The 72,089-nt window shown below is 38.6% G+C and overlaps 3 protein-coding genes across 3 annotated transcripts; 2 read left to right on the top strand and 1 right to left on the bottom strand.

Annotated features, from left to right (window-relative positions):
- The first annotated feature begins 19,297 nt into the window (after positions 1-19,297).
- LOC149184797 (WAT1-related protein At5g47470-like) lies at positions 19,298-21,715 on the top strand. Its single transcript, XM_089418982.1, has 7 exons — positions 19,298-19,526; positions 19,647-19,712; positions 19,811-19,927; positions 20,283-20,562; positions 20,680-20,841; positions 20,954-21,105; positions 21,357-21,715. The coding sequence occupies exons 1-7, from the start codon at positions 19,312-19,314 to the stop codon at positions 21,541-21,543; spliced, it is 1,179 nt and encodes a 392-aa protein (XP_089275108.1). The 5' UTR covers positions 19,298-19,311; the 3' UTR covers positions 21,544-21,715.
- An 11,545-nt stretch (positions 21,716-33,260) lies between these two features.
- Positions 33,261-35,713, top strand: LOC149184796 (WAT1-related protein At5g47470-like). The gene is made up of 7 exons (XM_089418983.1): positions 33,261-33,613; positions 33,727-33,792; positions 33,891-34,007; positions 34,363-34,642; positions 34,759-34,920; positions 35,033-35,184; positions 35,418-35,713. The coding sequence occupies exons 1-7, from the start codon at positions 33,399-33,401 to the stop codon at positions 35,602-35,604; spliced, it is 1,179 nt and encodes a 392-aa protein (XP_089275109.1). The 5' UTR covers positions 33,261-33,398; the 3' UTR covers positions 35,605-35,713.
- A 1,881-nt stretch (positions 35,714-37,594) lies between these two features.
- LOC149184795 (uncharacterized) lies at positions 37,595-63,305 on the bottom strand. Its single transcript, XM_089415445.1, has 5 exons — positions 63,180-63,305; positions 62,887-63,048; positions 41,981-43,615; positions 40,248-41,812; positions 37,595-40,118 (listed from the first exon to the last, which is right to left on the bottom strand). Exons 1-5 carry the CDS (start codon positions 63,303-63,305, stop codon positions 37,595-37,597), a joined length of 6,012 nt encoding a protein of 2,003 aa, XP_089271571.1.
- Positions 63,306-72,089: the final 8,784 nt, after the last annotated feature.

Below are 72,089 nucleotides of genomic sequence, written 5' to 3'. Positions count from 1 at the left end.
CATCTCTAGGGTGCGGAAGCCTGGTTCTAGCACCCTCCCATACTAATTCGGGTGAGACCTCAATTCGCGCTCCGCAGGCTGTTGTCGAAAGGGCCAATAGTACCAAGATTTGTTTGGCTAAATCACCTCTAAACCTAGGTCAGGCCCCTAAAAGCCAACAAATAGTTCCATTGTCAGGACCGCGATCTGCATAAGGGATGTTTGATGTCGTGTCACTAGAATCTAACAAAGAAAGAAATTAAAAGGTGGTTGGACAAGAATATTCACGAGTTCGCGGCACAGGAAAACAGGAATCCGCGAGTATCTAAGGAACAGTCGTTGGAGCGCTAATTATATACGGAAATCCACAAAATTTTCTTTGCATCCTCTCCTTCTGAGCTGTGTGAGTGGATCGCAAAGCTAGCAGACAGTCAGGGAAGGTGCAAGCTCGATAAACCAATCGTATGGACTCCGGAATTTGTGTGTAGACTAGACGCATCAGAAGATAAGATCGCGCGGGCTGTGGATCATTGGCTCAATCGAATTATAGGAGGATCTATCACTCAGTTCGCGGTAGATATGACAGTTAGCTACAGTGAGGCGGAATGAAGCTTCCTCAAAGGACCGCGAGGTAAGTATATTAAACCTTTGAATCCTTGGATTAAGATGCTATTGTGTGAAAAACGGGTTATGCGAATAAATTAATGTTTGGGACTACGCGAAGTGGGAAGACCTATAGAAACGGAAGTAGTGAAGAGTTAGAAACTAGTACCTTAATTTCACCCTCCCGGGAAAGCGAGGAATTGCTCACGAAAGTTTCTCCGAGAAGCACGGTCAGTCTGGTAAGGCAGCGAATTTCGCACTTACCACCTCCACCTACACCACCACCCGTCTCACCAACTTCACCTCCATCTCCTCCCACCCCACCTCTACCACCACCACAGTTTAGTATGGTGAGTGTGATCAAACTGCCAATATTCAGAGGAGTAGGGCATGAAGATCTAGACCAATTCTGGTTCGTGGTAAGAGCAGTATGGGAAGCACAAGGAGTCGTGGACGACAATATAAAAAAGGCTACGTTGGTAAGTGCGTTTCAGGATCACGCATTAACATGGTACATTAAGCATTCTAATGACCATCCAAAAGCAGGAATCGCAGAAATCCAGGCCACGCTGAACAGGGAATTTAGCAGGCCAAAGTTGGAGACACAATCAATTATTGGGTTTAAGGAAATCATGATGCGCCCAGGCAAGATCCCCTGAGATTTGGACCAAAGACTGAAGAGTATGATTCACAAAGCAAACATGACTTTAACGGATGGACAACACCGTGCATGGTTTGTAGCGTCATTAACACCGCATTTAAGGATGACATTGTCACAACAAAAGCTTTCCACCTAGGCCGAAGCCTTGGAAATGGAAATGAGATTGCATGAGACCCTTATACAAGATCCTGGTCTGGGAGTCCAACAAATCCATGCACAACTGCAAAATTTGTGTTTGGAAATGCAGAGTTTGAAACAGGATAGGACACCTCGGCCAAAGGTGCACGAGGAGGTATGGTGCATAAAATGCAAAGGCCAGGGGCATGACAAGGACCACTGTCTAGTATTCGTGAATTACTTGGCTAGAGGAGGACCGATGTCGTTAAGACCTGAGGCACAAGTAGGATCAAGTGCGGCGCCTACATTATGGTGCACGATTTGTTAGATAGGAGGAAAACACACTACGGATAATTGTCATCTATTGCAGAAGTATATACAGACATCCCAACAATTGTTTTGTAATTTCTGCAGGTCGGTAGGCCATGATGAGCGCACTTGCAGAAGTTACGAACTAATGGTGGATCAGACTCCTACCTACAGGGTACAGACCAAAACATGAGCCTTCGACCCAAATGTAGAAATGGCATGCACTGGATTTCAGGGTTGCGGACGAGATCGAGGTGGATTGGGACCAGGAAGGGGTCGCGGACAACTAATTTACTACAATTGCGAAGGGCCCGGACACTATGCCCACGATTGTACGAATCCGACAAGAATGTCATGTTTGTATTGTACTCAGTTTGATCATGAGGCAGAATACTGCCCTACCTTAATAGCGAGGCTACGCGAAAAAGGGGTACTCCAGCCTCCCCCGACTCAGAATTTGCAAATGATGAGGTCTGAGCTGCATGAAGAAGACCCGAATGTAAACAAAGTGCTCAGAAGTGGTATCACAACCAGAGATGATAAAGGTAAGTGGCCAAAACAAAGTGCGTGCGTTCACAAGGCTCCTACAGAGGAACCTGAATTTGATTTGGAGTGCACAATGGAGACATTCATGGAAGCTAAAAAGAGCTTCACAAAGGCCTCCACTTCAGGCAGTAAGGATCAACTAGAACCAGGGATGGATCCTTCAATGCTGACTACCTTTATGGAGACATGCATGAAACTGTTACGTGACAACAAGGTAGTAAAAGGACTACAAGAACTTATCACTAGGTGCGCGGGGTTAGGAGAACCACACATGATCCGGAAACTTGGAAGGCATGCATTGCGCATAGGAAGGGAAATGAGATTGACTGCACAAATCGTCGAGTATGAAATGGATCAGGTAATCCTGGATCTCGGCTCGGACGTGAATGTACTACCGAAACAAACATGGGAACGCATGGGCAGACCCACACTACAATGGTCTCCTATTCAATTGTGAATGGCGAACCAATAGAAGATCCTACCCATGGGGAGATTGCAAGGGGTAATGGTGGATATTGAAGGAGCGAGCGCGTTGGCAGATTTCAAAGTGATAGAGATTTTCGATGACATCAATCCCTATCCTACGCTACTGGGCATAGACTGGGCCATTGATATGAACGGAGTCATAAATATGAAGAAGCGCAAAATGATCTTTGAGAAAAAGTCACTATGCATAGTAGTACCACTAGATCCGACCGAAGGAGCATGATACACTAAACCGGTGCGCGATGATGATAGTGATGATGATCTCGATTTCATCTACAAGATAACCACGCGTGAATAGGATTGGGTGAATCCAACTGTAGATGGTAGGATTTCGTGGGAGTGTGAAAGCTCCTGCACTTCGGATTCAGACAAAGAAATAGAACGATGGCAGAATCGGTTGCACAAAGTAACAACGCTTAATTGCAACATGATGATAAGATCACTATGTTGCGTAACCACGGAGATAAGGGATCTACCTAGGTATGATGGGTTGACAGCGGTGGATGAATTTTTGAACAAATTTGAGAGCGAAGTACCAAAACAGTAGCGTTTTGATGCTCTAAAGTGGGCACTGCGTGCTATGCCCGCAAGATGGTGGGGCACGCATCAAAGAAGTATTAAGGACTAGCGCGAATGTAGAAGGATGATGCACCTATGATTTGGAAAACCCTAGTTACAGATGAAAGCCGATTACGAGGGGTCAAACAACTTACGCACCCACCTTTCCCGATGGGTAAAGACATATGAGATGCAGCCCGCTTGAGCGCACACTACTCCCAGGATAGAGAAGCGGAACACAATGCAGCAGCAGGAAAGGCAAAGTGTGCCAAAGGTTATCCACGGAGAAGCATTCGATAGGGTGTGTGAAGTGCTTAACAGGGTTCACCAACTGAGACGCACTGACTAGGACCTGCACGTACCAGCGGTTCGATAGGCCTATAGGACCATGTGCAAAACCCTAACCGCAAAAACAATTCCAAGGTGGCGTAACAAAGTAAGGACTGTAACATCTGAGGAGCATGCCAAGATGAATCCACACATAATAGTACCCGCAGGTGTGATAGTGCGCGAAGCTTGGGATGAAGAACTCACACAGCTATGCGAAGTAGAACACATAAGGCTTCAGGAAGCCATTCAGCAAAGGAACCTTAGACTTCGCGATCTTGAAAAGGACCGGGTATGACTAAGGAAGAAAAGAATTTTGATGGATGCAGATTCAAGAGGCTGGAAAATGAGATAAAGAGAGCATGTCTCGTTGATAAACCAAGGATGGCAAGGCAAGGTGCGGATGATCATACTAATGAATTAGAATACTGTCACCGAGAATTAATTAGTCTACTGCCATGGCTGGGACCGCATATCACCAAACACAGTAACCAGGGGAGCGCACTACATACAGTAGAGCGCGTGGCGCCAACTGCCACAAGGACAAATGAGGATTTTCCGTAGACTATATTGGAGGGTGAGATGGAGCCTCGCACAGGTGGTGCGACCACCTGACTAGCCGTAGGAAGAATAGTCTTAGCACTCCAGGCAGCTGAAAGGGAGTGCAGGACTATAAATTATTCTGCCTGGAAGCTGCGCGCTCTGACAGGTACAAGCAAGAACATCCTGTCACAAGGTTCGTGCCCACGTAGGGGGGGATGCGCTGCCATGTAGGAAGGCTGGGAAGTGACCGTTGGTGTCACTATTCATGATGGGATGTCCGATTTGAGGCCAAATGGAGTGGGCGGCAGGCATTTAAGATAGCAGTTATGGGCAATATTTCGGAAAATCTGCCGCCAAGAAAGAATTAATGGCCCGGAATTGGGGGGAACGGTCGAATTTTAATTCAAAAGGCGCTATAAAACTCCAAGTCCTAGCCACAAGACAACACTTATTCGCTTGAGACTTGAGCAGTTGAATAGGGCACAAAGTGTTGAGCACCGAGCAATATTAGAGCCCCTTGGTTCGCGAAAAACTACATACAGTGCAGAAATGATGATGGCGACTAAGGATGGATTTGGCATTGAAGAAGGAACAGTCGGCGAGGCCGCGCAGATCCCCATGGTCCACGATGTTCCCAAAGGTGCTGGCGCTGTGACAGAAATCCCTAAATCCCCCCGGACGCCGAGACTGAAGAAAGATAAGCAGGTAATGGGACCAGTACGCATGTCCCTGAGGAATCCATGGCATAAGTTATCAATGGAAGAAAAAGGCAAGGCAGTTACCATTAAAACATATGAAAAAGAAGAGGACTTGCAGGCTCTGATTGCCGCAGTAGAGGAAGAAGAAGACGTGGAGGAAGACATCCAACCGTTGTGCTCTGCAGTGAAATTGCCCGAGTATGTCCCTCCACGAAAAGGGAAAACTAAGATACCAAAGTATCTAGATGCAACGAAGAGTGCACTCCAGACCCCGCTCCTCCCCGATTGAATTACCTTTGAGGGTTCACTCCTAGGACACATGCCAACTCTGAAATTTGAAGATTGGGACCTCGCGAACAGTGAGAAGTTCTTGCATTTAGAGACGGCAAGCCTAATGAAACAGAATACGGAGCGGCTGGTGATAACATTAGAGCCGTAAAAATGGCTACGCGGTGTGGAAAAGGACGGGTTTCTTCATCTACTATGGATACCACATTTTCACTGCGTACCCATCACCATTTTCGTCATCAAGTAGCTACTTTGCGTGGTGCATGGTGGGTAATTATGGTTGGAGGAGCATATTCCCATCATAGTAGATCTCATCCACATAATTTCTTGGATTCCCTGTAAGGGAAAGGACCCTACGACGATAGCAGGAAAAAGTAGCGATTTGGCTCTCGCGGAAGCCATGAAGACAAAATATACACTAGTATCAAGGATAAAAGGGTGCGCGTAGCCACCTAACTCCTGGCTGGTAAAGTAATGAGAAAATGTCGCACCGATGAAGTACCAACACCGGTGGTTGCATTGGCCGAACAATGTGCGGAGGGGTTCCAGTTCAACTGGGCCGAGTTCCTCTGTGAAGATTTTTTGCTCAACTATGAGGAGGCCCAGGAACAGGGTAAGACCTTCCACTACACGTGGTTGCTCTTATCCATCTTTCTAGTAGTAGGAGAAATACTAGAGGATAGCCAGTTCCTGAGCATCGACAAAGACCTACCAGAGGCCGCGAAGTACACTTCGCTCTGGGCCACCAAGGACGCGAAATGGATTCGCGATACCAAGATTTTTTGGGTGCTCATGGAGGCAAGCATTTGAATGTGGATTAATAGGAGGCTGCACCTGTCCCCCACAGTGCACAATAGTCTGTAGAGTTTTGTAGACTTCAAGGTGGACATGCACAATATCTACATCAGGGCGCGAAAGGATCCGGTGCAACAGTGGACAAAGCTCCCATTCATAGCCACTGACGACGTGATCTTTACAGTGTTAGAGACATGTCCTCCCAAGTGGTGCGCCTCGGATTTGGAGGAGTTGGAAAAAATGGCAGCACAAAAAAGAAAGGATGACGCCAAGCTGCATGTCACCCAACTGGCCGAGAAAAGGCGGAACAAAAAAGTGGCAACCGAGGTCAGGGCAGTCCGTGAAGTAGCACAAGTAACTGCGGAGTAGAAGAAGGTCACCGAAGCAGCAGCAGGGGTTGCAACAGTGCAGGCAGAGGAGGGCAAGAGGCATAGGACACAAACCTTGCAGAAGAGAGCGTGGACCCAGGAACCACCTCGACCCAACTCAAACGGCCGCACATCGCAGAAAGATTGGGTCCAAGAAAAAAGGTCAAGGCCTCGAAGCTGGCCATCGACCCGATCACTTTAACTGAAGGTGATCTCTATGACATCGGCGAGACGGTTCGTGATGTCACCAATGAAGCACTCCAAGAGTTTATGATGGAGCAGCAGACTATGTTGGGGGCCCTAAGGGCACAGCTGCAGGAACTACAGGTGCAACCCCTGTAGGAAGGTACCTTGTCCACCTACGTCGCAGCAGGCACATCAGTAGCAGAACAGATGCTACGCACAAGGATGGCCAATACCATAGAGGAGAACTGGTAGCAGCAAATGAGACCGACAGAGCTGCGCTTAACAGGATCAAAGGACTTGGCCTCAATTTGGCTGCCCTTCCGCGAGAAACATTGTACCAACTACAGGATGGGATAACAGCATAACTCTGCACCAGGGAGGGTCGCACACTCTAGGTTCTAAGTGAGCAGAAGATAAACATCAAACAGCTCAGCTTGCAGCGTGATGAACTGGTATCGCAGAATCAACGGTTGGAGCAGGTGGTAGATGATGCTTGCATATGCGTCCCGGAGCTGGCCATCCCAGCCGATCTACCAGTAGAGGAGCGGATCCACAGGTTGGCGACTGGAGTCCGTGAAGCCAAAGCAGAAACAACAAAGGTTCAGCTGGAGCTGAATCTTCAAATCGTCGAGCTGCAGTTGAAGGCGTAGCCTTCCACTCCCCCGGAAGTCAGAGAATAGCACGCTAGTGCTATCAAAATAGGGATGGAAGATATGGAAGGTGCAGTCCATGACTGTACCAACATGTTGGAGCAGATGTTGGAGGTCCTCACTACATTGCAGGAGGACCCCAACATTCAGCGGCTGGAGACTAAGGCACACAAACTCCAACAACAATATGATAGTATTAGAGGGACTACGTAGACAGTAGTCCTTACTCAGCGACTTGCAAGGATGCAACAGGCCAAGGCTTTAAAAGAACAGGTGGATGTGGCGCGCCACAAAGAAGGAGTTTTAAAAGCACGCATCCAGCCGTGGATTGACGAGGCCTTCACCATCATGGCAAATATCGAAGGCAAGCTCATACATATCTAGGGCATGTACACATTGAGGTAGGGATGCACTCCTGACACATAGGCTTCAGAAAAGCGAATGAAGTAGGTTCAGCAAACCGCAGAACAGTGCGTTGCAGACCTTTGAGCAGCACGGGACCAGCTGGAAGGACTTCGCACCAAGATCTTTGCGCTGACAGAGTGACTCGAGGGCGAGTCACGATGTTTGTGGTCTTCATGTGGGTAGGGTGTGTGGAAAAACAGAGATAAAGGGCCCTTACTTCTTAGGGGTCACTCACTATTCATATGGTGAGGGATTGATTGGCTGATCAAGTCAATACAACAGGAAAACGTGTGTACCTAAGTCCAATCACTAAGTTTGGGCGTAGCGGATATGCGGGAATATATAGGGAAGAAGGAGACTTCCCAGCAATATTACATATATAATCTTCCTTCGGGCTTCGCAATAGGCCCAGACAGAGGCGCTCGACGGGAAGAGGGAGGAAAGAGTCTAACTCATCCGAAAGGGAAACATACTAATCATCGGAAACATATCCCCGTAATGGTTGAGCCTTAAACCTTTTCAGTTTGTCTAGGCTTTTCTCATCTGCATGTGGGAGCTTCGGAGAGGAATATCTAATTGGAGAGTGGGGGCCTGTTGGGCACGGAATACCCTCACAACATGTTTTAAGGCTCAAAGCCCAAGTTTTGGTTAAATAATGTGGTAAGACTCTACGAATTGTGGGTGCGGAGCGCGAATTGTATGTTGAGTCAAAGGGTTGTCCACCGTAAGTTTTGTAATGTAGTGTTGGCCTACCCATGGTCCACAGACCATGGGATTGTATAAATAGAGAGAGGCTTTAAGTTGTAAAAAGGAGACAGATAGAAAAAAGGAATGGAGTCTAGAAGATAGTGAGCATGAAGTGAAAGTCTAAGTGCTTTGGGTCGTAGGAGTAGGAAGAGGCTCTGCAGCTGAGTGCGCAAAGGCCTAGAAGAGTCCGCAGCTAAGTGTGCAGACCCCTGCAACTGAGTGTGCAGGGCGGAGTCGAGTCTATAACCAAGGAAGAAGAATAATAAAGAGAAGTTTAATTCCAAATCTTGTGTATTTGTTCTTGTGCTATTTCATGTTTGATTATATTGTTCTCTTTATCGCACACACTTATATGAATGTTGAACATTGTTAAATATAACTAGACACATACAGATAAGCTAAGTGATCGACTAATAATAGGTTAATAATAAGGAATTGGGTAATAACACGGATCGCGCCTCGAGCAGGGCTATGCGAAGGGAGCATTGCACGCTATGAGGTACTGATAGATGTGCATAGCGACGTGCATAGGGTCAAACTGCGGACCACCGAAAATCATTAGACATCTTTAGGGTGCAGAAGCCTAGTTCTAGCACCCTCCCATACTACTTCGGGTGAGACCTTAGTCTGTGCTCCGTGGACAATTGCCGAAAGGGCCAATAGTACCGGGATTTGTTTAGCTAAATCACCTCTGAACCTGGGTCAGGCCCCTAAAAGCCAATAGGGTGTCTACTACTCTAAGCACCCAATCGATGGTATTTTAACGTCCCTGGGCAATGTCATACCCCGCAATTTTAATTGCTTTGGCTAATTTAGAGGGACGCCCTCTAGTGGGCTTATGGTCTACGGATCCGAGAGATATGCCTAAACCCAGTGCATCTGGGGTGGTTTGTCTATGGGGGCGGAGATTATAGGCATGAGGGCCCGGAGAGGTGTATTCAGATGGCAGAAGGATATCGACCAGTCCAGTAATCAGTGGGGGTAGTGACGAAAAATGGCTGAGGTGGAGCAATTGTGCATGAAATAAGAGCAGTATATAAACAAGTGGGGGGAGCAGATGAAACATCAAAGACAGTGAAATGATTAAATGCATGAAAATGGAGTAGGGAGCAGAGACAATACCCGAAGAAGGAGTGGCTTCCACTGCTAATCTGGATCTAGTCTTAGGAGGAGATGGAGGCGGCATCTGGGATGCACTAGAGGTTTGAAAATTATTCCCAGCATCTTCCTTTGTACCATCCAGATCTGGGGGTAGCATGCCCACCATCGGCTCTTCTGATAGCCTATGCACTGATCCCTTAGTTGCAATAGACAAATTCATGAGAAGGGGACAATCTTTGTATAGGTGTCCAACCTTGTGGCAGCGTCTGCACTGGAAGGGCACACCTTCATAGTCTAGATTTTGTCTGCAAGTGAAATGATGCCAGAGAAAGGTTATCTTCTCCTCCAGCCCGGCTCAAGTGTCCAAATGTACTAGTATACGGGCCATGGTCATGATCCCGGTCGATTCGAAGGATTGGTCGTGGTCTAGGTAGGTACCCAATGCGTCTCCAATACGCTTAAAGATAGTGGGTGTCTAGTATTGCAGAGGAAGACCCGGAAGCCGAACCCAAATAGGACCAGCCCCCAACTATTCATGCTCGGGATCGAACAAAGGATCCCATCGCTTCAACAATACTGGCGCCAATTCTATGTGCCAGAACCTCGAGAGGATCCAGTCCGTGTATTCCTCCCGGTGGAAACGGAGAGCAAACCAACCCCTCGCCAGAACATGAATAATGGGTAATTCTTTGAGAAGGGAGCCCCAGATTTCCTCAGTCCAGAGGCGCAGCCTCTCAACAGTGTAATTCCTCCCACGAACATGCCCTACAAGAACCTTCTTAGTGGTGTTATCCACTTCTCCCATCGAGAGGTCCTCACCCAGGGCTAGCTTAATGTCCCTGTCTCCCGCCCTAAGACACCGACCCTTTTTTTGTTTGTCGGAGTGCTTGGCCGTCGGGTAGTCTTTTAGCAGTCCGCGGATGCCTTGATTAACTGTCTGCGGGGTGGAGGGGGTGGATTTGGGGATAGGAATAGGGGAGCTGAGCAGTCGAAGTAGATGGGGGTGCTAGGGTTAGGGTTAGGCATGGAAGGGTTAGATGGACCAGCAGGGAGATGAGGGTTAGGAGGAAGAGAATCAGGTAATGAACCAGAGATGGGTGCAAATCCAGGCGGAGCAGAGACATGGGGAAGCTATGGTGGTGGTGCATCGAAAGTTGGTGATGCTTGCAGGCAAGAACCCAATAGGTTCAGGGTCTCTGGGGAGAGTGGGGGGCAGTCCAGCCCAGGAACATCGTCAAGGTGAACAAGGGAGGGATGGGGCACCGAGGAAGATGGTCTACTGTGTGCAGGGAAGGAGGATGATAGCGAATACCTAGGAGTAGTGGAATGACCCAGGATTGACACAGCACGATGTGAGCTTTTGTTGACCTCGTGGAACGGAGGGCCCATTGTTTTGTCCGCCCCTTCCATGTTCTCGTAACCACTAGTAAATGGAGGGAGCATTTGTCGGTAGAAACGGGTAGATCACTGTTACAGTGCCTGTAGTAACCGAGAGTAATGGGGTTAATGGTGTCGTTCTGATGCCATGAGGACAGCAGTAACCAACCCGTTAGCTGTCAGGCAGTAAGGTCAGAACTACCATGGGAGGAGCACCACCTTCGGTGCAGCTAGGGTTTCGCCATGGGAGCTCTCCATTTCTCATTTTCATCAATTCACTTCATTCAATTATTAAAAACCTCTAATAGACTATATAAACCTTAGTGGGCATTAATCATCATAGCCATCATCATTTTATACATCTAAATTATCATTTCACTCCTCTTAATATTATTATAATAATACCATAAATTTTTATTTTTATTTTTATATTTTTTTTCCCATGGAAAAATCACAATTTTATTCATAATTGAGTAAAATTACATGTTGTAGATGCTGAAATAGCATATGCTTTATCAAAACTTGTCCCGCTAGAGATAGGATCTAAAAAGAAACTATTGTCTATCTATGCTTTCCTACCTTTCTTTTTTTTCCACTTTCCACCAACCTTCATTGTTGGGTGTGGCTGTTACAATAATCATTTGTGCTTCGTTTGTGACAGCCAAGATTTCTTTTTCAGAATCTGAGCTTTCTATGGAGTGTGCTCGTTTGCTGCCTCCAATTTCTTGCCCTGGGGTGCGATTCTCACATTGCTGCTGTGGATTGGTTGTCTTTGGATCTATTGCATATTCAATTTGATTTTCTTCATTCTGTAGGTTGTGTGGAATGCTTTTTTTGTTGAGTTCTGGATTATTTCCTAGATATTCTGCCTCTTGAAATATATTGGTGGTTTTTGTGTTTTTTTCCTCTTCTCTGTCATCTGTCCATGTGGTTGAAAACTGCCAGCCTTTCGACTTTGGTTGTTGTCTTCTTTTCCTATATTTTTTGTTTTATGGGCACACACATTGTAGATGACCAGTTTGACGACATATGCGGCATCGGAAGGCAGTGTTTTCATAATCAAGTGGTTGGGCCCATTGTTTTTCGTTGTGGAGTAAGAGGATGTGATCTCGTAATCCTTGACTGAGATCAACCTCCACACAGATCTTGGCAAATGTATAGATATCCTTAGATAGGTGCTCATTGTCTGCTTTTAAGAATTTCCCCAAGGCATTGTCGATGCCTTCTAATACTTTGAAGTGCCAAAAGTGTAGAGGTAAATTATATAATTTTACCCACACTGACATTTTGGAAACCACCATGGTGTTTGGGTCAAATTCCGGGAACCAAGATGTCATAAAAAGGCCAGCATTACCCCAGAACCATGGTCCCTCGTTCAATGCATATTCCTTGTCCTTTATTGTGTCGAATTTGACAATAAAAAACCCTTTTGAACGGAGATGGAGATCACAGTTTTCCATCCATATGGAGTAAATCCATTGACGAAGGGCTTCCAGTTTGGGCCAAAAACCATTAAACCTACATATCACTGTTTTAGATAAATAATCAACATGTATTTCATTTACCTCGGGTATAGTGATTGTTAATGCAGGGTTCTGAGTTGTCTGCTCGACGATGTAGGCCCCAGGGGTTGTAGCTTGCTATTCTGTTTTCTCTTGAGATTCCATCTTCCCTTTTACTGCATATTTGAAGGAAACAGGTCCTTTTGAGCTTGTGCCAGGACAACCTCCACAGAGTCTTGTGCTAAGAGAGATGGTTGAGTCGTTGCCTATGTCGTATTATTTTAGCTTGCGCTCCTCCTGCAAAACTTTTCTTGTGTAGATCAGGAGTTATTTACATGGTGGGATTCCAATCCTTTCTTGTATCCTCTGTTTGATTGTTTTACCTCCTCCCATCTCCCTATCTTGATGCATAATGTGTTCCCTTCCATGGATCTAATAAAGAGGGTACTTTGTCTACCTTCGAGCATTTCAGGAACAGATTCTTTAGGCTCCAATGTTAGGGTATTTCCCTATTCCTACACAATCATCGCATCTCTTTGTTGCCGACTCTGATCTATGATCTGAGGCTGTGATCTAGGGTGGAAAGGAGACTTTTTGTGAGCAGGCCTCCAAATTTGGGCTTGGTGTAGACTATTTTGTTTGTTGAGCGCTAGATCTACTTGTTCTGTGGTCGATCTGAGTTTTATACACCCATTCTACTTTCCATTCTGGTCTTGTTCTGCGCATTGGGCCTGTAGCTCAAGCCGGAGGGATATCTTGGTAGCTGCATGCCCCCAGATCTGAGCTGCGTGCTGCGATCCAAGACAGAACATAGGATTTTGGTGAACATGCTTCCCGATCTGGGTTTGATACGGGTTGTTCGGTCTGTTGTGTGCCAGATCTGTTGGATCCTTGGCAGATCTGTGATTAATATGCCCTTCCGTGGTGAGAGAGATCAATCCAAGTCCTTGCAGAAGCCTTTCAGGGTCTGCGCTATCAGATTCTGATTTGTAGAGCAGGTACGTGTAGGACAAATTGTCCCAAGCCTCAGATCCAATATTGTATTTGCCTGCAGATCTAGCATTGTCGTTGTCTCCGTTCCTCCTCTCCCCGTATTTGTTGCTTAGAGAAATCAGTTCAGCTGCGAATCACTAGCGCTGTCGTGCTCTGGCCCACTCTGTGATGGGCTTAACCTCTTCGGCGTCATTGTTCCTGTGCGTTGCCTCTCGTCCTCCATGACCGGGGTACAGTGCATATGTGGGCACTCGAGATTCCATGGCAGGCGCTAGGGTTCCTGGGTTCAGCGGCAAAGCTCTCTGACTATTTTCCGCCTCCAATAGCCATTTTTATTTTTATATAGAATAATTCAAACTCTCTATAATTAATCTTTTCTTTTTTAAAATTTCATATTACTATTAATTTATCTATAGATTATTACTTTAATAATAGTTATCATTAATTTATAATAAATTTAACTCATTTTTAAATCCTAAATTTTCGAGAAATTAAAAACATATAATTTATGTATTCAAGCTTCTGTGATCCATAATGAATTAAACAAAGTCTTTCGGTAGAAATCACATGAGAGAATTTTTTGGCCGACGCATTTCGAACCAACAATTATATGAACCACACTTGTTGGTTCAAAACGTGTCAGCCAAAAAATTCTCTCATGTGATTTCTACCGAAAGACTTTGTTTAAAACATATAATTTAATTATGAACTAGAAATAATTACATAATATTTATAATTTATTTAAACAAATTTTCAATTTTTTTTATATAAGTCAATAGTTATAATGAAAATATTTAAAGTCCAAAATAACCTTTTTAAAATAAAATTTATTGAATTATACAGTTTTTAAAATATATTAACTTTTACTAGATAAACAATGGAGTAGCATTTCTAGTAAAGATAATTATAAATAATAATTAATTATATATTATTAAAAGATTATAATTAAATAATTTAAAATTGAAATTTTAAAATAGATATTCATTTCTCTATATTTAATAACAAATGATTATTTTAATTTATAACATAATAATATATTAATAAAAAAAAATATTCAAATCAATTATATATATATATAGATACACACACACACCCCAAGCAAAACTTAAACTATTATTATTATAGTCATGAATTTTACTACATCTTAATCACATAATGGAAGTCAATATTTCATACTCACCAACTTATAACTTCTTTAATCCTATATATATATAATTTACATGACTTTCCTTCGTACTGTTAAGATTATATATATATATATATATATATATATATATATATATATATATATATAGATATGGTATTTTTTTGTTATTTTTCCAAGTGGACAGTATCATATGCATTGAGATTCCCATTCCTTAGAAACTTAAACCATGTTTTTACATTGTAATAGGGTTTCCACTTTGTTAACACTCGCGAAATTACTAACTCCAACCTAACTTGCTCCATCTTGGATTTGTGTGTCTACACAAGACCCATGGATAGTCCAAATTCCATGTCTTGAACTCTACATTAAATGGAGTTATCTGTTGTAAAATTTTTTTGACAATAAATATTATCGTAATAACACCAATGTTCGTCTGTTCAAAGAGTGACATAAACGGTGGGCCCGAGCATAAATGTATGCAGGTTCAGAGAACCGAGATAAGGGTTGCCCTTTTATAAAAATACAACCAATTATAATAAAATTAGAATAGAATCAACTATTAAAAAATGACGAAGAAATATATGGTTCCATTTCGCTTTAACACACTCTAGTGGGACGGATTCTCACCTCTAGACAATTTTATGTATGTTAAAGGGAACACATAACAATTCATTTAAGTCAGTTGCATCTTTATGTTTTACAAATATATATTTGAATTCCTCAGTCTCCTGGAACCTGCAGTTGTCCTAATCTAGGATCACATCCCTAACTACCTCCATCATTTTTTTTGTGCATAAATCCCTCAGGACCCTTCCATTTTTTATCTTATGGGTCATCTGGAGAGCATGTAATGCACTAATCTTTGATTCCTCCTAGCCTTCTGTCTACAGAACCAACTCTTTGATCATGGCCTACTTTAAAGAATTTTCTCCTGAGCCCTTCCCTTCTCCTTGCCCCTCTCGCTCCTCCTTTGCTATTTGGTCTTCCTTTCCAGTTGGATTCTTTGACGAAGCTAGTTCCTTTGGGTCATGTGGCTGTAGAATGATCATTTATTTAGAGCCTGATCACCTCTTCATATTCCTTTGGTTTGGTGGAAAGGGTTCGAATGCTAGGGCCGAGTTTCTTGCCTTATGGGGCACTCTCTATTGTGCTTCATGGATTGGATTGACAAGCATTGCCATCATTGGGGACTCTAAAGTTATTATCGAATGGGCCAACAATCGATGAAAAACTCAGAATCCAAATATTCTCTCCTAGCAATAGCGGATCAAAACTCTATGTCAATCATTCCTTCAGATTTCCTTCTCTCACATCTATCGTGAGCACAACAAGGAAGCTAAAATTTTGTCCAAAAGTGGATGTTCTACCTCACTGGGCTCGATCCACTTCCGGGAATTCATCTCAGTCTCTCTTCTTCACTTAGGACAAATCACTTATTAACTCTTCTTCTGATCCATTTTTGAGTTGGGCCTCCTACTTTTTGGCCCTTAGCATTTTTTATTTTTGCAGCTTTCTCTTGATGTTGCTTTCTGCTACATGTTTACTGCAGGATTATTTCCTTTTTGTTCATACATTGGATGTGGATTTGGTTATTTCATTACATCAATAGCTCTGTTGTTATGGATAATCTTCATGTCTTTGTTTCTACTTTCTGCTATTGTTGTTACTTTTAGGAGGATGCATATATGTTGCTTAGGCTGCACCTGAGGAATTTCACAAAAGAGCATCTATTATCCAATGGGAAGGATGACTCTTGCAATTTGTTATTCATCTTTTAGATGCATAATTAGTTAGTTAAAATCTAGAGAAATGCACAAGCTTTTAAGAAAGGCCTAGCCTATTAGGTGATGCCCAACCCAATGGTCAAATCAAATTTAAGGTTCCTCAGATTTTATGTGGATAAACTTTTGAAAATATAGGAACCCATTCAAAATTTAGGGATAAAATCTTAGTAGAAGGCATATCCCTCATAATAAACACTTTTTAATTGAAAAAACTACAAGAGGACTATTTTTTCCTAGTGATTTAAAAAAATCTCATCAAATTTAAGTAATCTTCTTAAATTTGAAGAAGGTTTATTTAGTATACCTAAGGTACATTATAAGAAATATTATATATTGCACTAAATAAATATCATATAATAATTGTTCTATAACTAATCAATATTACATACTAATGATTATATTACATAATAATTGTCATGTGACTACTGTTACATAATACTTATTTATTAAATTATGATCATAAATCTAATAACATATCTTAAGTATATTACATTTTTTGAAATAATAAAAATTTAACTAATGGTTACTGACATTTGTTTTTTTTGGAAATCAAATGTTCAAATCTAAAAGGGTTTTTCCCATATTTACATTTATTTTGTAGAGCCAAATGATTGAAATAATTTCTTTATAATCTATTTATTATTTATTATTAATATTTTTTAAATACTACATATTAATTTTATATAAAGAATTGAAAGAATTGCACACCTCCCTTTTGTTATTTTTATTAGGAATTCTTGTTAAGAAATAATTGTTTTTTTTTTTTACTTTCTATATATATATATATATATATATATTCTTTCATATATATAATAGTATGGATATTTAAATAGTTTATCTAAATCTGGTATTGAAATATTTTTAACGAGTATAAAAATTATACATCTTCCACATTTAAAACTAGAAATATATTTAGTTTCTAGATTTTTAATTATTTTATTTTTAAAAATTGATATAAATTTTATTATTTCACATTAACATCTAAATATTTTATTTATAATTGAGTGTGAGACTGAAATATTTTTACATCTTCTAAGTTGTAATCAAACAGGTATATTCATTCACCGCACTGCATTATAATCAAATAAGGTCCATTGCACAAGCTGGCATCGTTGGGTGCTGTAGCCCTGTACTTCTGAATTTAATTCCATGCCTCCAGCTGTCCCCTAGACAGCGCTGAGACAACGACAGATGTCAGACATAACACAGCGTTTCGTTGCAAAAGTTTTCCCATAAACAATTGTGATAGTGAATATCAACTTCCATCTCGGAAAAGTGGGTCTAAACAGTCACGTAAGTACGTTAAGTGAATCTGTAATCTAGATAAAGGTTGTGCGTCAAAAATGGTTAGAATCCGGGCAAATTATTTTCAAAAAAACTTATAGTTATGGTGGAAATAGATTCAGGATCATTAAAACGCCTACAGCACTTAAAATTATGAATTTAAATGATTTTTATTTAGATTTATCCAAAAAGGAGTTGTCTTTTAAAGAGACTTTTTGGAAGCTTTTCCGGTGGGTTTTTCCGGTCAAAATCCGGCAGCAATTTATTGAAATCACAAGTTTGATAGCTAATTTCTGCACAATCAAAGCATCCCAGGGGTTTTTCAGGGTGCTGAATCCAAATATGCAGTTAAAAAACTATTTTAAATAATACAAATCAAGATTTAACCTCAATTTTTTCCGCCGGATTCCATCACTGGAATCTCCAAAAAGTCACACTAAATACAACTCCAAAACAGAAATCCCTACCGAAATTTTTCAAAATATAACTAAAATTTCCATAACTTTTAGAACATTAATAACTTTTCCTCTTCTGGGTCAAGTGGAGTTGACAAGTCAAATTTAGACGTTTTTCAGTCAAATTTCCCGATCCAATATAGCTGTTTTCTAGTCAAATATAACAGTTGGAAGATCTGCTCTCAATATTTAACCTGCTGCATTTACAAAACCGTTTCATACCAGACACAGGTTACTCCTTACACTCCTTACACTCCTTACAGGTTGGCTAATCTTCCTCCACCATACATTGATCAATAACCAAAGCTTGTGCTCCTACCTATAACGCTGGCGCAGGTCCTCAAACAGGTGACCCAACAAATTTACGCAGGTCTGGTGCTCCAACGTTCCACAGCTCCAGGGCTTAGGATGGCTCAATGGCCTTCTCAGTGTTCACACCAAATCGATTTTCAACACAGGGTAGAGAAATAATATATGAATTCCAAGAATCCAGTCTGTAACGTCAGCCTCAAACAGATTCATGCAGCTTGTCCACTTAACATACATGCTCGTGCAGTCAACATTCTCCATGCCTTCACACAGCCACTCTTATCAATTTCACGTTGGCTCTAATACCAAAATGGTGCAGCGCTCTCAAATTTGGATTAAATCATACTTAAAGCTTTAATTAAATCAAAACTCTTAAACTTTATTTTTTAAAAAGATTATCTGACTATTGAGAGGAGAGAAGTCTATCCACTCTCTTCCAGAGAATTTTTTTCTAAATATTAGAGGAAGTTGAGAGTTATTTTCTCAATTTTAGGATTCTATCTTAATTTCTCTATTTCTTAATTAATTTTAGAATGACTCACTAATTTTAGAAAATCTTAAATTCTTTGATTAAATAATTACATAAAATTAAATATGAGATGTTCCTGCATCACAAATTGATAGTCCAAGGTTTAGAGATATTTAGCCAGACTAAAAGCTTGGCCCCTCACCACCAATTATTACTGAATTGACATGATTTTCCTTAAATAACAGTAATAAATTTACTTATGAATAACAAAAATGCTCACTATCCCACTACAAATTTGACAACTAAATTATAACACTTAAAAAAATCATTTTTATTACAACTAAAACAGCCTGCCAAATTCAGTGAAGCTATTTGAAAAGCTTTTTGGTTTTGGTTTTTTCTCAAAATCATGCGTGATACCTTGAAAACGATGTGAACTGTTTTAGGAGTCCAAAATTATCAGTATTGCTATGCTGCAGCTAGTAGGAATATCAGCCCTTAAAATCCTTCATTCCAGGACCTTGACTTGCAGGGAGTTAGATTCTAACTTTTTTCTAAAAAGAAGCAGCTTTGCTTGTGATATGTAATGTGAAAATTTAGGAGGGGGGAATTGAATTGAAGAAGATGCAATCGAAGATGTACAGTGACAAACGCCCTTTCTTCAGTCTGGAAATGTTGGGTATCTATGCCTCCTTGCTGGGCCTGCAGAGTAGTTATGCAGTGAATAATGTTCTTGTAGGGAAGGAATTGTCAAAGGGGCTGAACCCTCTGGCTTTCATTGTTTATTCCAACGCGATGGGGGCACTAGTGCTTACACCATTTGCCCTCTTTCTTGAAAAGTATGTATGTGGGCATTGTTTCATTTCACTGGCCTTTCTTTACATATCTGCAGTGCTGCGTATTGTTTTGATTCCTAACATTTCAAATCCATGGTTTCATCTGAGGAATGCTCAATGCAGGAGAAAGCGGCCAGCAACTGTGAGTTTAACTCTGTTTGGACAGTTCTTTCTGCTGTCTCTTGGGAGGTAAGTTGAGTATTTGAAGTCAACATTCTGCATCCCAATTACTGTTATTGCTATATAAATAGAATTGGTATAAGATTCTCATAAAGATTTTGTTACAGAGTCTGTGGATTTCAAGCGTTCAAGCTTATGGGATTAAAGGATACGTCCCCTGCCTTCGCTTCCGCAATGTCCAACTTGGTTCCCGCCATTATTTTCGTTATGGCATGGGCTTTAGGGTTGGTATTCGCATTTCTAACTCATTTGTTCCCCTATCTCTCGCTATAAATTTTACCATAAGTGTACAGCTTACAGAAATTAAACATTCTCTACCTTCCCATGAGCTTACAGGTTTCAGAAATTAAACATTTTCTGACTTCCCATGGGCTTACAGGTTTTAGAAATTAAACATTCTCTACCTTCCCATGGATTACAGGTTTTAGAAATTAAAAATTCTCTACTATGTGCATGCTAATTTCCAAACTAACACGGTAACAGAACTAAACTGGAAACATACTCTAGCATTCACTAAAGAGGTAGAAATGATAACAATAGAAAACCCTTGTGGGTTAAATGTGATTGTGAACTGTGTAGCATGGAGAAAGTAGACATTAGGTGCGTTGGCAGCAGATGCAAAATTGCGGGAACTCTAGTTTGTGTGAGTGGAGCAATGGCAATGAGTTTCCTGCGAGGTCCTGCTTTAAGCCAACTTGGGCCTTCACATTCAGTTTCTGACCCTAATGCACTGCACTCAATGGAAAATATCCTTGTTGGATTTCTCCGTGAAGAAAATGGAGATTCGGGCAAACAGATTAAAGGGTGTATTTATCTCGTTTCAGCAGTGATTATTTTATCCACTGCCATGATTTTGCAGGTATTCTCACCTCCTGACATATTAAATTAATGTCCAATAACCCTTTCTGTTATTTGACCTGTCATAGATCCCCACCCAATTTGTACTAAGTCTTTGATTATATAATTTCATTTACAGGCTGAGACAGTGAAGAAGTATCCGGCCCCATTATCCCAATCATCGATTACTGCCATTCTAGGCTCCATTCAAACTGCTGTCCTAATAACGGTTCTGGACAGAGGAATGAAGCCAACATCATGGGTACTAGATAGGAGCGGGATCTTCGCTTTTGTCTTTGCAGTAAGTCTACATGTTGATCCTCTTTCCCAAGTTTTTACATCCCCCAATCACGTAATCTGAGAATGAGAATGCAGGACCTTGTTGCTGATTTATTAAGGATTTAATTTCACAGGGAATCATCCGCAATGGACTCGGACTTGCATTGCAATTGTGGTGTATGCAGAAACGAGGGCCTGTATTCGTTTCAATATTCAGCCCAGTGTCTACTGTGTTCTCGGCAATCTTATCATCTTTGTTTCTGGGAGACACACTGCATCTGGGAAGGTAAGTGGTTAGATTTTCAGATTTTCAATGGATATGCAATCTTATTGATTATATACATATCTGGGTTGCAGAGGCAGCTTTAACTGGCATATGATGCCCAAACTTTTGCTTCAATAAAAAAAAATTCTCTCACAGGTTGAAATAATAATATGATGTTCATGTACTTATTTATTTTGGTGACCAGGAAAGTACTGTGTTTACAAATTAAGAAAATAATTTCACTCAGTGTTTTAGTTGGCATATTGTAACAGTATGATGGGTGCACTTCTTATATTCGCTGGTCTCTACCTTGTTCTATGGGGCAAATCCAAGGACAGTGTTACCCACATCACAATATCTCCACAGAAGGAAGAGGATCTACAAACCGCAGATGAAGAACAATATGAGCATCCTTCTTCTTCCCAAGTATTGGGTGTGAAAGTACCTCTGCTACGCTGACCAATCTCGAAATGAGGGCTTTTGTTTATAATGTCACTAACTAAAAAATATAGTGTGGTGGATATGTAAGACCTCGTTTGTTTTTTTGGTTTTGTAGACAACACACATGTTTGACCTCTGGGTGAAGTATTCATACATATGCATGTAAGAGCTTGCTAGCTCTTCTGACAATTCCATTAAAAATTATCTTGATAAACAAATGCTAATATAGCTACATAGAAAGTGGTCACCAGTGACAGTGGTGGTTGAGAAATCTGTAGGTAGCTAATAAATTGTTATCAAAGAATTGAGATGTAAAATAACTACATTGAAACTTTGTAATTTATATTTTATAAATAAAAAAAATAAAAATTACTAGAGTTATATAAATTAAATGGCTGTTAAATGTGAATAAACATCAATTTAAAATAAACATCAAAACATTTATTTCACATTGCTAAAATTAAAAAAATCACAAAACTAATTAAATTATAATTTTATTTTAAATTATTATTATTATCAATTATAATTTTATATATATATATATATATAACAAAATTCTTAATCATGGAAATTTACTCTCATTTTATTATGGATATTTCTCATTTGTAAATAGGTTTTGTTACAATACCATGACTTATCAATCCCCCATGCCAAAAAAACCAAAACTCACTTAATATGACATTTATTGGTATGCCATTTTTTAATTAAAAGAGATAAAATGTCATAATTATTTTGGAGATGAATCACAATCTTTGATTTGTGTATACTACTAAGAATACTCTAAAATATTCATCCACTTAATAACTACTGATAATTAAATTCAAATTCTGGAATATCTATTCTAGAATAGACATACTTATCAACATAAATATAACATTAAAAATATAAGAGATATACAAATTGTTGAAATAGTGAATATATTTTAGATAAGATAAACTTGAAAGCTTACTAGCTAGAATGCAAATTGCAGTAGTAAATGTCTTTGACTTGTACTTTCGTCCCATTGTTGACCATGTGCATGGAACACTTTGTTGTAATCTTAGAAAGCCAAATAAAAAAGTTACTAAATAATAGTTAACAAACAAATCAATAGTAAGACATAAATGTAAAACAAAAATGCCACTAAATAATATTTTATAAACAAATCAATGGTAAAACACAAATGTAAACCCAAAAAACCACTAAATAATAGTTGATAGAGAAACTAATGGTAAGACATAAAAGTAAAACAAAACAGTGGTTGAAATTAATGATAAATGAAATAGCTAACATACAAATCAATAGTCATGGGTCATGCTGACTTTTAATGATAAAATCAAATAGGTAACATACAAATCAATAGTTAGGGGTCATGCCAACATTATGGTTGCTCGCTTGCCCACAAATCAAGCCATTATTTCATGCCATGTTTTGTCTTAGCTTTTCTTGTGTCACAAGTCTATTGTGTAGGGTTGAAATTTGGATTTCTCTTTACCCGTGTGACAGATTTTTTTACATTTTGGGTCTTAATGCTTTTCGTCAAGGAATGTTATGTTTAAAATTTTGTCCTTCAAGAATTATGTTTTAATAATAAATTAACCTTTTGCCAATAAAGGTTTGATTAAAATATTATCCTTCAATAACATAGTTATGTTAAAAAAATTCACATATTTTCATAGGGAAGCAAACAAAATGACCATAATACACAAATGAGAATCTTGGTTTGAAATTGCAGGGAACACTCACAATAAAACATCTGGAACCTTGAAATCAAATGTCCTTAACCTAGACATGACATAGCATTTGTATATATGATATATGCCTAAGGAGATCTTATGGGGCATATAAGATGATCAACATAGTAAAATTGTTGAATATTATTAATAGGAACTCAAAAGTAGATTAATTAATTTGGTATATGCTATGATTTACTTAATCTAATATATGCTATTGGATCTAAAGATAAAGTATATATTTACCAATATATATTTTAGTATTGTTTTGGATCATGAGATATACACTAATATTAACAAGATTGAATGCATAGTATCTAAACCTTTTAAAAATTAAAAGGCTAAACTTATAACAAACAGACATCGCAGATCCCTTAACATTGTCTTATAGGATTATGTTATGGTTTCCTCCTTCATTATTACATTCTGAGAGAGAAAACATAATATTTATGAAATTTAGTAGGAACTAGCAAAAGGACCTAGTGCAGTTTCCCTTACCCCATCTACTAAAGGATGAAGCGACACGATCACCCCTATTCAAATTTCATAGCGAAAAGTATTAATCGAAAATCTTGATATAGTAAGGATTGTGGATTAAAAATCCACTCTCCCACTCATGTATATATACCCCATTCCTCTACTCTGAAGGCTTCTCCCCTAGCTAACCATCATACTACTTTTCCTTTCAAAAGAGGGAAGATGAATTTGAGTTGATATGTAGAAGAAGAGGATATGAGCATGGGAATTTAAAACATCATCTTTTAAATAAAAATTAATAATAACACAATGAAAAACGATCACAAAAAATTGAGGAAACTAACAACTCCATTCCAAGATCAATAGGATGAATGAACTTAAGTCTCCAAAAACTGAAGGAACAAACCAACCTAGTAGTGGATGACTTACATGGAAAGAAGCTTCAACCAAAATTTACTAGGAGAAATTTTAGGAAATTAAATTTCACCAATGGACTAATTCCATCACATTTTCCAAAAAAATCACTAATGTAAAATTTTTCTAAGATGATAGGCCCAAATTCTATAGGATAAATGTGTTTTAGTTTGTAAAGGAACCTAATTTTCTCAAAGTTATATCAAATCATTACAAACTTCGATATTTTAACAAAATTATACCCAAAACTTTGATGGTTGACATTTTAAGAAACACCATGTTTCCAGTTTGTTTAAAATTTCCCATGTTTATCAATAAACTAAAGAAATTCTAATAAGAAATGAGGGTTTTGGACTCTTGAGAAAAATATGGTATAGAAAATATGAAGGATGAAATTTTTCTGAGTGTAAACACCTTGGCTAATCCCCTAATATGCAAATTGTAAAATGTTTGGTGAACTTTTTGTAATAATTTATATAGTCTCCTATAAAATTTTGCTTTTTCTTGAGGTAAAAATAATTCTATCCTATAAAATTGGGCAAAACTTTCTATGAAAAAAAATATATATATTTTGTTATGAGCAAAAGCATGAAAATTTAGCTCATTTACAAAATTTTCCCAAAATTTATAAAAAATAAATGAAAAGAAACACTCTAATAAAACAAAGTGATTTCAAACTTCTTCTAAATATTATATAACTCAAACATTTTTCAATTAAAAAACATCTCATATATTCTTTTTAGATAAATATACCAAAAAAATAATTTTAATTTATTTGTATTGTAAAATTATTATATTTATTACTTAGATTCTAAAATAATTATACATCTAATATTACCTTTTTATAATATGTAAAAATAAAATAATTCAAAATACATAATTCATTAAACTAATTAATAAAGTAACTTTTAACAACAAAGAGAATATTGATTTATAGGCTCTATATAAACGATCTCTACCTATAAAACAAAACGTATCATATAAACAATTTAAAAAAAAAAAAAAAAAACAAAAACAAAAACAAAAACAAACACTTTATTAAAACATACAATTTCCCTAGTTCAGAGGTTGCACGATTTTGTAAATTGTAAAGTTTTGTAAAATGTAATTGCAAAATTATTATTGAGTGGGCAGGCTTGATTCGGGAGTTTCCCTTCCCATTTTTGATATGTGTACATTATTTATTTATGATTTATTCTATTGCATAAAGAAGATAATTGATGGCACGATTTTGTAAATTGTGAAGTTTTGTAAAATGTAATTGCAAAATTATTATTGAGTGGGCAGGCTTGATTCGGGAGTTTCCCTTCCCATTTTTGATATGTGTAGATTATTTATTTATGATTTATTCTATTGCATAAAGAAGATAATTGATGGAAGATAATAAGAAGTAATTTCCATTGCATGATGATATTAGAAGAAAATTAGGTAAGTGTTGAGTAGGCATAGTTTGTAAGCTTAAGTAGTGGGAAGCGGTGGGGTGAGGCACTGTCAAATTCTTTTGTTTCCCACTACTTAAACCTACGAGCTATGCCTATTCTAAAGTACTGCAAATATGGCCAATGACATCCAATCGTAGACTCCAGGTTACTGCGAATATGGACAAAGACATCCATATCCCTATGACCATTAAGATCATCGATACAATTCGATGCATTTTAATTCGAGCACGCACAATAAACTAACGAATCACAACCCTGTGAAATTAAATAGATGGGCAAGGAGTATTCGTTTATTCAAATATATGCATAGCATGTCTATTATTTATTATTATTTATTTATAATTATTTTTCTTCATGAAAGTTATTTATTGTGAATGTTACTTATAATTACTCAAAAAAAAATTAAAAAAAGTCTTTCTAGAAGAATTTCTCTTTATATACATTTCAATATATTTTTTATCTAAGCTTCGATCTACTTTTGTTGTTATCTAAAATCAATGATTTTAAAGCTATAGAAACTTTAAAAATAAAAAATAAATTTTAAATTTTAAATTTTAAATATATAAATTTTCAATGAAGCTTTTTTATTCCAAATAATTTCATATTTACATATATCATTTCAACCAAACAAACTAAATGCACACAATTTATGGATGCAAATAAGCATTGACATGCCACCACGTGGCTCTAGTGTTTGATATAGAAATAATTAAATGAAATTTGATGGGCACATTGTTATTTAAAGGATAATTTATTCATTAAAATTTTGAAGATGGTAAATAATTTTTTTTTTTTGGATTATAATTAGGTTTGAAGTATGCTTTAAAATTGTTTTATTTTGGCAAGAGTTTATTTGAGTGATTAGAAGCTTCCACAAAGATTCATATTGTTATAGATTTCCGGAATAGCACTGTGTAATGTATGCGATAGTCCACCATTTCTATGGGACCAAAAAGAGACTTGAGAGTAAGTTGGATGGGACCAAAGAGAATCTTGAGAGTAAACGAGTGTTGGCACGCCCTTTTATAAGAAAGTTTTGAGATTTTTTTTTGGATCAAATGAAGCAGATTGGTGCAGCGCTCCCAAATTTGGACAGAAAATTATTAAATTAAACACTCCAAAGCTTTAATTAAATCAAAACTCTCAAACTTGATTTTCACAAAAGATTACATGACTATTTATTTAGAGGAGAGAAGTCTCTTGAATCTCTTCTAGAGAAACTTCCTCGTAGATATTTGGAGGAAGTTTAGAGTCTCAATTTTAGGATTCTATCCCAACTTCCTTATCTCCTAATTAATTCTAGAATGACTCACTAATTCTAGAAAATCTTAGATTCTTTGATTAAATAATTACATAAAATTAAATATGAGATGCTCCTGCATCATACTACCCAAGCAGAAAATTTCCATGGCCTCTTGACCATGAGTCTTGTTGTTTCGTCTTCCTGGATCCCATACATAATTCTGTTCATGTTCTTGTCCTTTTACATCTGCTTCTCAAACTTTACTATAACTCCACTCCCGCTTTTCTCACTACAAAACATTTGTCTTCACCATGCTAACCACAAAAACCATCAAAAGAAGAGTACATGAACAGACGAGTATACCTTCACTCTTATCCCATGTTTGTAAACTTGTTTCCTAAACTCTTTGCTCTGCTTGATTGAAATTTGTCTCAATGTTGCCAATGAATTCTTCAATCTTCATATTTACAAAAACTTTTAGAAGTTGTCCATCCTCACATTCTATCTTTGGTTCATCATCCCTGACGAGCATTCCATTCAAGTATTGTTCTTCATCTCTGATAAGAACAAAATTTGGATTTTGTTCTCTTTCTTCATCTTTCTCAATCTTCACGACAGTTTCAAAAGATTGTTCATCACCTGTATAAAAACCTTTGTGAGTTTCTTCTTCATACTCAACTGCTCTGAGTTCTTCCTTCAACCTGTATCTCACCTTCTGTCTTTGTTTCTTTAAAGTTTGTATGATGACATAGAATTCTTTATCATAAGAAGAGTATTTTTGCTTGGCTTGATTAAGTTTTTCACTGTAGTAGGAAAGTGGTTTTCCTTTTTGACTTAGAACAGCTCCTATTGCAGTTCCACTCGCATCAGTGTCAACCTCTGAAATGCTTTTTGGAGTTGGCCAATTGATTATGGTCTTCACTTTTTCCTGGTCCATCTTTAGTCCTTCCCTTGAAATCACAAAGCCTAAGTACAATTTTGTCTTCATGAAACTACACTTATTTATATTGATTAACAATTTCTCTTGTTGTAGCTTCATTAAAACCTTCTTAAGATGTCTTAGGCACTCTTCTTTTGATTGAATGTAGATTAAGATATCATCAAGGTAAACTATAACAAATTTTCCAATGAATTATTTTAAAACTTCATTCATTAGCCTCATAAAAGTGTTGGGAGCATTGGTAAGTCTGAAGGGCACTACCAACCATTCATATAAACCATTATTAGTTTTAAATGATGTTTTCCTTTTCTTCTCTGACTCTAATATGATGATATCCACTTTTTAAATATATTCTAGAAAAATATGCAGCGCCACTTACACAATCTATAAGATCATCAATAACGGGTAATGGAAACCTGTACCTGATTGTAATTTTTTTATTGTTCGAGAATCTGTGCACATTCTCCATCCACCATCCTTCTTTGGAGTTAATACTGTTGGAACAGCACATGGACTTAAGCTTTCTCGAATAAGACCTTTATCCAACAATTCTTGTACTTGATTTTTAATCTCTTCGTTCTCTTTTGGAGTCATTCTGTAAGCTGCTTTGTTTGGAAGACTAGCACCTGGAATGAGGTCAATATGATGGCTAATACTTCTAATGGGAGGCAATTCATTAAGTAAGTCATCCACTACAATATCAATAAATTCATTCAACATGTTTTTAATTTCTTCTGGAAGATCATTCAAATTTGTACTTGTAAGGACTACCTTTGGCTTACCGATCAAGGCAAAATTTATCTCCTCATGCTTGATTTCTTGAAGAAATTCTTTCCTACTAAGTAACATTACCTTGGATTGGTCTTCTTCTGGTGCTTTTTCATTCTTCAAAGGCAAAAGTACATGCTTTTCACCATCCTTTTCAAAAGTGTAGGTATTTCTCCTTCCATCGTGCATTGCTTTCTTGTCATATTGCCATGGCCTTCCAAGTAAGATATGACATACATCCATAGGCATAACATCACAAAGAACTTTATCCTTATAACTTCCTATTTGAAACTCCACTTCACATTGTTCATTAACTAATATCTAATGTCCTTTTTGCAACCACGAAACTCTATAGGGAGTAGGATGTTTAGTTTTCCTTAAATTCAACTTTTCTACCATTTTTGTGGATACTAGATTATCAATACTCCCACTATCAATAATGACCTTACAACATTTTCCTCCCGACTTACAAATAGTTCTGAACAATGTTTTTCTTTGTGTAGGTTTTTTGACTTCTTCAACATATTTTAATAAAGTTATTTTCATCATCAAGGATTCACCAATCTCAGGTGCATTTTCATGTGTAGAGGATTGTACACTTTCTGTATCAGTTTGTGTTATATGTGTTTTTCCTTTATCAAAAAATATTTCTTGACATTCATTAGCCTTGTGACCAACTTTGTTACATATATAACATCTTACCACAAAAGATCGACCTCTGCTTCCTTGATAGGGTCTTCGTCCTCTGTAATCTCCTCTTGATGATTCTGCCTGTTGTGAACTGTTGCCTTCTTCTCTTTCAAATATTCCACTAAAACTTCCTCTACTTGATTGTCCTCGACTTGATAATCCTCTGCTTCGTCTTCTTTCTCTTTGAATCTGCTTTCTTGCCAATTTTTCTTCAACCTTAAGAGCTATCTGGTAAGCTTCTTCAACTGTTTTTAGAGACAAAATATTCAATTCATCTTGTATTTCAAATTTCAACCCATTAATGTATCTAGCTAATTTTTCTTCATCAGTTTCCAGATGACCAGATCTTATACTCAATCTATAAAACTCCTCTATATATTCTTTTACAGACATAAATTTTTGCTTAAGATTTTGCATTTGGCGAAAGAGATTTAATTGATAATCTCGAGGAAGAAATTTACCTTTGAGTTTAGCCACCATCCGATCCCAACTAGTGATCTTTCCTTTGTTTCAATTTCTCCTTTCAGCTTGCACGCTGTCCCACCATAACGCAACATGTCCCTTTAATCTGGTCACTGCGAACTTAACCTTCTTCTCATCCGCTACACCTTCATAATCAAAATATTTGTCGATGGCACTGATCCAATCGATCAATTCTTCAGGATTTAAACTGCCTTCATACATAGGCACGTCCAATCTTGGCTTGGAACTTATTCCCGCGATCATCTTAACCATCTTCTCTTCTGGAGTTTCTTCTTCTGAGCTTTCTTCCGCTTCACTGATATCATCGATGTCAACATCTCTTTGACATGTTGTCTCCAATGCGTCCAATCTAGTTTTAATATGTCTTACTTTAATATGTCTTACTTCTTAATTCAAGAAGGAAAGGTGGCTGCGCAGTGATTCATTTGTGGTTCAATATAGTCGAGCGGAGAGAAGGAATAACTCAGGAGTTAATTGCAGTAAAGGGAGGAGGAGAGTTACGAAGGTGATACAGTCGCAAGCAAGCAATATGGCAGCAAGTCATGAGAAGGGTGAAGGTAGGTGGACGTGTAGTAAGGGGATTACTGATGATAAGAAAGGAAAAAGCCCGATTGACGATACTTTTCAGCGGATTTACGTGGACCTCCCGGATGAGTCTGAGGAGGATTTCGACATACGGGATTATATTTTAGAGGAGGAGCAATGCTGGTCACGAGGAGGTAAAGTGGGTAAAGGGGGTAAGGGGAAGCAGCAGAGCAGCGCAATGGATGATGAAAGGAATGAGGATTCGGAAGAGGATGCAGAGGAAATGGGCGGAAGACGAGGAAGAAGCAGGGGAGTGCGTGGTCGTGGGGTGCAGAGAGGTAGAGGGAGGCCTGCGGGTTGCCGGGATCGAGCACGGCGGAATCAAAGAACTGGAGTGGAGGAGGGGTCAGCCACTGAGATCAGAGGCAGCACAAGAGGGAAGAGGGATATGAGGAAGAAATTGAAGGAGGCAGAGGAAGCATACCTTCATGACACCAACCCGAAAATCAGAAGAATCATAGACCAATTGGAGGAAGAGGCCATGCAGGAAATCTCTGAGCCTGAAATGGATGATTGGGAGTGCTTTATCCCTGACCCGGGTCACACAAGAGGTAGGATGTCGTTATATAAGCAGTCACTACATGTATATTGGGGTATGAAGAGACTAATGGCCAAGGCTATGGAACAAGTGGCCCTGGAAATGGTGGAATTGACTCAAGGGATCCCCACCTTCAAAAGGGAGCTGAAGAACATCCAAATTACTCTTCTGATGCAAGACCGGAAGATGGACAAAATTCTACAGTTGTTTAAAGCAAGTGAGATGGAGGTCAAGGCAGAGAGCGAGCCCCAGCCAAAGACAGTGAACCAGTAGGATATGGAAACGTTGCAAGGTGTTTATCAACTTCTTTTTGGACTCTGTTATATTAGATGTTGTTGTTACAAAGGAAAATCAGTTTGTTAGTAGTAAGAATAGATGGGTTTTTTGCTTGGTTAGATAGACTGGTTATTTACTTTTTTTGGATGGCTGTTAAGAACCTTCGATGGTCACCCGGTTTCCCTTATGGGCGGGTTGAGACTTGTTGTTGTATGTAATTTCTCCTACTTTTATTAATAGATTACTGCCTTAGTTTACAAAAAAAAAAAAAAAAACTTAATTTGTAACTCGTCTTCCTCAACCAATTCCAGCGCCTGTGGCTTCTCTAACTCTATGAACCATCTTTTAATAAAAACAATAATTCCTTACTAATTCTTATATAAATCCCTCTAACTCTCAACTTTATTTTTATAATATATATTTACTATATTTACCCTTATACCTCCAGTAAAACTTACATAATCCACGTATATAAAATATAAAATTATAATTTTAAATATGAAATACCACCGTATGTAAAAACAATGTACTACACATCCACTTATTCTCTCATACATTTTTATTTAAGTCCTCAAAAAACATAATTCACTTCGCTCTAATAAAGTTCTTTCCCCACACATAGGACCAACGTAATAAAGTCAAAGTCAAAATTGACATGCACCAACTTACCAAGTGAAAATTAATTCACTTTTACTAGTCAAAATTCACATGCACCCACTTATCAAGTGAAAATAAATTCACTTCTACTTGAATGCTATCTACGCTGTTCAAAGATCTCAAATTGTAGATTCAACCAGATTTTTTTTCAGTAGTTTAATAATTATGTTTTTTTGCTTTGAAAGTTATAGAAATTCTGGTGATATTTTGAAAAAATTTGGTAGAGATTTTTGTAAATCCAAATAAAAGTTGTTAAATTTTATAATTTTAGGTGCTTTAGAGGTTTTCAACAGTACTGAATTCATTTTCACCATCAAAAACGTAATTCAAACATTGCATCTATAAGATTTTTTGAAAAAAATTATGTGATTCAAACACTGCATCTACAAGATTTCTTAAAAAAATTTACCCAAATTCCGACCACTTTTAACCGTCCAAACAATTTCTCCACCTCCATAAACAACTTTTTTTTTAATTATAATATTAGACAATCTCCTTACAGTCAACATCTTTCCGTAGAATTCCAACGTTTGCTGCATTTACACAACTCTTTCATGCCCGACGCAGGTTACTCCTCACAAGTTGGCTAATCTTCCTCCACCATACATTGATCAATACGCAAAGCTTGTGCTCCTACCCATAATGCTGGCGCAGGTCCTCAAACAGGTCACCGAACAAAGTTAAGCAGGTCTGGTGCTCCAACGTTCCACAGCTCCAGGGCTCAGGATGGCTCAATGGCCTTCTCAGTCTTCACATCAAATCGATTTTCAACACAGGGTAGAGAAATAATATATGAATTCCAAGAATCCAATCTGTAACGTCAGCCTCAAACAGATTCATGCAGCTTGTCCACTTAACATACATGCTCGTCCAGTAACATTCTCCATGCCTTCACACATCCACTCTTATCAATTTCACGTTGGCTCTAATACCAAAATGGTGCAGCGCTCTCAAATTTGGACCCAAAAAAAATTATTAAATTAAACCACACTAGAAAGTTTTAATTAAATTAAAATTCTCAAATTTGATTTTCCCAAAAAATTATATAATTATTTATTTAGAGGAGATTAGTCTTTCCAATCTTTTCTACAGAAATTTCTTCCTAAATATTTGGAGAAAGTTGAGAGATATTCTCCCAATTTTAAGATTCTAATCTTAAATTCCCTATCTTTTAATTAATTCTAGAATGATTCACTGATTCTAGAAAAACTTAAATTCTTTGATTAAATAATTACATAAAATATATATAAGATGTTCTTGCATCACAGATGGTCTAAGGTTTAGAGATACTTAGCCAGACTAAAAGCTTACCCCTCACCACCAATTATCACTGAATTGACATTATTATAACTAAAAACAGCCTGCCAAATTCAGTGAAGCTATCTGAAAAGCTTTTTGGTTTTGGATTTTTCTCAAAATCGTGCGTGATACCTTGAAAACGTTGTGTAGGAGTTCACTGTTTTAGGAGTCCAAAATTATCAGTATTGCTATGCTGCAGCTAGTAGGAATATCAGCCCTTAAAGTCCTTCATTCCGGGACCTTGACTTGCAGGGAGTTAGATTCTAACTTTTTTCTAAAAAGAAGCAGCTTTGCTTGTGATCTGTAATGTGAAAATTTAGGAGGGGGGAATTGAATTGAATTGAAGAAGATGCAATCGAAGATGTACAGTGACAAACGCCCTTTCTTCAGTCTGGAAGTTTTGGGTATCTATGCCTCCTTGCTGGGCCTGCAGAGTAGTTATGCAGTGAATAATGTTCTTGTAGGGAAGGAATTGTCAAAGGGGCTGAACCCTCTGGCTTTCATTGTTTATTCCAACGCGATGGGGGCACTAGTGCTTACACCATTTGCCCTCTTTCTTGAAAAGTATGTATTTGGGCATTGTTTCATTTCATTGGCCTTTCTTTACATATCTGCAGTGCTGAGTATTGTTTTGATTCCTAACATTTCAAATCCATGGTTTCATCTGAGGAATGCAGGAGAAAGCGGCCAGCAACTGTGAGTTTAACTCTGTTTGGACAGTTCTTTCTGTTGTCTCTTGGGAGGTAAGTTGAGTATTTGAAGTCAACATTCTGCATCCCAATTACTGTTATTGCCATACAAATAGAATTGGTATAAGATTCTCATAAAGATTTTGTTACAGAGTCTGTGGATTTCAAGCGTTCATGCTTATGGGATTAAAGGATACGTCCCCTGCCTTCGCTTCCGCAATGCCCAACTTGGCTCCCGCCATTATTTTCGTTATGGCATGGGCTTTGGGGTTGGTATTCGCATTTCTAACTCATTTGTTCCCCTATCACTCGCTATAAATTTTACCATAAGTTTACAGCTTACAGAAATTAAACATTCTCTACCTTCCCATGAGCTTACAGGTTTCAGAAATTAAACATTTTCTGACTTCCCATGGGCTTACAGGTTTTAGAAATTAAACATTCTCTACCTTCCCATGGATTACAGATTCTAGAAATTAAACATTCTCTACTATGTGCATGCTAATTTCCAAATTAACACGGTAACAGAACTAAACTGGAAACATACTCTAGCATTCACTAAAGAGGTAGAAATGATAACAATAGAAAACCCTTGTGGGTTAAATGTTATTGTGAACTGTGTAGCATGGAGAAAGTAGACATTAAGTGCGTTGGCAGCAGATCCAAAATTGTGGGAACTCTGGTTTGTGTGAGTGGAGCAATGGCAATGAGTTTCCTGCGAGGTCCTGCTTTAAGCCAACTTGGGCCTTCACATTCAGTTTCTGACCCTAACGCACTGCACTCAATGGAAAATATTCTTGTTGGGTTTGTCCGTGAAGAAAATGGAGATTCGGGCAAACAGATTAAAGGGTGTATTTATCTCGTTTCAGCAGTGACTATTTTATCCACTGCCATGATTCTGCAGGTATTCTCACCTGCTGACATATTAACTTAATGTCCAATAACCTTTCTGTTATTTGAACTTTCATAGATCCCCACCCAATTTGTACTAAGTCTTTGATTATATAATTTCATTTACAGGCTGAAACGGTGAAGAAGTATCCGGCCCCATTATCCCAATCATCGATTACTGCCATTCTAGGCTCCATTCAAACTGCTGTCCTAATAACGGTTCTGGACAGAGGAATGAAGCCAACATCATGGGTACTAGATAGGAGCGGGATCTTCGCTTTTGTCTTTGCAGTAAGTCTAAATGTTGATCCTCTTTCCCAAGTTTTAAGATCCCCCAATCACGTAATCTGAGAATGAGAATGCAGGACCTTGTTGCTGCTTTATTAAGGATTTAATTTCACAGGGAATCACCTGCAATGGACTCGGACTTGCATTGCAATTGTGGTGTATGCAGAAACGAGGGCCTGTATTCGTTTCAATATTCAGCCCAGTGTCTACTGTGTTCTCGGCGATCTTATCATCTTTGTTTCTGGGAGACACACTGCATCTGGGAAGGTAAGTGGTTAGATTTTCAGATTTTCAATGGATATACATATCTGGGTTGCAGAGGCAGCTTTAAGTGGCATATGATGCCCAAACTTTTGCTTCAATAAAAAAAAATTCTGTCTCACAGGTTGAGATAATAATATGATGTTCATGTACTTATTTATTTTGGTGACCAGGAAAGTACTGTGTTTACAAATTAAGAAAATAATTTCACTCAGTGTTTAGTTGGCATATTGTAACAGTATGATGGGTGTACTTCTTATATTCGCTGGTCTCTACCTTGTTCTATGGGGCAAATCCAAGGACAGCGTTACCCACATCACAATATCTCCACAGAAGGAAGAGGATCTACAAACCGCAGATGAAGAACAATATGAGCATCCTTCTTCTTCCCAAGTATTGGATGTGAAAGTACCTCTGCTACGCTGACCAATCTCGAAATGAGGGCTTTTGTTTATAATGTCACTAACTAAAAAATATAGTGTGGTGGATATGTAAGACCTCGTTTGTTTTTTTGGTTTTGTATACAACACACATGTTTAACCCCTCTGGGTGAAGTATTCATACATATGCTTGGAAGAGCTTGCTAGCTCTTTGAAAAGTTTGGTTATTTTGACAATTCCAGAGCTTGCTAGCTCTTGAAAAGTTTGGTTATTTTGACAATTCTATTAAAAAATATCTTGATAAACAAATGTTAATATAGCTACATAGAAAGTGGTCAACAACAAATCACTAGACCAATGTTAGTGGTGGTTGAGAAATCTGTCAGTAGCTAATAAGTTGTTATCAAAGAATTTAGATGTAAAATAACTACATTGAAACTTTGTAATTTATATTATATATATATATATATATATATATATATTATAGTTATAAATGTAAATAAACATTAATTTAGAATAAACATCAAAACATTTACTTCACATTGCTAAAATTAAAAAAAAATCACAAAACTAATTAAATTATAACTTTATTTTAAATTATTGTTATTATCAATTATAAAAAAAATTATATATATAACAAAATTCTTAACCATGGAAATTTACCCCCATTTTATTATGGAGATTTCTAATTTCTAAATAGGTTTTGTTACAATACCATGGCTTATCAATCCCCCATGCCAAAAAACCATAACTCACTTAATATGATATTTTTTTTTCTCGTTAAAGCTAATCTATTATTTACAGTAGCAAGAAAAACATGTACATTTACAATATCATTTTACCAGAGGCCACTTGTGGCACTTTGGAATAGGAGTGACCAAAAAGAACCGCCCTCGCAGGGGCACCACAGCTGAGAGAAACAGCCCTCGCAGGGGCGCCATACCAAAAAAGAACAGCCCTCGCAGGGGCGCCGGACCAAAACAATTCATCCCTCGCAGGGGCACCAGCAGAATTTCAGCATTATCCCTCTCGGGTGGAATAGACATAACATGAGCAAATTCTGAGCCAACATAACATAAACAGAAAAACCAAAACAAGACCTGAGCAGCGATGGAGGTCATGATTCCGAACAGATGGGCGACTATTCGTCCGGCTCCTCCTCGACCACCCTACACCATCCATACTTCTCAATTTCCTCTGCAGTGGGAAAGGAGTCCATGTTGACATTGTCCCCTTTGCTAGTCGATACCTCCTGAGCCTGGGGAAGATTCGATGCATTCTTTGGAGCGTCCGCTGGCTTCTCCATGACGTCCTCTGAGCTGCCACCAGGTTGCTTCCCCTTACTGAATTGAACATCGCCACCATCCGGAGAGTCTTCGAGGAAGAGAACCGAAACATGGGCACTGATTCGGGGTTTATTCAGTGAGCTGCTAAAGTTGAAAATGGCAGAACCGAAGGCAGGCGTGGGAGCCGGGTCAGAGTCAGGGGCGCTTGAGTCCAGAAATTGGCTAGTTTGAAGGGGGTTGGCCTCAGAGATTCGATGACAATGGCAATGACAGCAGTGGGGTTGGGATGCTTCTACTAGAGGACGCGAAGACCCACCCCGAGCAGAACCTCGACGGCTGAGCAATCGCTGTCGAGGCCTTACCATGTTTGCAGAAACACCAGGGGTATGTAGCAACGCGAAATAGAGAAACCGTTCAGCCTTAAGACTGCCCCCAACAGTCGGGGAAACGGCTTTGACAGCAAGAGCAATTGCTTGAAGAGACATAAACCAGGCAAGAGCCTGAACACCGAGAACCATGAACTGAGCGTGAACCAGCGCATGGAGAGCCGACCCACCACCTCTTTTAACCTCCTCATCGCCACCTCGAATCCCGTCCGCCATTACTGCTTGCTCCATTCGAACCAGTGAGCCGGACAGAGCATTGAATTGCTTCTTCAGAACTCTCATTCTTTTATTCCTTGGCGTCCATCGATATATCAGCCCGCATGCCTGATCCTTGAGGCAGCACATGGCCTGCATGTGTCCCTCCTTAAACACGCGTCCCGTCCGTCTTGTCACCCGCATCCGGGGAAGCAGCATCACTTTGGACCAGTCTAGCGCATTCCTGTGCCTGGACATTATCTGGAATAATATTCATGTTTCCTGTGAGAAGGGTATTCTCGTTTTCCACCCCTATGTTGGCCAGGAGGTCAGCGACCTTGTTGCCTTCCCTTTTTATATGATTGAAGGTAATGGCTCTGTTACTGCGGAGCGCTTGTTCGATGGCTTCCAGCCTTGCTTCGAGCCTCCAACTGGTAGCAATTTTCCTTGCTTGAGATCCATTCAGGAGGTGCTTGGCCATATTTATAAGGATCTGGGAGTCTCCTTCCACTACCAGGGGTTGAAAGTTAAGTTTCCAGGCTAGAAGGAGCCCTTGCCAAAGTCCTTCTAGCTCGGCTGAATTATTAGTATCCCATCCAATGTTCCCAAAGTATAGCTGCAGGGGGGTGCCTTCATGATTCCTTAGAATTCCACCAAAACCGGCCATTCCAGGATTGCCTTTGGAGGCACCATCGAAATTGAGCTTATAGGAATGCTTAGGGGGAGCAGTCCAGGTGTCCTTGATTATGATGCTGCTTTTAGAAGGGCCGTTATTGTGTAGTCCCTGAGGTGGATGCAGTTGCCAATTATCTAGAATGGCTTTCTCATTGTTTAGAGTTGGAAAATCCTCCTGTGTCCAAGCTCGGAGCAACAACGTTTCTTTGAGATTCCCACAGAGTCTATTCCAAATATTTTCTATCGGAGATCGTTGGTTTTTGAATATGCGTTTGTTCCTTTCCTTCCAGATGCTCCAGAGGATGAGCCCTGGGATTATGTTCCACAAGTAGTTGAGAAGCTCACTTTTGTAAGGATTCTGCGGCCAGTGTCTTAAAGAGTTGGTGATGTCGTTCTCCATTCTGCACCTTCTTTGACATCTAAAGCTCACCTTTTCCCATAGCTGATTGGCTAGGGGGCATGTGTCCAGGAGGTGTTGGAGAGTTTCTTCATGATGATTGCAATTATAACAAATGGAGGGACCGTGAAAGTTTCTGCTCCTAAGTTTGTCCCATGTGAGGATTCTTTGATGTCCAACCAGCCATAGGAAGTATGAGACTTTGGGCCAGGATCCGAGACCCCATATTTTGCTCCAGATTGGGTCAGGGGGGGTAGGGTTGTTGCATATGATTTTATAGGCCTCAGATGTGGTAAAGGCACCTTTTGGTTGATACCCCCATCGAAGAATGTCTCTGCCTTCGTCATGTCTAATGCTTCTTTTCCTTAACTCCTTCTCCAACTCCTCAGCAGTCCGGTGATTTGTATTGTTGATTAACTGATTACCCTGTTTCCATTTCCTGAATCCATTCTCCGTCTCCTGCGTCCAATACTGTCGGATCTTTTCTTGCTGCTGCTCCTCCCCATTGAATTCCAGAGGTGGATGAAGAATGCTGCTGAGCTTTGGCATTTGATTCCATGCATCTGTCCAGAATCTAGCAGTTCTGCCGTCTCTCACTTCCCAAAAACTATGCTGTTGAATTAACTGGAAGTGTTGTTTGGCTGCATTCCAGATTAGCGAGCCTTTGTCATTGGGAGTGAATCTGATGAGTTCTTCCTGAGGTCTGTTATTGGCATATTTGGCCGTCCAGATTTTGACCCAAGGTTTTTCTGGGTTAGTGAGCCATTGCCACCAAATTTTAGCGCTCATGATGGAGTTGCTATGCATTGGGTCTCTCAACCCAATGCCCCCTTTATCTTTGGGCATGCAGACGGTGGTCCATTTTACAAGAGCCCATTTGCGATTAGTTGCCATGCTGCCCCATAGAAATCCACGCTGAAGATTCCTGATTCTTTTTAGAACCCATTTCGGCGCTGCTAGGATTGAGAACAGGTAAAGCGGCATTGCCTGAAGGACTGACTTTATGAGCACTACACGACTGGCCAAATTCAGAGTTCTATGCGTCCAAAGGTTAAGACGGGATTCGAGCTTCTCAATGAGAGTTCGCCATGAGGAATGCTTTATGGCTGAAGCAGTAAGGGGGGCTCCAAGGTATTTAGAGGGGAGAGTGGCAGTGGGGAATCCCAGGATACGAGCAACAGCTGTCTTAACAACTGGAGGAGTGTGAAAGAAGAAGATCTGCGATTTGGAGCTATTGACGCTGGTTCCAGAGGCTTCAGAGAAATCATTGAGAAGGGCTTTGAAGCAGGAGGCTTCCTGGACAGAAGGGTAGCCAAATAGCATGGTGTCATCAACAAACTGCTGATGAGAAGTTGCAGGGGTGTTGTGAACGGAAAGACCCTTGAGCTGTTGAGAGTGGAGGGCGTGTTTAATATGACGACCCAGACCTTCTGCCATTAGAACAAAGAGGAAGGGAGATAGGGGATCACCTTGCCTGATTCCACGGGATGGCTTGAAAGGGCGGGAGGGGATTCCATTCACAAGGATGGAGAAGTGTGTGGATGTAATAAGACTCATTATCCAGCGGATCCACATAGAACAGAATCCAAAGGTGGTTAGCATTTGCTGAATGTAAGTCCAACTGAGTTTATCAAAAGCCTTAGAAAGATCCAGCTTAAGAATCATACCTGCCTGCTTGGATTGCTTGAGGGAGTGTATGATCTCGTGCGTGAGAAGAATACCATCCATGATCTGTCTCCCTTCCACGTACCCAGACTGTTCCGGAGAGATGAGCAGTGGCAAGAGGGGCTTTAACCTGTTGGCGATAACTTTGGATATGACTTTGTAAATAACGTTGCAAAGAGCAATCAGCCTATATTTGTCAGGGGTAATTGAATCCTCCTCTTTTGGTATAAGGGCAATGAAGGTTGAATTGAGAGAGGGAAGTAGCCAATGGAGAGCTCTTGATTCTTCTACTATTTGCCATACCTCTAGTTTTATCAGCTCCCAGGAGGTGTGAAAGAAAGTAGTGGTAAATCCGTCCGGGCCAGGGGCTTTTCCTTCCTTAAGCTGGGACATGGCCGCATCCACCTCTTGTGTCAGAATAGGGCGAAGGAGAAGCTCATTATGTTCCTCCGTGATGAGCTTTGGCACATTATTAGTGATTCTTTCAATTGTAGGTCGCCTGTCTCCCTCGGGCTCTTGATGAACATGTTTGAAGTGATTAAGGAACTCCTCCTCAATTTCCTCATGCTTCTCTACTTTTTCCCCCCCTTGTTTTTGGATGAAAGGGATGTTGTTATGCATTCTTCGTTGAACAGTGGTTCTGTGGAAGAATATGGTATTTCGCTCACCTTCCTTCAGCCATCTGATCCTGGATTTTTGCTTCCAATATATTTCCTCCTGCTTCCTTCGTTCCTCCAATTGGTTGTGGATGCACTGCTCCTGCTCCAGAGTTCCCTCAGAGTGACCCTCTGTGATTATTTTTTGCTGGAGTTTCGTCAGTTCCTTATTTAGGTCCTGTTGCGCCTTAAAGATGTTTCCAAAGGTCTCCCTATTCCAACGCTTTAGATGATTTTTCAAATACCTGAGCTTCTGTTGGAACTGGTACATCTTGGAGCCTTCTGACGGAATGAAGGATGTCCAAGTTGATTTGACAAAGTCTTTGAACGATGGATGTGAGAGCCAGAACGCTTCGAAGCGGAAGGGTCTTCTGGTTAGGTCGCCTGGTCTTTGCCATTGGAGGGCAATAGGCCAGTGATCCGAACCTGTATGTGGAAGAATAGCAGCTGAAATATCTCCTCCGAGGTGAACCGCATTATCTGATATGAGGAAACGATCCAGTTTGGAGGCAATTTGATGTTTGCCTGCTCTGCGGTTGCTCCAGGTAAAAGTGCCGTTACAAAAAGGCATGTCTATGAGAGAGGTGTTCTGAATGAAATCCTTGAAATGGGTGTTTTCTTGTTCCATTCTATTTCTCCCCCCAATCTTTTCCTCCAGCTTGGTGATCATGTTAAAATCCCCTCCAATAATCCAGAGCGGATGCCTCCTGTTGTTATTCAAAGCTTCTATGGTGTTGAGAAGAGCGATTTTGCTTCCTGTATCCTGTGGGAAATATACATTTGATAGGTTTCCATGAATATTCGTGCCTAGAATATGGAAGGCAGCTTGGATGAGGTGATGAGAAGCGTGAAAATCAGAGAGAGTTAACGCTTGTGTGTTCCATGCAATGGCGAGCCCCCCCGAGGCTCCAGATGCATCCACCGCCACCGATTGACAGCCTGGCCATGCTTTGGAGAGGATGCTGCCTAATGTAGCGCTGTTACACTTTGTTTCCTGGAGAAAGCATAATTGCGGCTTTTCCATTTTAATCATGTTTTTTAACATTCTGAGTTTTCCTGGGCTATTGAGCCCCCTTAGGTTCCATGATACAAGCTTCATGGTTCAACTATTAATAGAGGGTTTATAGTACTTCGTCAATTTAGCATACCTGCCTGAGTCTACCAGGATTTTCCCAATCTCGATTGTCCGCTGAAGATCCATTCTTCTGCCTCTCTTTTTGGTATCTTTTGGGGGAAGGCTTCCGTCCCAATGGCTTCCTGGCTGGATACCTAACTGTTGCTGTTGATAGGCCCTTGAAATGACCACTTCCAGTTTGTTGAGCTGAATCTCTGGGATACTGTCGTATGCCTTTTTTTTGCATGCTAGTTCTAGTTCCAGAATGTCTAGACCGTTCAGATCTATGCTTTCTGGTTCTTCGTCCATCTGTTGCACTTGGCTGCTTCCTTCCATATTCATCTCTGAGCTTTGAAGGGGATCTAGATTTCCATCAACTTCCATATCATTGTTTTTTCCTGCCGACTCTTTTCGTCCTTCTTTGGGGTTTGCTAGAATGACATTGGGGATTTGAAGTTTAGAGGGGGAGGCTGTTGGGGGGGGTTGGGAAGAGGAAGAAGGAGGAGCAGGGCTAGGCTTGGAGATCGGGGGTTGCTCTTCCGAGGTCTGAGCAAGAATTTCAAAATTGTTCTTTGTAGCCGGGCCATGGGCATTGTCTTGCTGGGGCTTATTCCCATTTGATGGTTTTTTGTGCGCTCGCTTTCGGCTAGGGGCTTTGGTGAAGCCATCCTGGGTTAGGGTTTCTGAGGGATCAGGAGCATTGGCTTTGGCATTCAGGGGACAGTCCCTGAATAGATGCCCGAGAGCATGACATTTTCGGCAACGAAAAGGGACGTGCTCATAATCCAGAGGTTGAATCCATTCTTCGTCACGGTGAGAGAGACTTACCGATTCTGGCAAAGCTTCGTCCAGGCGCATGAAGACGCAGATGCGGGCGTAGGAAGTATATCTGCGCATTTTTGTTTCTTCTGCCGCTCTGATGTATTCCCCCAATCCATTTCCTATATCTTTGAGAATGTCTTCGTCCCAATATTCATCTGGAAGTGAGTACATTCTGATCCAGACTGGCGCCCAGGTGAGATCTTCCTTATCCGGGTTAAATCTTGGTATCCATTCCCTCAAATACAGACCCGCTGAGTTAAAAAAGTAGGGCCCTGCTCCCAGAATTCTGTATTTGTCCTCCAGACAGAAGAAAATCGCAGTAAAGAAGCCTTTCGGCCCTAGCTGCAAAGTAACATCTCCTTTGGGTTTCCACTTCGCCGCAATCCAGCCATATAAGGCTTTTTCTGTCGGCCAGAACCCTATAAATTTCCCAATAAGGGCATGATCCCTCATGTACTCGATTCGTTTGTCAATCTTGTGCCCCGGCAGCTCTATTCTGGGCCGTTCTGTGGCTATAGGCTTGCATGTAGTCGAAGAGACTTTCGGAACTTCTTCTGGTTTTTCCTTTCTACCTTGTGTGACGCTGGCCTTGTCCTTCTGACCGCCTACCTCCTTGTGCCCTTGTTGTTGCCTGTTCTTTTTGTTTATTACTTCCTCATCAACAGACCCAAAAACGATTGTCTGCTCAGGTCCGTGCTGCGAGGTGTTTGCTCTGGGGGAGGGCTCTGACGCCCCCCCTGGGGAGATTCCATTGTACTGCACTAGAACCCTGCAACGCTGTTTCGAAACAGGGTTTTGGGTCAGGCCTGTAAGTGGATCCTGAACTGTGCAGGCTGTGCCGTCGATGCTGCGATCAGAACCCTAGCAGTCGCGCTCTCCGTCTTCCTTCTTACACTTAATATGATATTTATTAGTATGCCATTTTTTAATTAAAAGAGATAAAATGTCATAACTATTTTGGAGATAAATCTCAACCTTTGATTTGTGTATACTACTAAGAATACTCTAAAATATTCATCCACTTAATAATTATTGATAATTAAATTCAAATTCTAGAATATCTATTCCAAAATAGGCATACTTATCAACATAAATATAACATTAAAAATATAAGAGATATACAAATTGTTGAAATAGTGAATATATTTTAGATAAGATAAACTTGAAAGCTTACTAGCTAAAATGCAAATTGCAGTAGTAAATGTCTTGACTTATACTTTCATCGCATTGTTGACCATGTACATGGAACACTTTGTTGTAATCTTAGAAAGCCAAATAAAAAAATTACTAAATAATAGTTAACAAACAAATCAATAGTAAGACATAAATGTAAAACAAAAATGTCATTGAATAATATTCTATAAACAAATCAATGGTAAAACACAAATGTAAACCCAAAAAACCACTAAATAATAGTTGATAGACAAACTAATAGTAAGACACACAGGGAAAACAAAACAGTGGTTGAAATTAATGATAAATCAAATAGCTAACATACAAATCAATAGTCATTGGTCATGCCGACTTTTAATGATAAAATCAAATAACTAACATATAAATCAATAGTCATGGGTCATGCCAACATTATGGTTGCTCCCTTGCCCACAAATCAAGTCAATATGTCATGCCATGTTCCGTCTTAGAGTCTTCTAGATTTGGATTCCTCCTCAAGAAATATGCTACTGATCTCCCTCTTGCTCCTGCTTCCTTCTGGGTCGAATTTTTTTGGTTGAATTTTGCTCTCTAGAAAATCGATCTGCCATGGAAATTCGCTCTCAAGTATGTTTTTCTCCAACCCCATCGACCTCCTCTTATAATCTCATGTTGGCTCACCAACAACCATGATTAAATTATCATTAATGGCTAAGATCATATCTAAGTCAATCCATTTGAGTTTCTACAGAAATATCACCTTTCTCAATTAATTCTTGTTAATTAATCTTTTTTCCTAAGTTAGACTTAGGAAATATTTGATTACTGATTAATTAACTTAATTGAGCCATCTCTAGGTGTTTTCTCCTAAAACGTTTTTTTGGTTCTAGAGATCTAGTGTTCCTTAGCCTCTCTAATCAAAGTCGAGACTATAACCCCTGTCTAATGCTACCCAACCATAAAAAACTAACAAAAATTTCCTTTGAATATTGTATGCTTTTTAAAACCCTTATAATACTGTACAATAATTGACCCTGCATAATCTTTGTTTATGCAAAGATAATTTTCGACTTTTCTGGCGAATTCACACTGCAAGGTATACTCATATTGTTTAACATGTGTGATTATTATTTCTACTACCCATTTTCCTTTCTCGGCACTGTATTAACTCATTGGTTTGTTTTTCGACTTGGCGAGTAACAACAATGAATTGTTTGACTAGATTATCTAGATATAGCTAAATGTAACTCTCTTCATTTTTCTCACACAAGTGTGGACTTGCGCATGAGCTGAGTCTATATTTTCTTTTATCCATATTTGGAAATTGGTGGCTTATAACCACCAACCAAATCTGTGGCATAACTCTTGTACGTATGTATTGAAACCTCTTGGTGCCTTTTAAATGATTGAATATGGTGATTCAATATTTGTTGAATTATATATAAATATATATACCCAATCCTTTTGGACATATTACGTTATTTAATAAATTATACTACCCGTTTTATTTATTTGTAGTTAATGGATGAAGTATTTTCCTTAACAAGTATTTATTTTAACAATTTTATCTATGTATATTTATAGAACCTGTTGTACCTCTGAGATAGTAGTAGGTCAGCTACCAATGCCAGAGCATCTAAAATAATTGTTTTGGGGTTTTTGGTTTTAGTTTTGGAAGACCAATGAATGAAGACAGATGTAGAATTGAAATACTTAATCCTTTGGATAATATTAATATCTCAGCAAAGGGCTGCTATAAAGCTTTACACAGTGATATAGATCAAATAGTGGTGAGAAGAAGACAAAAAATAATATGATTATCACAATTTCCAGACTGTAAAATAGAACAATCATAAGTATGAAAACCTTCTAAACTACGTTCCAAAGATTCAAGGCAATATACTTAAGCTTACAAAAGATGCTGATGATTTATTGATTAGAGGGGATTAGCTAAATAGACAGTTCATTAATCCATTCTCTTAATAGATGATCACTTCAAGAGCTTATAGGAATAAATTGAGACACAATTATTCCTACCTAGATATCTCTATAAGTCATAAGCATATGAAGAAAAACATAATGATTGATAACTGGAAAAACTTACACGATAACACAAACTGTGTAAAACCAAATCCAAAATCCTTTGCTTTGTATTAAGGTTCCAGAAAATCTGAGTACATCAAGTGTCTAGAAAAGCTTCCTTCAAAGGTGTAACTAGGTTCAAAGTAGAATGAACAGTTACAACTTAACAAGCAATGAACAATGAATCCTAAACTTCGAACCCTTAACAACTTGAAAAGAGAGTTATTTATACAATAATGAAACTAAGAAAATATCCTAAAACTGATTAAGATTTATTTTAGGAAAGGAAAGATCTTCATGCAAGAAGATAGGGGCAGCTATTGAACTGCTTCTTGTTGTCCCTTTTATTCAGGTTGTGTTGGCTTTGTTGTCTAATATTTTTCCCTTTAAGCTACTTGACTGTTTGTATCCTTTATGCTGGTTGATTCCTTTATTTGATCTTTCATTTGATATTTTTTAACCTCTGTGAATATCCTTTGAGCCTGCTGAGTAACCTTTACTGTGTTCTTTTTACCTTTACTGTGCATTTCAGGTTTTTACTGTGTTTTTCAATAGTAAATCCTTTTAGATTTTACGTCACATGGTAAAGTAATTTGATATGATATTCATATTTGTCTTTTAACTATATGCAGGCTTTTTCTTTGTAAGCCTGGAACAGGGGTTTTTACCTGCAAAACACAGAAATTGTTAAGAAAAACATAGGTGACAGAGAAGGTCTTCAATGGCTTTATTGAGCTTGAAAGGATATTGGAAGGAGTCCAGGACGTATCAGAAGGTAAAACAATAATTTTATTGGGCACGGAGGCTTATGGTGGGTTCACCGTGAAAAAAGACGAAACAAGGCAAAATGGTGATTTTTTGCGTTTAAACGAAAAAATAGTTTACTTTTTGAATTATGGCGTAAAGTAAACAGTGGCCATTTTTTTGTTATGCGGGAGGTGGTTTTAGTTTTCATCGCACTCCTTATGAGGCGAGGGCAGTTTTGGGAGGGGTCGCCCGATATAATCTGAGCCTGACACATAGCAAGGGGAGGTCAGTGGAATACCGCTTTTCGGATGGGTAATACTTGAATAGAGAGCCAACCCAAAATTGCTGAGGGTCAATAGATTTGAATGGATTTGATCGAATGGTGGTGGAGCAAAAGAGCAGCACGGTGGGTCCCAACGATTAATTATGGTGGTATGGGCTTTATTATGGTTTAAAACTGAGATTAGCGGTTAAATGGACATTTAGGTTAATTCTTCGCTTAAAACATAAAAACCTTTTAACAAAGAAATTCTTCGCAAAACACGGTATGACGGACTTGAAAAATTATGAATTCAGGTGGATAAATGATATCGGGTCTGGGTTCATCGCATATCACAATCACAGTTTAGCGAAGGAAAGGCCCATCGCAAAGGAATGTGATAGGGGCCGAACTCGACGTGGAAAATATATCATGGTTAATACTGCGTCAGGTCCAAGTTCCCATCGCATATCAGAGATCGCAATTGCGGAGGGTAATGCTTTAGCCGGGACTTGCGATGGAGGCAGATGCGAAATGGCATTGAATTATGATATATATTGTGTTGGGTCCGGGTTCATCGCAATCGCATATCGCAATGTGGGGAGAGTGCATTCATGTTGAAAGGCTTGTGATCGGCCGATACGATGTTTTATTAAATACATAGTTTTTATAATAAAACTAATGGTTTTGGGGTATTTTAATAAAGGGAGTTAATATATACGGGAAATGGAACTTTTGGAAGTTTAATACTATAAGTTAGAGTTAATATGAAATATGAGCGGAAAGGGGAAATAGACTAAGTATAAAGCTTTTTCATGGGTTATTTGTTTTTTATATATACACCAATACTTAGACTAAACATCTTTTTGTGGGTTTTTGGGTAAAAGGGGATTTAACATGGGGTTTTCATTTTTCTTAGGCAAAAAGGAATTTAATTTTTAAAAAATGGGTTTTTTTATGGAAAATGAATAAATATGAATTGTATGAAGGTAGGAAGGGGAAATTAGTAAATATAGGGATGAATGGGGATGATGGAAGTTAATTAATTGATCTTGTAGACCTTCATTTACTTTGTGTAATTGCATCATGGACATAGAAACATATCGTAAACATTATAAATGTACATTTTGTCCAATGAATTATCATACTTCTGCAACCTTTCTTCTACTTACCCTTTGCTTATCCTATCATTTTTTCTTTACTTAATGGGTGCATTTAAGCTAGCAAACCCTTTTCCTTTCTTTTTATTTTACAAAGCAAACTATCTAATTCTAACCTTAAAACATCCAAGGGCTCAGATTAAACTAATAAGCACCTTATTATTCTCTGTCTAACTACTGATCTGCCAATATTAAACAGTTTGGCCAGATCTTTATTCTCTAACTATAGCATCAAATTTAAAGCATGAAGCAATCAAGATTAAACAGTTTGACTGTCATGGGTTGTGGCATTTATGACAAGCTGCACACAACCATTATTTTGCAGAAACAATAGTAGTGGCATTTAGACTTGCTCACTTTCAGAGTTTATTTGTTTTCTTTTCTTTCTAACCTAACATTTTCTTTTTGTCTTTATTTTTTAGGACATCTAACCTAACATTTTCTTTGATATGGACATCATCATCAAGATATTTTCAAAAACATTTTTTCAATATTGTTATGTCCATATCCTAACTTATCATTTTTTTCAAAATATTTTTATTTTTATTTTTTTGACTATTTTATTCTATCTTATCAAAACCAAAAAATCCCTCAACATTGGCTCCATCTGGGGACTGCTTTCTCCTGTAGAATGCAGAGAACCTGCAGATCCATGTACCTTCTCCTCGGGCTATGGAGTCCTTGCTGTAAGAAAAATCACTTTGACATCTTGAAAGGTAACTAGAGTATTTACAATGAAAACTATTTCAACTTCTTAGTACTGAATGTAATGTTTGAGAAACCTTCCATTTACAGGATAAGTGGAATATAGCCCCTAAATATTTTGTAGCACAAAAGCGTTGTTACCCTTGACTTCAGCAATTGCTAAAGGTCCAAACCATAGATTGTCAAATTTGCCATGCTTTCATTTTTCTTCTCTCCTGGTATCCCATCTTAGAACTAAATCACCTTCCTTAAAGTCCCTTTCCCTGGCTCTTCTGTCAAACAGGGCCTTCATCTTATTCTGATATTTATTCAATTTTTATTGAACTTCATCTCCGTTTTCATTAAGTTCAATAATCTGATTTATTCTTCTTGAAAAATCATCAGGTTCATTTGTTGAATCCTGCAGAAATTTTAAAACAGGGAAGGCCAAATTAGTTGGGAAGATTGCATCTTTCCCATAGACTAATTGAAATGGCGATTTGCTAGTGGATCTCTTTGGAGTAATTTTGTTTGCCCATACTGCATAAATCAAATGTGAATCCCAACTCTTCTTATGATCAACTAGAATCTTTTTTATTACCTTTACCAGACTTTTGTTTTATGACTCTGCAAGGCCATTACCTTGAGGTTAGTATGGAGTTGAATGATGTAATAGAATCTGATATTTCTCGCAAAAGTCAATCATTTTAACACTAAAAAAATCTGTTGTATTATGAGTGACAATTTGAGTTGGGCAACCAAATCTAGATAAGATATTCTCCTCAATAAACTAAATTACTACTAAATCAATAGCATTTCTAACTGGAATTGCTTCCACCCATTTAGTAAAGTATTATGTTGCAGTGAGGATCCATCTATGTCGATTACTTGAAGTGGGGTGAATCTCTCCAACAAAATCTAATCCCCATTAAGAAAAGGTGCTGAAACTATTGATGGAACGAGTGGAAGAACATATAATTTTTGTTTACCAGCAAACATTTGATAAGGAACACAACCTCTGACCTTTGCCCCTACTTGTAAGAATAGTGTGGGCCAATAAAATCCTCCCCTCAGAATCTTGTATGCTGTTGCTCTCCAAGCATAATGTCCCCCACAAAATCTTGTATGAAACTGATCAATGATTCCTCCAGTTTCTAATTCTATTAAATATAATAACAAAACATTCAGTGGATCTTTCCAGTATAAATTTTCATTTATAATGCAGTACTTGACTGATTTTAACTTAAGAGTTTTACACCGGGTTTTGGAGAATGATGCTGGACACTCAAAATGGATCAAGAAATTTACAATAGCTTGATACCAATTTGACAACAATAATTTTTCATCAATGTGTATAGGACTGATCTACTCTGAAGGTAGAGGTTCTTGTGGATTCTCCCCTTTAGGATGAAGGGAAGGTTCTTGTGGATTCTCCCCTTCTACAAGGACATAAGGTTCTTGTGTATTCTTCCCTTGTATTTCCAAAACAGAATTGATTCCAAGAACTTTGCAGTTGGATTCAGCTAGAAGCTTGGCTAATCCTTAACCTTTTACTAGTTTGGTAGTCTTGATAGTTAGATCAAACTCCAGAATTTGAGTGATCCATCTACCTCTTTTCCTATCAGTGTCTGGTTGGGTTAGGACAATTTTCAGCACTATTAGGGACATAAGCAGTAATAGGTGAATGTAAGACATACATTCTAAATGATTTCAGGGCTTGAATGAGGGCATAGGCTTGCTTCTCAATGATGTCATACTTAAGCTCAACATCTCTCATAACCTTGCTGAAAAAGGCTATGGGTTGGTCATGGGAATCTTCATTTTTCTGTAATAGAATGGCAGTAAGGGTTGTTTCAGAGGCAAAAGAGAAAATACTGAATGGCTTAGTATAATCAGGGCTGGCTAAGGTGGGAGCTTCAGAGATAACCCTTTTTATTTGTTCAAATGCATGCCTAGAAGAGGCAGTCCATTTAACTTCATGGTCCTTTCATAGCATGTCAGTTATATCTTTTACAATCTCTGCATAATTTGGAATAAACCTCCTTAGAAAATTAATCTTGCCTAGAAAAGTTTGAATCTCCTACTTGTTTCTAGGTAAGGTCAATGTTTCAATGACATATACTCGTTTGGGATTAATTACTACTCCCTCCTTTGAAATTATATGGCCCAACAGTTTTCCTTCTTTGACAGCGAACAAGGACTTCTTAGGGTTCAATGATATTCCAAATTGTCTACACCTGTCAAAAACCTTCATCAAGTGCTTTAGATGTTTCTAATTAGATTTAGAAAAAACAGTTATGTCATCAAGATAAATAACCACAAATTTATTTACCTGACCCATAAAATCTATGTCCATAGCTCTCTGAAACGTTGCTTCAACATTGGTTAAGCCAAATGGCATCCTAACATACATTAATGTACCCCAAGGTGTAGTAAGGGTTGTCTTCTCTCTGTCTGCTGTATCAACATTCACCTTATTGTAACCTAAAAAACCATCAAGCATAGAAAGTCTTTGTGCTCCTCAAACAATTTGAAGCAACTGATCCATTTTGGGCAAAGGATAATTATCTTTTAATGATGCCTTGTTCAAATTTCTAAAATCCACATAGAGTCTTATTTCTCCATTTTTCTTTCTAACATGAACTAGATTTGTGACCCAATTAGAATATCTAAGAGGGAGGATGATTTGAGCATCTAGCATTTTCTTAATCTCCCTTTCTACAGTTGGTAGAAGGGCTAGATTTATCCTTCTAAGTTTATGTTGATAAGGTTTTGCTTCTGGCTTCAAAGGAATCTTATGTTGTATTAATGAAGTATCATAGGTCTTTAGATCAACATAAGTCCAAGCAAAAATATCCTTATAATTTTGCAGTAACTTAAGATATTGAGCTTTGATCTCAAGGTTTAGAGATGCACATATTTTGATGTTTTTGATATCTTCATAAGTTCCAATGTTAATCTCTTCTATGTCATCTTCTGAAGAAATGGACTGAGGGTTTCGGAGTACATCATTTTGATTAAACAATTTTTCTAAAGGAATGAGTCATTTTGGATTAAAATTATTAGATAAATGAATAATGTCATGATTGGCAATTTGGGTTTTAAAATCTAAAGTATCATTTCCATCTTTATTTTCATTTATTTCAATGTTATCTTCATCAATTTGTAGAAATGAAAAATCATCTATTACCTACATAAATGATTTCAAATGTTCATCATCTTCGAATATTTGCCAATGTTTCAGATTATCTAGGATAGATGGCCTATATTTGACTTGTATCTGATAGAGTATATCAGTATGATAAGGAATTTTAAAAGAGCTAGCAGAGATAGCTAAGGCATCTGCATGAATACTCTGATCTCTGGGAATATGAGTCAAACTAAAAGCATCAAAGAAGTTTTCAACTGAATCCCATACTTCATTTCGGTAGGACCTAAGTCTAGAGTGCTTGGTCTAGCAAACATTTCTTACTTGCTTAACAATAATTTCTAAATCAATAAAAACACTTAAGTTTTGAACTTTTAGGCTTTTGGCTAATTGCAATCCTAAAAGGAAAGCTTCATATTCAGCCACATTATTTGTAACTTCGAAGTCTAATTATATGATTGGGTTATATTTTCTTTTTCAAGTGAAATTAAAACTACTCCAGCTCTTGTCCCATCTTTCGTGCAAGAGCCTTCAAAGAACAGTTTCCAAATATCAGTTTGGTTTGGTTTAGGACTTTCAACTACCTCTTCAATTTTGACTTGAGTTTTATGTTGGTTTGAAGTGAGTTGAAAACAACCAAAGTCTTGATCTATTGCACAAATTGGCTGGTTCCTTGGCTGGTCAGTCTTACAAACAGTATGTAAAAATCTTACCTCTCTATACAATCTTAATTGCTCTCCTCCATAAACAGGAATAGTAGCATATGCCATATCCATCTGTAGAGTTCCCCCTAATTTGGCACAAAAAGACCTAGAAAGGAGCATTCCAAACTTGGGAGGGATATTTGTGACAACAATATCAAGTACTACACTTTTCATTGGAATTTGGGCAAGGGTAACCACTAGATCCTTGATCAATCCCAAACAGGGCACCCTTTTAGAATCAAAGGTGTACAGGTCATGGTAGGATTTAGTTATGTCGAGTTTCAAATGGTCCATGATAGATTTTGGCATAAGGTTGTGTGATTCTCCTGAATCAAACATACAATTGTATAACATGGAATCATTTGTTTTAAGAGTTTCATAGAAAGGAGGCACTATCTCATCTATCATGTCTAAACTAAGGCCAAAAAATACTGCTGGTTTTTCATCTTGCAGACTTATGACATCACCTTCAGCATCAATTGAGGTATTTTGTATCCATTTTGTGACTTGGCTTTTGTAACCAGGGTTTTTAGAAAGTTCTGACAATGGAATTGGGATTTTAACCCTCTCTAATTCTTTTTCAACATTAAATGTAGTCAAAATGTTTTTACCAGTTTGGGTAGTATCAATTGACTGATCTAAGGGCTGAATAAGAGTTGTTTGAGCTTCAGCAATTTTGGTATGTGGTTCAATTATTGGAATTTCCTTTGGAGGTCTCCCAAGACCAGGTCTAGGCCTAAGATCATACCTCTTATTTAACTATGCAATTAAAAATTCAGAGAAAGCGTGATATTTAGAGACCTATGAAGCTTCCTAATCTTCTTGAACCTGGTTTTGTTGTGAGAGAGGAACGATGGTTGTTTGATTGGAAGAAGAATCCACACTATTAATATCTTCAGTAATTGTCATAGTATTATCATCGGGTTGTTGGTCATCTATCAATAGAGGAGTAGGAACCTGTTGATCATTGCTAGGTCTCTGAAGAATTTGTAGTGGTGGATTTCTTTTATATTGAGCTTGATTTTGGTTTTGAGATCTAGTAACTATTTGTTGTATTGTCCTAGGTTTAGTCTCAATATTTGAAATTCTATTTGATAGGTTTCTAAGAAGAGATGTTATTTCATCTATTTTTGAGTCTTCTGATTTAGTCTTAGAGGAACTAGAGGCTTCTTGAACAGATTTGAGTTTTCTTTGGGCCTTTTCTTCCTTAAGTTTTAAAGAAGTTGAGGCTGCCCTATTTGCTTCTACTTCTATAGCGTTTGTTTGCATATCTTCAAGAGTTCTTGAAATTCTCTCTCGTAGCATAACAGCAAAGTCATCATCAAAAGCTTTAGAAAATCTAGACTTAGTTGCTGCTACAGGGGGCTTACAATCAGCGGGAATTTTGTGATAGAGTTTATTGAATCTTTTGATAAAATCTGATACTAGTTCACCAAAGTTCCTTTTAAGCTCTTCAAATTCTGTGAGGAAGTAAAGAGGATCCTTTTTCACACCCCATTGATTTTTAAATATGGTTGTAAGCTCTTCCCAATTTCTAATGGAAGTTGTTGGTAACTGCCTAAACCAAATCCTCACATTTCCTTCAAGTGACTATACAAATAATCTCATATAAATGTTTTCTTGTTCAATATTCATGTTGTCTGCAAATTTTAGGAAAGCTTGAAGATGGTCCTCAGCTGAGGGACCAGTTTCTCCATTGTACTTGGAAAGGTATTTTAAGTATCCAGCTGGGAATGCATCAAGGTTATTAGGTAAGACTAAAGCAGCATATCTAGCCTGTACAATAGGTCGGAAAGCCATGACAGCAGGTGGTGTATGAGGTGCTTGAGGTGTATGAGGTTGTCCAGGTGGAGTATGAGGTGTTTGTGTGGATGTAGAAGATGAATAAGAAGTAGAGGAAGAAGATGGTGATTCAGAGGTTGATGAACTAGTTGGAGGTGAAGGAGGAGGAAATCTCCTGAAAGACTTCAAAGGAGTCTTAAGAACTAACTTTGGAACCTGTAAAGGAATACCTTCTTTTGTTTCAAAGAGAGGATTGGAATATATAGAGAAGGTCTCCTCAGGTTTTTCAGAAGAAGAAGCTTCAGGTCGGTCAAAAATAGAAGGAAAATGATAGGTGGTAGGGGAGATAAAGTCTGTGGGTTTATATTATGGTAGATTAATACCCAAATCAGATTCAGTTTTAGGTGATCATGGTGGTAGTGTGGGTATTGGATGAGATTCTAATGAATGAATAAGGTACGCTAACTTAAAATCAACTCCTTTATCTAGAAGTTCAGCAACCCTAGGTGATAAATGGGAGTAATCAGGATCAGATGGGATATTACTATATGGGTCAATTGATTCTAATTCTTCAGACTATAGGACTGAAGAGGAAGAAGAAGATGGTTGGTGTCCCCTTTTAGAATTGGCTTTTCTCAGAATCCTTTTAAGATCTGACAGAGGACTAACTATGTCAGCTTATGAACGAGATCTAGTATGTTTAAAAGGAGCCAGCTTAGGAGTGTGGAGTCGCCTAGGTGAATGATTTTGACCTTTCTAAACCATTTTATCACCTTTAAAGGAAAAGAATGAATGAATATCGTTGTCCCAAGGGAAACTTAAAAGAAATTCGAATCCTCGGAAATGGCGCCAGTCTGATGTTGTACCTCTGAGATAGTAGTAGGTTAGTTACCAATGCTAGAGCATCTAAAATAATTGTTTTCGGCTTTTTGGTTTTAGTTTTGGAAGACCAATGAATGAAGACAGATGTAGAATTGAAATACTTAATCCTTTGGATAATATTAATAGCTCAGCAAAGGGATGCTATAAATCTTTACACAGTGATATAGATCAAATAGTGGTGAGAAGAAGACATAAAATAATATGATTATCACAGTTTCCAAACTGTAAAATAGAACAATCATAAGTATGAAAACCTTCTAAACTACGTTCCAAAGATTCAAGGCAATATACTTAAGCTTACAAAATATGTTGATGATTTATTGATTAGAGGGGATTAGCTAAACAAACAGTTCATTAATCCATTCTCTTAATAGATGATCACTTCAGGAGCTTATAGGAATAAATTGAGACACAATTATTCCTACCTAGATATCTCTATAAGTCATAAGCATATGAAGAAAAACATAATGATTGATAACTGGAAAAACTTACAGGATAACACAAATTGTGTAGAACCAAATTCAGAATCCTCTACTTTGTATTAAGGTTCCAGAAAAACTGAGTACAAGTGTCTAGAAAAGCTTCCTTCAAAGGTGCAACCAGGTTCAAAGTAGAATGAGCAATCACAACTTAACAAGCAATGAACAATGAATCCTAAACTTCGAACCCTTAACTACTCGAAAAGAGAGTTATTTATACAATAATGAAACTAAGAAAATATCCTAAAATTGATTAAGATTTATTCTAAGAAAGGAAAGATCTCTATGCAAGAAGATAGGGGCAACTATTGAGCTACTTCTTGCTATCCCTTTTATTCAGGTTGTGCTGGCTTTGTTGTCTGATATTTTGCCCTTTAAGCTGCTTGATTGTTTGTATCATTTATGCTAGTTGATTCCTTCATTTGATCTTTCATCTGATACTCTTTAAACTCTGTGAATATCCTTTGACCCAGTTGAGTAACCTTTACTGTGTTCTTTTTACCTTTACTGTGCATTTTAGGTTTTTACTATATTTTTCAACAGTAAATCCTTTTAGATTTTATGTCACATGGTAAAGTAATTTGATATGATCTTCATATTTGTCTTTTAACTGTATGCAGGCTTTTTCTTTGTAAGCCTGGAACAAGAGTTTTTACTTGCAAAATACAGAAATTGTTAAGAAAAACATAGGGGACAAAGAAGGTCTTCAATGGCTTTATTGAGCTTGAAAGGATATTGGAAGGAGTCCAGGGCGTATCGGAAGGTAAAACAATGGTTTTATTGGGCGCAGAGGCTTATGGAAGGTTCACTGTGAAAATAGGCAAAACAAGGCAAAATGGTGATTTTTGCGTTTAAATGGAAAAACACTTTACTTTTTGAATTATGGCGCAAAGTGAAAAGTGGCCCTTTTGTCGTTATGCGGGAGGTGGTTTTGGTTTTCATCGCACCGCTTATGAGGCGCGGGCAGTTTTGGTAGGGGTCACCCGATATAATCTAAGCCTGACACGTAGCAAGGGGAGGTTAGTGGAATACCGCTTTTCAAGCGGGTAATGCTCGAACAGAGAGCCAACCCGAAATTGCTAAGAGTAAATAGATTTGATTGAATGGTGGTGGAGCAAAAGAGCAGCGCGGAGGGTCACAACGATTAATTATGGCGATATGGGCTTTATTATGGTTTAAAACTGAGATTAGCGGTTAAATGGAGGTTTAGGTTAATCCTTCGTTTAAAACATAAAAACCTTTTAACAAAGAAATTCTTCACAAAACACAGTATGGCGAACTTGAAAAATTATGAATTCGGGTGGATAAATGATATCGGGTCTGAATTCATCGCATATCGCAATCGCAGTTTAGCGAAGGAAAGGCCCATCGCAAAGGAATGTGATAGGGGCCGGATGTGATGTGGAAAATATATCATGGTTAATACTGCGTCGGGTCTGGGTTCCCATCGCATATTGGAGATCGCAATGGCGGAGGGTAATGCTTTAGCCGGGACTTGCGATGGAGGTGGATGCGAAATGGCATTGAATTATGATATATATTGCGTCAGGTCCGGGTCCATCGCAATTGCATATCGCAATGCGGGGAGAGTGCATTCATGTTGAAAGGCTTGCGATCCGCCAATGCGATGTTTTATTAAATACATAGTTTTTATAATAAAACTAATGGTTTCGAGGTATTTTAATAAAGGGAGTTAATATATACGGGAAAGGGAACTTTTAGGGGTTTAATACTATAAGTTAGAGTTAATATGAAATATGAGCGGAAAGGGGAAATAGACTAAGTATAAAGCTTTTTCATGGGTTATTAGCTTTTTATATATACACCAATACTTAGGCTAAACATCTTTTTGTGGGTTTTTCAGGTAAAATGGGATTTAACATGGGGTTTTCATTTTTCCTAGGCAAAATGGATTTTAACTTTAGGAAAAGGGGTTTTTTATGGAAAATGAATGAATATGAATTGTATGACAGTAGGAAGGGGAATTTAGTAAATATAGGGATGAATGGGGATGATGGAAGTTAATTAATTGATCTTGTAGACCTTCATTTGCTTTGTGTAATTGCATCATGGACATAGAAACATATGGTAAAACATGATAAATATACATTTTGTCCAATGAATTATCATACTTCTGCAACCTTTCTTCTACTTACCCTTTGCTTATCCTATCATTTTTTCTTCACTTAATGGGTGCATTTAAGCTAGCAAACCCTTTTCCTTTCTTTTTATTTTACAAAGAAAACTATCTAATTCTAACCTTAAAACATCCAAGGGCTCAGATTAAACTAATGAGCACTTTATTATTCTCTACCTAACTACTGATCTGCCAAGATTAAACAGTTTGGCCAGATCTTTATTCTCTAACTATAACATCAATTTTAAAGCATGAAGCAGTCAAGATTAAACAGTTTGACTGTCATGGGTTGTGGCATTTATGACAAGCTGCACACAACCATTATTTTGCAGAAACAATAGTAGTGGCATTTAGACTTGCTCACTTTCAGAGTTTATTTGTTTTCTTTTCTTTCTAACCTAACATTTTCTTTTTATATTTATTTTTTAGGACATTTAACCTAACATTTTCTTTGATATGGACATCATCATCAAGATATTTTCAAAAATATTTTTTCAATATTGTTATTTCCATATCCTAACTTAACATTTTTTCAAAATATTTTTATTTTTATTTTTTTGACTATTTTATTCTATCTTATCAAAACCAAAAAATGCTACAACAGAACCTCTGAGGTCAACTTGTGGATTCTTCTCCTAACTACTTACTTAATTATTTATGTAATCTTTTAGATCATATATTTCATATGGGATTGTTTAAAATTGTGTTCTTATTCAATTAAATAATTCATCTTCTCAACCCTAAAAGAACTTAAAGTTCTTTCCACCTGTATTCTGGAATCCCTTTCAATCCCTAACAATTATTTTAACCAGCGTCAGAGTCAGAAGTACATCTTATAAGATAACATACAGGAATAGATATTCCATAATCCATTACCTATACTATAGATATTATCTTAATGCCATCATAGCTAGGTTCTCTTGTTTTTTCCTAGGTTAATTTATTTCCAATTGCTTTGATTTTCCAAGATGCTTTGCAAGGATTGTAATTAGAATTATCTCTAATTCCTTTTCTCGCAGTAATCTTAATAGTCTGATTTAGATTCGTGTATCCTTATAATACAAGAGGGGTTGCAAAGGCAGCAAGTCCCTACCAACTTAATTTCTTAGTATGCTTAATCAAGATTTTGTTTGTTCGAGTTCTAAAATTGCATTAGACTCTCCCAAAGAGTGTCTTCCCAAGCCATTTAAGAGAGTGCCTTAAGTGGAAGTAGGTGGCCTTGAACCTCAAAATTTTTGTACCTGTTGTCTGGAATTTTGGTCAAACTTATACACATGGATGGGACTAAGATGAAGATCTAAAATTGGTGTCGTTAGAGAATATTACAGAATCAGAGCTCCAAAAATTAACTTGGACCATGCACAATAACATACGAGCTTGGATGTTAGAGGATGCAGAAGAATACACACTGATACAAAAGTGGGGTCTGGATGTAAAAGATTTTAAAAATTCTTGTAAAGGTCCTTCAGTTGGATTAGACAGTCCTCTCAATTTGATATTAGTAAAAGCAAGGGAAGATTGGTCATGCAGGTATCAAAGCCTCTTGTAATGCTTGTTGAAATGGGATCCGATGTTATTGATATTTTGCATAGATTAGCTCCTCCTAGAGCTGAAAGATTTACTATGAAAGCTAAAGCAATGATGCATACTGAAAACATCACTTGGAAAACTATTCAACAAATAGCATTAGAATTAAGGTATGGGCTTAAGTTCTTGACATATCTAAAACTAGGTTAAACTAATGCTGTTGTTGTTTTTTTATTTCTGTCTCTAAATATTTGTACAACATTCAGAGAAGCACATCTTGTTAAAAGATATTCAAGTAAGCTCTTCTTATTCAACAATGTTGCTTATCTTTGTTGCTTTGACATGCAGACAGTTAATAGGTCGAGACACTAGATCATATCATAGGGTTGACCATCTATCTTTTGATGAATTTATTTCACTTGAAGAACTAGTCCCATTAGCTATGGAGAAGATAGAAGCTCTAGCTATCGAGGTATTCAAGATACAATCAAATAGAAGCATTTTCTCTGAGCTCAAGTCAAGATTATAAATTATCGTGCCAAGAAAAGGAAATGATGGTGAACGGTGGAACTATGTTTTCGAAACATTTTTGGGTGCATTGGCAGATCGAAGGCGAAAGTGAGTTGAACAGTGGTTATGTCGAACACAATGGATTTTTCCAGTTTTGATGAGGTGAAAAAATGAAAATTATAGGTTGTATATTTCATAAATGAAGAAAATTTTGTTTTTTTGTAGATGTAAATGAAGTTATACGATCAGAAAAGAACACTCAGAATATGTACAACTTCCAACCTCCATGCACATTTCTCCATCGTAATGTGTAGACAGTTAGTTAATGTTTCAATGATTATAGCTAGAATGAACGTTGCTGACATTGCACGGTTACAGTCAGAAGTGAATGCAGAGTTTACAATCTTCGTTGATGATAATGCACTTTACCTTCAATGCCAGGGCGTCATGATGATGTTAAGCCAGAAAAATTTGTTGGGTGCAGGAATCGCAATGCAGCAGACTCCTTCAACACTTAATTATCAACCCAGGGGTTTCGTAAACTTAGAGGCGAAGCAAAAGAAATTCCAAAAATGATACAAACTTTTCCTAATTCTATTCCTACTTCTTAAATCACAAATTTATAGAATCGAAAGAAAAATGATGATCAAGCGACAATTGATACTCAAAGAAATTCTGGTGATGGAATAAATGAAAAGTACTTTTGCAAAAACTAAAATGGATTCTTAATTAATTGTGAACAATATTAACTAATGAAATGACCCTTTATATTTACCTTTAGTGAGACAATGTGATAAATAAGTTATTCAGTGTATTTGTCTTCTTTAAAGATATTATTTCCTGCATTAAACTGTTATTCTTGTACTACAACAATGTTCCTGTACCAGAACGTTGTGCCTGCACTGGAATGAGGTTTAGATACTAGAAGGATGTTTTGTACTTGTACTAAACTTCTGACCTTCGTGCGGGAGTTTTAAGTCTCCAAGCTAGAACATTCTGATCATGTACCTGATCTGAGGTTCCTTCACTAGATAATCAATATTTCTGCACTTGGTTTCTAGATTACTTTCGAAAAATAAAAAGCGTGTTAAGTGAAATAGAGTGCAAAGAAAAAAGAATTTGAAAGTAAATTCTCAAAAGTAGAAATATGCTTCAACCAAACTTAGATTCTAGACAGGAAATGGTTTTCAAAAGTTAAAGTAAATCTTTCTTTAACAGAAAACTCTTCTATATAATTACGGAAATTATCTGGTTGTGTAAACAAGCTTTTCCTAAGATACCTGTGCATATAATTTAGATTTGCCTTTTAATGTTTTAACTCAAAAGGTTCATTTAATAATTAATCATGAAATTCTTCGAAAGTGTTCAGGGCAAGCACAGACCTGTAAGTTACTAGAACGTTTATTCCATATTCATCACAACACAATTAAATCTTAAGTGAAACCTCATATATTAATAATGCCCTTATTTTATAAACAAACATCAATCTTGCAGGAAGGAATAAAGAACTTTTGCGAAAGGAAAGGAGTAAAAGACTTGCGAAATTGAATCAATTAAATCAACTTGCAGAACCAAAAATGCACTAGAACAGGCAATGTACTTGTACCGATCTTGCATAAATGAAATCAAGCATTACAAAGGAAAGCTTATGGAAATTGAAATCAAATATTTCTAAGCCTGCACACCACGAATCTGTAACACAATAACTGTAAATGAAATCAAATCTGTAACTTGTGAGAAAAATCAAACTAAATAACAAATTCACGCCTGCACTTTAAATTAAGTTAACACACCTTTAAAGAAAGGGAGAACGAGCTGGGTTGGTTGGGCCCTAGCCAACCAGCACATTTCCTTGTTACGAAATAGAGAAACGCAGTCAATCAAAGATTCATCACAACACAAATGGAAAATGAAGTTGCGTATTGGCACATTCCTTTATATTAGTTTCAAAAGCAAAAATACATCTTGGATCTGCAATCCAACCCAGAGAGGCGATACTCCAAAATAATTACAATCTCTTAGTAAAATTTTACCATAGCATCACTCCTAATTCCTATCAAAGTTTTACATTATATAAAAGCCTTCAGGCCTATGGCCATAACAAAATCATAACAGTAGCTTAACTAAGCCTTTCGGCTGTTTACAAAATATTAATCTAAGATATCTAGCTGGGGTCATGATCTTCAATCTGTTGATTTATCTTCCGCTCCGAGACCAACTTGAGGTCAATTGATCCTTTAATAAAGATAGCACATGACGGTTGGTGAGTTTTCATGAGAGTGTAGGAATCCTAGCTGCACTCGACCATTCTATCACAACGATTAATACATTTGTTTATCAAATACTTTAGGAAAGACAAATATTAGTTGCAAGGATAATTAAAGGTATAAAATCCATAAATAAGTAATTAAGTCCATGAAAAACCTTCAAATATGAAAATACAAAGAGGGTGCAGGAATGTGCATGATTTCAGAGAAAGGTACAGGAATGAATAGGTTCTTAGGTTAAAACAGAGGTTTAGGTTATGTGTCTAGAGGAGGATAGAGGCTAAAAAATAGGACAATTTAGCCTACCAACATCCTCCCATCCCTATTTTGTTGTGTGTCCTCACACAACCTTTACATGCTGCAAAAAAACCAAAACAAGGGAGCCTTCTTTCAGTCCTATAATTGTATGCTAATTCCTGATTTCACTATCTTCCTCTTCTTGCCTTGAGCCTTCTTGAGCCGTTTGGTCACCTTTCTGAGACGACCGTAGCACTTTGATGCTTGGAATTTCCATATCTTCACTTGGCATTTTTTCTCCTTCACTTATCCTTCCATCTCTATGTTCTTTTGTTTCTGCACTATCCCTTGTTCTTTCAAAGTCTGGTTCATTACCTCCAGCTCATAGATACGTTTCTTAAGCTCTTCTGTCTGAATTTTCAGGTGGAGAGTGGGCTCTTCCTTAACGAATTCTTCTTGTGCTAGAGTTTTCTCGACATTTGACTCTAAACCAGTGTCGGCATCATCGAGGTCGATATCACCCTGGTCATTAACCTCCTGCATTTCAATATCATGAAGAGTTTTAGTACCCTACACTTCAACATCCATTGGATCCTCTGTCGGGCCTTTACCTTCACTTGCACTAGGGGTCGACGTCATTTTCCTTTTCTTCATTTTCCAAGAAAAACTAACAAGGGTGTGTTGTATTCTTCATCAATATCCTCCTCGCTAATCATTGTATGAGCCACAACATCTGCAAGCACCGTAAGGTTGTCTGCGGCTGGTGAAGGAGGCTGGGAGTCATCCAAATTCATTGGGGAATTTGATTGAATGTGGGCTTCCTTCAAGGAGGTAGTCCTCTTGACTGAGATTCGAGTCCTCCTTTTTGATGTAGATGAGATTTCAACAATGAGATTTCACTCATCTGCCTGCAATAACTCTTCTATATTCTTAGTCTTGGTAGGGCGCATGGTTAGGGTTTCAGGCTTCCCCTTCTTGCTTGCACTCTTCTTACTAGAGGATTTCCTTGCACCTCTTTTCTGTAACTCGTTCAAAAATACTTCCCAGGTCATATTCTTGACCTCCAATTCCTTCTTAACTAAAATTGAAATCAACCCATGATGGTATAACTTGCATGTGACTTGGCTCGTCTTACCTCTCTGAACTCCTTTTGACATTTTCTCCAAGCTTCTTAGCAAAAAATAGGGGAAATTGATAAGCTTACCCGACTCGAAATGTAGCAACAACCGAATATGATACAAGAAGGTCAATGAGTAGCGACCCTCGCAGGTGAGGAACTTCTGTAATATGTACAACAGGTCTTTCCATTTTCCTTGCATGGCACTACATGGCAGTCCTTTCTTCCAATCCACTTTTTGTTTTCTATCGACCACAAACCAGCACCACTTTTTCTTCTCAATCTTCTCCTTTTTGAACCACTTCTCACCTTCTTCTAGTAATCCCATGGCTTGTGATATAGATTGTTCCCTTGGATCGGCTCCCATCAAAGGTTTGAGAAAACTCTAACACCAAGGCCGAGTCAAAACCATTAAATTTCAGCAGAAACGAGAGGAACCCAACTTCCTTCAACAGTGGAATATTGTTCTAGTATTCAGCCGTTTTCTCTAACTCTTTCAAGGAACAGGGTTAAATTTTCACGAGTGCCATCCTCAATTCACTAAACTCTGTCTAAAACTTTTTAGAAAGATCACACGGTCAGGATTTAGGAGCTCTGTCTAAAACGAACCTTGTGATAGCTGAGCTATCTGACCGCCACTATATTGGCCACCTCCTAACGGTCACGCTCCATCATTAAATGTATACCTTGGGATGGATGTGATATAGATAGGTTGTGGTACAAGCAGAGGCAATCATTAGTGAAGAAATTGGTTAAGGTGCCATGATTAATATGACAGTCATGCGTGTATGGTATGAGGTCGGGTTGTCATTAACAGGTAACGAGATTTCTTTTGAAAAAGGTAAGTATGGGATGATGGGTTAAATCGTACACATCCCACAATCACTTCATTATTTCACACAAGGTGTACATGGTACTTTAAAAAAAAAAGATTTCATACGTTGACTATCCATGTACTTAAAATATTTCCTTCCTATTTTAGCAGATGATAAAAGCTTAATCATAATAAAAAATTGTTGAATGCTATCAATCTGGAAGTGGTGCAGTCATTCTGCCTTCACACGATTGTCATGAAACAAGAATAAACTTTCTATATCTGCATTCTTGCACCAGGTATTCCTACACCATATTACAAATTTTTGCACTAAAGACCATTGCTCCTGCACCAGGACTAAAGACCGACAGAGCTGCGCTTAACAGGATCAAAGGACTTGGCCTCAATTTGGCTGCCCTTCCACGAGAAACATTGTACCAACTACAGGATGGGATAACAGCATAACTCTGCACCAGGGAGGGTCGCGCACTCCAGGTTCTAAGTGAGAAGAAGATAAACATCGAACAGCTCAGCTTGCAGCATGATGAATTGGTATCGCAGAATCAACGGTTGGAGTAGGTGGTAGACGATGCTTGCAGATGCGTCTCGGAGCTGGCCATCCCAACCGATCTACCAGTAGAGGAGCGGATCCACAGGTTGGCGACTAGAGTTTGTGAAGCCAGAGCAGAAACAACAAAGGTTCAGCTGGAGCTGAATCTTCAAATCGTCGAGCTGCAGTTGAAGGCGTAGCCTTCCACTCCCCCGGAAGTTAGAGAATAGCACGCTACTGCTATCAAAATAGGGATGGAAGAGATTGAAGGTGCAGTCCACGACTGTACCAACATGTTGGAGCAGATGTTGGAGGTCCTCACTATGTTGCAAGAGGACCCCAACATTCAGTGGCTGGAGACTAAGGCACACAAACTCCAGCAACAATATGATAGTATTAGAGGGACTACGTAGACAGTAGTCCTTACTCAGCGGCTTGCAAGGATGCAACAGGCCAAGGCTTTAAAAGAACAGGTGGATGTGGCACGCCACAAAGAAGGAGTTTTAAAAGCACGCATCCAGCCGTGGATTGACGAGGCCTTCACCATCATGGCAAATATCGAAGGCAAGCTCATACATATCTAGGGTATGTACACATTGAGGCAGGGATGCACTCCTGACACAGAGGCTTCAGAAAAGTGAATGAAGTAGGTTCAGAAAACCGCAGAATAGTGCGTTGCGGACCTTCGAGCAGCACGGGACCAGCTGGAAGGACTTCGTGCCAAGATCTTTGCGCCGACAGAGTGACTCGAGGGCGAGTCACGATGTTTGTGTTGGGGGCCTGTTGGGCACGGAATCCCCTCACAACAAGTTTTAAGGCTCAAAGCCCAAGTTTTGGTTAAATAATGTGGTAAGACTCTACGAATTGTGGGTGCAGAGCGCGAATTGTATGTTGAGTCAAAGGGTTGTCCACCCTAATTTTTGTAATGTAGTGTTGGCCTACCCATGGTCCACAGACCATGGGATTGTATAAATAGAGAGAGGCTCTAACTTGTAAAAAGGAGACAGATAGAAAAAAGGAATGGAGTCTAGAAGATAGTGAGCATAGAGTGAAAGTCTAAGTGCTTTGGGTCGTAGGAGTAGGAAGAGGCTCTGCAGCTGAGTGCGCAAAGGCCTAGAAGAGTCCACAGCTAAGTGTGCAGACCCCTGCAGCTGAGTGTGCAGGGCGGAGTCGAGTCTATAACCAAAGAAGAAGAATAATAAAGAGAAGTTTAATTCCAAATCTTGTGTATTTTTTCTTGTGCTATTTCCTATTTAATTATATTGTTCTCTTTATCGCGCGCACTTATATGAATGTTGAACATTGTTAAATATAACTAGACACATACAAATAAGCTAAGTGATCGACTAATAATAGGTTAATAATAAGGAATTGGGTAATAACACGGATCGCGCCTCGAGCAGGGCTGTGCGAAGGGAGCATTGCAGGCTATGAGGTACTGATAGATGCGCATAGCGATGTGCATAGGGTCAAACTGCGGACCACCGAAAATCATTAGACATCTTTAGGGTGCAAAAGCCTAGTTCTAGCACCCTCCCATACTACTTCGGGTGAGACCTTAGTCTGCACTCCATGGACAATTGCCGAAAGGGCCAATAGTACCGGGATTTGTTTAGCTAAATCACCTCTGAACTTGGGTCAAGCCCCTAAAAGCCAATAGGGTGTCTGCTACTCTAAGCACCCAATCGATGGTATTTTGATGTCCCTGGGAAATGTCATCCCCCGCAATTTTAATTGCTTTGGCTAATTTAGAGGGACGCCCTCTAGTGGGCTTATGGTCTACGGATCCAAGAGATATGCCCAAACCCAGTGCATCTGGGGTGGCTTGCCTATGGGGGTGGAGATTATAGGCATGAGGGCCCAAAGAGGTGTATTCAGATGGCAGAAGGATATCGACCAATACAGTAATCAGTGGGGGTAGTGACGAAAAATGGCTGAGGTGGAGCAATTGTGCATGAAATAAGAGCAGTATATAAACAAGTGGGGGGAGCAGATGAAACATCAAAGACAGTGAAATGATTAAAATGCATGACAATGGAGTAGGAAGCAGAGACAATACCCGAAGAAGGAGTGGCTTCCACTGCCGATCTGGATCTAGTCTTAGGAGGAGATGGAGGCGGCATCTGGGATGCACTAGAGGTATGAAAATTATTCCCAGCATCTTCCTTTGTACCATCCAGATCTGGGGGTAGCACGCCCACCATCGGCTCTTCTGATAGCCTATGCACTGATCCCTTAGCTGTAGTAGACAAATTCATGAGAAGGGGAAAATCTTTGTATAGGTGTGCAACCTTGTGGCAGCGTCTGCACTGGAAGGGCACACCTTCATAGTCTAGATTTTATCTGCAAGTGAAATGATGCCAGAGCAAGGTTATCTTCTCCTCCAGCCCAGCTCAAGTGTCCAAATGTACTAGTATACGGGCCATGGTCATGATCCTGGTCGATTCGAAGGATTGGTCGTGGTATAGGTAGGTACCCAATGTGTCTGCAATACGCTTAAAGATAGTGGGTGTCTAGTATTGTAAAGGAAGGCCCGGAAGCCGAACCCAAATAGGATTAGCCCCCAACTATTCATGCTCGGGATCGAACAAAGGATCCCATCGCTTCAGCAATACTGTCCCCAATTCTATGTGCCAGAACCTCGAGAGGATCCAGTCCATGTATTCCTCCCGGTTGAAATGGAGAGGAAATCAACCCCTCGCCAAAACATGAATAATGGGTAATTCTTTGAGAAGGGAGCCCTAGATTTCCTTAGTCCAGAGGCGCAGCCTCTCAATAGTGTAATTCCTCCCATGAACATGCCCTACAAGGACCTTCTTAGTGGTGTTATCCACTTCTCCCATCGAGAGGTCCTCACCCAGAGCCAGCTTAATGTCCCTGTCTCCCGCCCTAAGACACTGACCCATTTTTTGTTTATCGAAGTGCCTGGCCGTCGGGTAGTCTTTTAGCAGTCTGTGGATGCCTTGATTAACTGTTTGCGGGTTGGAGGGGGTGGATTTAGGGATAAGAATAGGGGAGCTGAGCAGTCAAAGCAGATGGGGGTGCTAGGGTTAGGGTTAGGCATGGAAGGGTTAGATGGACCGACAGGGAGATGAGGGTTAGGAGGAAGAGGATCAGGTAATGAACCAGAGATGGGTGCAAAGCCAGGCGGAGCGGAGACATGGGGAAGCTGTGGTGGTGGTGCATCGAAAGTTGGTGATGCTTGCAGGCAAGAACCCAATAGGTTCAGGGTCTCTGGGGAGAGTGGGGGGCAGTCCAGCCCAGGAACATCGTCAAGGTGAACAAGGGAGGGATGGGGCGCCGAGGAAGATGGTCTACCGTGTGCAGGGAAGGAGGATGACAGCGAACACCTAGGAGCAGTGGAATGACCCGGGATTGACACAGCACGATGTGAGCTTTTGTTGACCTCGTGGAACGGAGGGCCCATTGTTTTGTCCGCCCCTTCCATGTTCTCGGAACCACCAGTAAATGGAGGGAGCATTTGTCGGTAGAAACGGGTAGATCACTGTTACAGTGCCTGTAGTAACCGAGAGTAATGGGGTTAATGGTGTCGTTTTGATGCCATGAGGACAGCAGTAACAAACCCGTTAGCTGTCAAGCAGTAAGGTTAGAACTACCATGGGAGGAGCACCGCCTTTGGTGCAGCTAGGGTTTCGCCATGGGAGCTCTCCATTTCTCATTTTCATAAATTCACTTCATTGAATTATTAAAAACCTCTAATAGACTATATAAACCTTAGTGGGCATTAATCATCATAGCCATCATCATTTTATACATCTAAATTATCATTTCACTCCTCTTAATATTATTATAATAATACCATAAATTTTTATTTTTATTTTTATTTTTTTTTCCCATGGAAAAATCACAATTTTATTCATAATTGAGTAAAATTACATGTTGTAGATGCTGAAATAGCATATGATTTATCAAAACTTGTCCCGCTAGAGATAGGATCTAAAAGGAAACTATTGTCTATCTATGCTTTCCTACCTTTCTTTTTTTTCCACTTTCCCCCAACCTTCATTGTTGGGCGTGGTTGTTACAATAATCATTTGTGCTTCGTTTGTGACAGCCAGGATTTATTTTTCAGAATCTGAGCTTTCTATGGAGTGTGCTCGCTTGCTGCCTCCAATTTCTTGCCCTGGGGTGCGATTCTCACATTGCTGCTGTGGATTGGTTGTCTTTGGATCTATTGCATATTCAATTTGATTTTCTTCATTCTGTAGGTTGTGTGGAATGCTTTTTTTGCTGAGTTCTGGATTATTTCCTGGATATTCTGCCTCTTGAAATATATTGGTGGTTTCTGTGTTTTTTTCCTCTTCTCTGTCATCTGTCCATGTGGTTGAAAACTGCCAGCCTTTCGACTTTGGTTGATGTCTTCTTTTCCTATCTTTTTTGTTTTATGGGCACACACATTGTAGATGACCAGTTTGACGACATACGCGGCATCGAAAGGTAGTGTTTACATAATCAAGTGGCTGGGCCCATTGTTTTTCGTTGTGGAGTAAGAGGATGTGATCTCGTAATCCTTGACTGAGATCAACCTCCACACAGATCCTGGCAAATGTATAGATATCCTTCGATAGGTGCTCATTGTCTACTTTTAAGAATTTCACCAAGTCATTGTCGATGCCTTCTAATACTTTGAAGTGCCAAAAGTGTAGAGGTAAATTATACAATTTTACCCACACTGACATTTTGGAAACCACCATGGTGTTTGGGTCAAATTCCGGGAACCAAGATATCATAAAAAGGCCAGCATTACCCCAGAACCATGGTCCCTCGTTCAATGCATATTCCTTGTCCTTTACTGTGTTGAATTTGACAATAAAAAACCCTTTTGAACGGAGATGGAGATCGCAGTTTTCCATCCATATGGAGTAAATCCATTGACGAAGGGCTTCCAGTTTGGGCCAAAAACCATTAAACCTGCATATCGCTGTTTTAGATAAATAATCAACATGTATTTCATTTACCTCGGGTATAGTGATTGTTAATGCAGGGTTCTGAGTTGTCTGCTCGACGATGTAGGCCCCAGGGGTTGTAGCTTGCTATTCTGTTTTCGCTTGAGATTCCATCTTCCCTTTTACTACATATTTGAAGGAAACAGGTCCTTTTGAGCTTGTGCCAGGATAGCCTCCACGGAGTCTTGTGCTAAGAGAGATGGTTGAGTCGTTGCCTATGTCGTATTCTTTTAGCTTGCGCTCCTCCTGCAAAACTTTTCTTGTGTAGATCAGGAGTTGTTTACATGGTGGGATTCCAATCCTTTCTTGTATCCTCTGTTTGATTGTTTTACCTCCTCCCATCTCCCTATCTTGATGCATACTGTGTTCCCTTCCATGGATCTAATAAAGAGGGTACTTTGTCTACCTTCGAGCATTTCAGGAATAGATTCTTTAGGCTCCAATGTTAGGGTATTTCCCTATTCCTGCACAATCATCGCATCTCTTCGTTTCTGGCTCTGATATATGATCTGAGGCTGTGATCTAGGGTGGAGAGGAGACTTTTTGTGAGCAAGCCTCTAGATTTGGGCTTGGTGTAGACTATTTTGTTTGTTGAGCGCCAGATCTACTTGTTCAGTGGCAGATCTGAGTTTTATACACCCATTCTACTTTCCATTCTGGTCTTCTTCTGCACATTGTGCCTGTAGTTCAAACCGGAGGGGTATCTTGGTAGCTGCATGCCCCCAGATCTGAGTTGCGTGTTGCGATCCAAGACAAAATGTAGGCTTTTGGTGAACATGCTTCCCAATCTGGGTTTGATACGGGTTGTTCGGTCTATTGTGTGCCAGATCTGTTGGATCCTTGGCAGATCTGTGATTAATATTCCCTTCCATGGTGAGAGAGATCAATCCAAGTCCTTGCAAAAGCCTTTCAGGGTCTGTGCTATCAGATTCTGATTTGTAGAGCAGGTACGTGTAGGACAAATTGTCCCAAGCCTCAGATCCAATATTGTATTTGCCTGCAGATCTAGCATTGTCATTGTCTCCGTTCCTCCTCTCGCCGTATTTGTTGCTCAGAGAAATCAGTTCAGCTGCAAATCGCTAGCGGTGTCGTGCTCTGGCCCACTCTGTGATGGGCTTAACATCTTCGGCGTCATTGTTCCTGTGCGTTGCCTCTCGTCCTCCATGACCGGGGTGCAGTGCATATGTGGGCACTCGAGATTCCATGGCAGTCGCTAGGGTTCCTAGGTTCATCGGCAAAGCTCTCTGACTATTTTCCGCCTCCAATAGCCATTTTTATTTTTATGTAGAATAATTCAAACACTCTATTCAGATTACTATTAATTTATCTATAGATTATTACTTTAATAATGGTTATCATTAATTTATAATAAATTTAACTAATTTTTAATCCTAAATTTTCGAGAAATTAAAAACATATAATTTATGTATTCAAGCTTCTGTGATCCATAATGAATTAAACAAAGTCTTTCGGTAGAAATCGCATGAGAGAATTTTTTGGCCGACGCATTTCGAACCAACAATTATATGAACCACACTTGTTGGTTCAAAACGTGTCAGCCAAAAAATTCTCTCATGTGATTTCTACCGAAAGACTTTGTTTAAAACATATAATTTAATTATGAACTAGAATTACATAATATTTATAATTTATTTAAACAAATTTTCAATTTTTTTTTATATAAGTCAATAGTTATAATGAAAATATTTACAGTCCAAAATAACCTTTTTAAAATAAAATTTGTTGAATTATACAATTTTTAAAATATATTAACTTTTACTAGATAAACAATGGAGTAGCATTTCTAGTAAAGATAATTATAAATAATAATTAATTATATATTATTAAAATATTATAATTAAATAATTTAAAATTCAAATATTAAAATAGATATTCATTTCTCTATATTGAATAACAAATGATTATTTTAATTTATAACATAGAAATATATTTATTAAAAAAAATAAAAAATTCAAATCAATTATATATATATAGATATACACACACACCCCAAGCAAAACATAAACTAGTATTATTATAGTCAAGAATTTTACTACATCTTAATCACATAATGGAAGTCAATATTTCATACTCACCAACTTATAACTTCTTTAATCCTATATATATATA

This window comes from Pinus tabuliformis, chromosome 3_2 (assembly GCF_031772625.1).
Source record: "Pinus tabuliformis cultivar Carrire ecotype Pingquan chromosome 3_2, CPIR1, whole genome shotgun sequence".
Lineage (NCBI taxonomy): Eukaryota > Viridiplantae > Streptophyta > Pinopsida > Pinales > Pinaceae > Pinus > Pinus tabuliformis.
The sequence above is the reverse complement of the archived record's forward strand: the minus strand, read 5'-3'. Positions and strand labels throughout refer to the sequence as shown.

Bases quoted from the DNA above. Each gene is read 5' to 3' on its own strand.
- LOC149184796 (XM_089418983.1), top strand. From the start codon at position 33,399: ATGCAATCGAAGATGTACAGTGACAAACGCCCTTTCTTCAGTCTGGAA. The intron at 33,614-33,726 runs GTATGTATTTGG...TGAGGAATGCAG, and splicing joins TTTGCCCTCTTTCTTGAAAA to GAGAAAGCGGCCAGCAACTG. The intron at 34,643-34,758 runs GTATTCTCACCT...TTTCATTTACAG, and splicing joins CCACTGCCATGATTCTGCAG to GCTGAAACGGTGAAGAAGTA.
- LOC149184795 (XM_089415445.1), bottom strand. From the start codon at position 63,305: ATGAATTTGGATGACTCCCAGCCTCCTTCACCAGCCGCAGACAACCTT. The intron at 41,813-41,980 runs GTAGACTCAGGC...TGCTTTCTCCAG, and splicing joins TCGAGATTGGGAAAATCCTG to GAAACAAAGTGTAACAGCGC. The intron at 40,119-40,247 runs GTACGTGGAAGG...TGATAAACTCAG, and splicing joins ATCTCTCCGGAACAGTCTGG to TTGGACTTACATTCAGCAAA.
- LOC149184797 (XM_089418982.1), top strand. From the start codon at position 19,312: ATGCAATCGAAGATGTACAGTGACAAACGCCCTTTCTTCAGTCTGGAA. The intron at 19,713-19,810 runs GTAAGTTGAGTA...ATTTTGTTACAG, and splicing joins TTTCTGCTGTCTCTTGGGAG to AGTCTGTGGATTTCAAGCGT. The intron at 20,842-20,953 runs GTAAGTCTACAT...TTAATTTCACAG, and splicing joins TCTTCGCTTTTGTCTTTGCA to GGAATCATCCGCAATGGACT.